Source organism: Lactuca virosa, chromosome 3 (genome assembly GCF_052849685.1).
Source record: "Lactuca virosa cultivar CGN04683 chromosome 3, Lactuca_virosa_CGN04683_v6, whole genome shotgun sequence".
NCBI classification, from domain to species: Eukaryota; Viridiplantae; Streptophyta; class Magnoliopsida; order Asterales; family Asteraceae; genus Lactuca; species Lactuca virosa.
Window position 1 is genome coordinate 223,424,949 of NC_136428.1, and position 72,089 is coordinate 223,497,037.

Here is a 72,089-nt window from a genome sequence, read left to right on the forward strand (position 1 = left end):
CACAAATGATCGTTTTTAAATTTGAGAAGAGGTAAACCTCTCACCATTTTGCCGGATACAAGATCATTCATGTACTGAAAATTTAGATGAGCAAGCCTTCGGTGCCATAACCAACTGACGTCAGGAACAACTTTGTAGAGAAGGCAGAGTTGCGGTTTGCCAATAATCATGTTGATGTCGAGCGGGTACATGTTCTTGTTGTGAAGCGACTTGAGTAAACACTCTTTCCGGTCTTCAGTCATTACATAGTTGTACTTTTTGCAAAATTCCACACGTCGATTTGAATCAGTGAGCTGAACAACACTTATCAAATTATGTTTTAGATTAGCTACATAAGCCACATGTGAAATATAGAAGTTTCCATTGGTGAGAGTCCCATAACCGTGAATTGGAGAGTTGGAATTGTTGCCATACAGCACGTAACCAGCATTTGGAGAAAGCTTTAAATCTCACAGAACATCTTTCTGCCCGTCATGTGCATGGAGCAAGCACTATCAATATACCATATTGTTTCTTGCTCCGAAGCCCAAAGTGCCTGCAAAATTAGTGAGTAATGGAGTTTTTAGGCTCCGAATTGGACTTTGGGACGTAGGCACGGGCTTTGGACTTTGATTGTGACTTAGGAACAACTTTGTGTTTCTGGGTGGTGTTCTTTGAATTGTTTGGAAACAGACAGAAAGCTAATGTCTTTTCATCTATCCAGTAGTCATATTCAATGACTTGGAGTTTCAGAATGGTTTGCTTCGGACCTTTGAGTTCCGGAGTGTTGGTAATATTTGTGACCTCCGGAATTCTTGTTTCATCAATGGGAGTTTTGACTTTCCACACAAGATTTTTCTTTGAGGATTTTGAAAAAGATGTTTTCTTTGCGTTTGTGGATTTTCTTGATGACACATTGGTTTTTGAAAGATTTGGTTTAAAAATTGTGCCATCAGATTTTGCAATAAACACAGATGAAACAGTCCGAGGTTCTGGTGAAGTGTTTCGGATGGTCTTGGTAGTTACATGAGATCGAGGCTTAGTAGAGCTGATGACTTTCTTAGGTTCGACACGACTAAGAGGTTCGGAAGGTCTTTTGAGGATTTTGGTGGGAACAAAGGAGTTTTGACTATGGGTTGATGTATGAGAATTTCGAGATGAACTTGATTTGGAGTTTGCAATGAACCTGGAATTTTGTCTAGTCTTAACTTCCTTTTTATATGCATTTCGAGCTTCTACTCTGGGATCTACAATATCCTTCCTATTCTGCATTGGTTTTCTCTTAGTGTCAGACAAGGATTTTGAGGTTTGTCCTGCGGATGGATTACTAAACTCAGGAGTAATGGGAACCAACTTAGTTTTTGAGACAGCTAAGAAATCCAATTCGCAGGAATCAGAGGAGACACAACTTGATTTTTCAGCTTCATCATCTAAGGATGCCCATACAACCTCAGAGGTATCAGTTTCATTTGTCAGCGAAGGAATTTCTTCAACTAAACAGTTGTTTGTATGATTACTTCTAGGAACATAATCTATGCAATTTGGAAGTATATAATGGAATTCCGTGGTCCGATTCAGGTCCAGGTTTATTAGAGGCAGAAGAGGCGTGGAATCAGGACACTTGACAACTATTGGTTTGAACTCAGGAATTAGGGACTCAAAATGGTCTGCAGTCTCAGGAAGTGGAGACAAGGGAGAAATAGGGGTGTCCGAATGTTTGATATTTGGAACCTCTCCCATGAATGTCAAATTTTGCAATTCCTTCAAGGGACTAACAATTGGTTTCGGAAACGCGCTTCAAGACGTTTGTTATCAGCAATTAAAACATTTCGTTCAGAATAGGTGATTTCACATTTATCTTTCAAAATGATACATTCATCGTTTGACATTACAAGCTCATGCTCTAAAGACTCGATTTCAATTTCTTATCATCAAAACGTAACCTAAGACGATTAAGTTCACAGTCCTTCTTCTCACTGGCTTCTATGGCAGACTCATAGGCTTTATAAATGGTGCTCATATCTGTTTGGATTTGGGTCAGATAAGGTTCACAAAGAGATAAATCAAAATTATTCTCAAAGATCATAGATTTTACCTGCTGAACGATGCTTCAACCGAGTGGATCGTTGGTGGCCATGTAGTACTGGTGAGGTTCAGCAACATCATCTTCATCTTCTGACCCAGAAGACCAATATCCTTCATCACATAAAACCATTTGTCTTGCCATCAGACACATGTTCCTTCCAGTTACCATGTCATCATCATCTCCGGATGACCAATACCCTTCAACATCTCTCGAAACCGTTGTTACAAAGGCTTTTTTGCTTTCATCCATCTCTTGTGCTCTTCGGACGTAGTAAGCAGAATCCTTGATTTTTGGTTTCTGTGGAGCATCAGCCAGACAATCTTTTGCAAAATGGTTTGCATGTCCACACTTATGACACACAATTTTTGGTTTGTCCAATTTGAAACTTTGAGAGGGTTCCGGAGTAGAGTTTTGTTTAGTGATGTTTGGTTTGTATGCGGGAGGGTTTTTAGAAGTTGGTTTAGGTTCTGGAGCTGAGTATGGTTGAGGATTGTTATGGTGAGGAGCATTGAATTGGTTTTGGTATGGTTTGTAAGAAGGATTGAAAGGACGTTTGTACTTCATTGAGAGTAGAGCGAACTCCTGTTGGAAACGGAGTTCAGAGTCCATGGTTTCGGAATCATCAGCATGATAGATTTGTGTGGGTAAAATGGGTGCGGATGTTTAAACAGATGGAACAATGGGTTTGAAGGGACCCGAAGTAGATGAGTTTCGAATGGTTGATTCAAAAGAACTGACAAGAGCAAGAGGACCTCTGGAGAGTTCCCTTATGGTTTGAGCAACATTGGACTCATATCCTTGAAGTTCATCAAAAAGTTGATAAAGCTTCAACTTTTTCAAGGAGCCATTGCTTTGGAGACAAGATTTTACATTTCCCCATCCTTTGCCCAGACTTTTTATAAATTTGAGATTGTACTCCAAAGGAGTTCGGACAATCCCATGAGCAGTCATGTTGTTGACAACGATTCGGTAACGATTGGAGGCTGAGGCCACTGATTCACCGGGAGTGGTAGTGAAGGTGTCAAAGTCGTTAACAACAGAGGTGAGGCGCTTGTCTTTCATATTTTTCGAGCCTTCAATTAGGTCCTGAAGAGTGTCCCAAATCTCTTTGGCTGATTTGCACAACTTGATGTGCTAAAAGAGTGAAGGAGGAACACCAAACACCATTTCTGAGAAAGAAACTTGATCATCATGAAGCTTCTCGATATCATCTGCAGTAAGAGGAGCTGGGCGAGTTTCATCTTCTCTCATGAGCTGAGCAGCTGCATCTCTTACGATTGTTCTTACAGGAACATGAGGACCTTTTGTGACGGATCTCCAGATTTCTTCACCTCTATCTTTGGCAAGTAAAAATATTTCCATTCTAACTTTCCAGTGATCATATTCTTCCACAACTAGTAATGGGGCACGAGTAGGGCCACCCACACTATTTGCGATTTGCATTGAAATCATTTGCTGAGGATTAGAAGCAGCCATTGAACTTAAGATATCTTCAAGCTAAAGTGGTATATAGAAGAACTTTTATCCTTGACACAGAAATGGTTGAAGTACCAAGGTAAGTTCAAACCAACTATAATCTGATCTTTATGGATTCAAAGGACAACCACTCAAGCTGTGATACCAATTGTGAGAACAAGATCTATCAGATGCGCTTGGGACAAGGTTTGAGAACTCAAACCTTTAGTGAATGCTTAATATCAATGTCTGCTTGCTAATATATGTTCTAGTCAAGCCTGGAAAGACCAGTCAACTCTAAGTTAATGAATTCAACAGATGATCAAGACATAAATGATGATTGAGAATAAATGATCAAGATAAAGCTAATAAGGGAAGAACAAAAAGAATGTTTTGAATGAACTTAGTGAAAATGCCAAAAGTGAGTGAAAAGATCCGTTATTGACTTGTATTGAATACTCCTATAAATAGGAGTGAAGGTTACATCGAATTAACTAGAACACTTACATAGGACCGGACAATAGAAATGTTTTTGACATTCTGATTGTCTAGATACAAAAAAAGTTTAAGTCCTATGAAAAGTCACATCAATACAAAGACAAATACAATAAATGTACAAAAGATAAAATAGATTCACTCCGGATCAGCAACCATTCCGGGCATGAGAGTCATTCCAGAATGTCTTCAACTTCGTATCTTCTTCTCATTTGGTCCGGACAGATTCCAGACCACTCTTCATCACTGACTCCCGAAAATTCACTCCGGAACACAAGTACTTTGGAACCTGACTTAGGATTGCTAGAGGTTCACTTTTCAGGTTCCAACACATAGAGGTAGTTTAGAACTTAAGGGCCAATGGTAGGATGTTTAAAAGCTTCTTTAAGCCTTATGAGGGCTATGCACGGTTGGATCACTAGGGTCTTAGAATTCCTAACTGAACCTTACTACTTGTTATTGTTTGTTAAAGGTTCTAAGGTGGAGTTAATTATTCAAATGTCTATTTGATTCCATATTATACATGGTGGCTTAGAACCCAGGCTAGTATAGTTGTTTAGACGAGTTTTTAGCCTTAAGTGATCAAGGACGACATCAAACTCAGAGGTTGATTGTGTAGTGGGCTCGGTTATTGTCAAAGGATGCAACTCGTAGTAGGGATGATGTTCAACATACGTTTTGAGACCTGAAAATAAGGATTCAATGGATTTGCAGATTTATCACAACAAGAAAGGATTGAGATGTTAGTGTCGGAGCAGTTGTTATAGATGGTTACATAGGCTTGGGTAGAGGATTATGATGAGAATCTTTCTGCATGTTCTTGTTTGATAAAGGCTTAAGGATTTGAAGCACGATCCAGACACCTAATGGAGATTAGGGTTAACATTCTAGGAGTCTAATTCATGTTATTCTTTGAATGGTCCTTCGTAAGGAGATGATGGCAAGAATGGCATTGTACTGTCAGCCTACAGGCCCGTAGTAGGATATGGAAAAGATCGGTGTTGTGTCGTGGGTGTTCAGGCCCAGTAGGTGAAAGGTTTCACGATGAGACGTAGGAATGCATTGGTATGAATTATACAAGTGGGACCTGGATGATACAATTAGATGAGGGTACTATAGAGTATTGATGCGTGAGACTATGAGTCTGATGAACCGACGCGAGGACGTAAATTTCCAGGTTCTGACGGGACAGTATGAGACTATGTATGGAAAAACAATTTAAGATCATGAGCTATTGGATGGTATGCATGTTGGTATAAAATAGTTTTGGATGTCGGAAAGTCAAGCGAGCTCTAGAAGCCTTTGTGGGCGTGTGTTAAGAATATAGTGTTAGGATTGTTACTATCCTAACCATGCTCAACATAGAAGAATAATAAGGTTCCATTTTCTAAAACTAATTGCTAATAGAATGGATTACCCATTGGCTTATATGATAGCATATAGTTTCTCTTTTTACCGATGTGGGATTGGGTTCACACCCAACAACCCTCCCTTCAAACCCATGTTCTGCCCTTGGCCTCCCCTTCAACGAGTATTCATCTAATACCATCCCTTTTCATACTGTCGATACTCCCAGGACACACTCACCTGATGTAACACCACGTTTATTTAATAAATAAATAAACAAATTAATGAACGAATAGTAGCCCTAAAATCAATAATTGTATAGCAAGGCATGTTCTCGAGGAGCTAATGGCACGATTTTAGAAGTCGGGGTTAAAAGTGTAAGTTTCGGATTGGTTTCGTAAATATTTATGAAGGCAGGGACTACTTGGTAAATTATTGGGACTTAATTTGAAGAGAATATGGAGACTTAGGGGCTGAATGGTAACATATGGACTTCAATTGAAAATAATTTTTAGAGGAGGGGCTGTTAGGTAACTGTTGGACTTAAAATGAAAGGAATTATAGGAGCAGGGGTTTAATGGGTAAATATCGGAGCTGTTTTGAAAAGAATTTTATGGAGAGGGACCATTCCTGCCTTTATGGAATGAAGTTTGATAGGGCACGGGTATTTAACTGTTACATTTCTCTCATAACCCTAACCCGCATGTATAACCTCAGCCGCCACCTCCACCATTATTCCTCCCTCACTAGCGCCACCACCAGCCCATTTTCCGATCAGCGAAAGGTCGCCAGCAACCACAGGACTGCCGCCGGACGTAAAATGTTGCATTGCCTCCGTTTTGTGCCGTTGCCACCGTCCCTCAATGTCTTCTTCTTCTTCCTCTTCTGCCTTCTGTCACTGCAGCTCCGCCATCGAAACGCCGCCATCCTCCTTCTATCGTCGTCGTGTCGTCGGCGCTGTATCTCAACTCCGGTTGCGCCGCCGCCTGTTTTTCGTTGAAGACAAAGTCATCGCCGGTTCGTGTGTATCCTACTTATGCGTGTGTTGACTTGTTGATGGGAAGAAGATCAAGAGATGCCTTCGCCACCACCGTGAGGTGGTAGCTGTCATCGAAAAATCACCGCTATTACTGCCTTTAGACACCATTGATGCCGATGCCGCCATGTCACCCAAATCTGCCACCACTAGCCACCGTGAAAGGTGGTTGTGTGTGTGCTTTGGTGCATTTGTGTTTATTTCTGCAGTGAGAGGGTTTTATGTGTCGGTGTTTATTTGGCCGGAAATGCCACCACCACCACCGTGAGGTGGTGGCTGCCACCATGTGCCACGGCCGGCCACCACAAGGGTGGATGTGTGTGTGTGTGTTTTTATCTTAGTGTGATTTGTGTGTGTGTGTGTGTTTATTTGGATTTCGCGTTGTAACATTGTATTTTATCGGAATAATAAAAAGAAACTCATAACCACCACCGTTAGGTGGTGACTGCCGCCTCTTGCCTCCACCAACCGCCGTGTTGGGTGGCGTTGTGCTTTTTCTTGCGTTATTTGCTTTTAGGATGCTTGGACAAAAATGGACTAGAACCATGACCACCACCGTGAGCCGTCGTGAGCCGCCGTTGACCACCACTACCTGAGGTGGTAGTGGGTGGTGCCCGACTTATGAAACCCTAGTGGGCCTAATGAAACCCTAATGGATCAAAGCACGTTTTTTGGGCCTATTGAACCCTAGTTAGAGTTTAGAAAACCCTAATCTTGGATATATGGATTATGGGTTGTCGGGACCCGCATTTTGGATGACCGGATTGGGATTATCTATTAAGCCCGGCCACACTACATGATTGACCAAATAGATTGATGGACTTAATGGATTAAGTCCTTAATGGGTTAAGTAAGAAACACTTAACCCTAATCGTCACTTTATGTGAAAACCCTAATCTTACTTGGGCCTTAAGTCGGGCCTTTCTATTAGGCTTTGATGATTGGGCCAATAATGGGCCATCCAAGAACAATCATATGGTCTAGATTAATTAGAAGGGCTTTAGGGTAACGCCCATGTGAGGGTTTGGGCCCAATTTAGAAAATTGGGCCATAGGTGGGCCACAATTGGGCCTTTATGATTATGAGATATTGGGGCATTAGAAATGCCAAATGTTTGGACTGGGTAGCCTGTGACTAGATCTGCATGCTAGTACTGATCAGTCAGTGATAGGGTAGCCTGTTTAGGTTATGCCTGATTGTATGAGCCTTTGAATTGCATGTACAGATCCCTGATTAGAGGATAGAATGGTTTGATTGGAGTATGATGGTTAGATTTTCCATTGTCTGAATGTTGTTTGCTTTGTGCTTTGTGGGACTCTTAGTGATGTGAGATAGCTACTAAGTGAATATGCTAAGTCACATGGGACATAGGCTGGATAATCTCAGACTGATGGACTTGACCCGATTGTGCAACTCTTGTTTGATTCCAACCGTTCTAGGGATGGGTCTTTTACTCGAAGGATTATCTGATCTCTGTTGCAGGTGGCTATATTCATGAGGTAGTTTGTTGACACTGCTAGGAATCTTTCAGTAGCTAAGGACTGGGTGGGTTCAGGAACCTAGGAAAGACTAGGATATGTTTCAGTGGGTTAGTAGTGAGGTTTAGTGAGACTTGGGTGCATCAGTTTGAGGAAGTGACTTGGAGGATTTGGTAAGATTGTTGAGGAAGGTATGGATAGGTGTGGAAGGTAGTATTGGGCCCGTACTACTGAAAACACAGGATCCGTACTCGAATCGGTGAGAGTCTTGGAGAATCTAAGAAGCTTCGGGGAGGGGATTGTGACCCGGTTTGGAGGCAGAGTATGTTCCAGCTATTGCAGCTCAGCCATTGGCAAGTGAGCTAGTAGAGGGTACCGGGGAGAGACCCAAGACTGCTAATCATCGGGTGAAAGGTCAGCAGCGCCAGGGTCAGTGCAGCATGTGCGGGAAAGTACACAAGGGAGTTCGACATTCCAGGAGTTTAGGCTGATACAAGTGTAGCGGGGTTGGTCACGTCAGGAGAAGGAGTCAGGCCCTGCAGTGTCAGACAGGAGAAGTCAGAACTCCAGCAGGCGATGTTGCGGGTATGTAACCTTGCCTTCTTTCAGTTTTATCTGCACATTGTTCTGGGAATTGTGCTGTGATTTAGGGTACTGTAGCAAAATGAGTAAGTGTATCCTTGGTTTATTTCTTTGCTCCTGTTGGGTTAGATCATCAAATATCGTTATATGCCAATTGCATATCGTGAATTACTAGTGGTTAGTGTAAGATCGTTTCCGTTTTTGTTGGTTCCGGGTGTTTAGTGTTCTCTCGGTTCATAGTAAAGATTTGTCACGAAATAGTTAAGGGCTCATCTGAAGCCCAAAGCCTGTGAATCCTTAGAGTCCTTCAGAAGGAGGGTCCCATTCTCAGTTCCTGTCATCAAGATCGGAAGGGAGTTTTGCACCATGATCTCAGGAGGGTTGAGTATCTCTGGAGAAGGTGATCAGGTTCCCTCCAGATGTTGCGGGTATGTCATCTTCTACTGCTACTAGGTGGATGTCGGGAATCTGTATCGCTTTGGAATTGTGAGTGAGTTTGGATAAGTCAGATCTCGGGTCGGTTCTCTACTATTTTTTGGGTTATCAAGGATTGTTATATGCCATTCTACATGCCGAAACGTTCTTGATGTACCTAATGAGGGACGTATCTTGCGGAGTTGGTTCCGCGTGTACCCTTATCATTCCGGATATTTTTTGGGATCTGTGCAGTAGTATTATTTAGATGATATTCGGTCAGGGTTAGAGCGATAGTTCTCCAGTGACGTCAGAGTTCAATGGTTCTATCATTTGCTCGGGCATGGTTGACAATTTCCTAGGGAAGAACTTTCGAGTTCAAGGCACTACCGTTGCTAGGAAAGGACTGGTAATATGAAGATGGTGGTGTCAATTGCGGGTGTTAGATGTATATGTGGTTGGTCATTGGATGGTTAAGAGAATTGTAATTTCGCATGGGTTGTGTTCGGTTAGAGTTCAATCGTGCTGCGAGATTGGAAGTGGAAACAAGGATTCGTCAGGGTGAAGGTTAAGGTCTCCAGGTGTCAGCATGGGAGGTGGACTGAGGTGTCAGACTGGACCAGATTCCAAGATTACTCATCAAGATTTTAGAAGATGAGCGATCTCAGGGTTAACCGGTGATTGATCGCTAGCATTGGTAAGTGCAGGTTGTCATCGGGGGATTATTAGAAAACAAGAAGGATTGGGAATCCTTCAATTCTCACGTGCTGTGAAGACTTAGTTGAATCTAAGTAGGGGAGAATCGATCAGGTATTCAAAAGCAGAAATTGCTGTGAAACTAGGATGAGTTTCGCATCCTCGTCAGGACGAAAGGCGGTCGGGTGGCCGTCTAGGTTGAGGATTGGGTGAGTTTGGAGTTTAGAAAACGTTCCAACTTTTGGTTCGTTTTTTTCCTTGGAAACAGATAGCAGATTTTGGGAACCAGGTTAGAGCTCCAGGTAGGACTCAAGTTCATTTGAGTGCTAGGTCGAGTGCGTGTTTGACCGGTATGGGAAGCGTTTTAAGTCTGCGGGTCTAGCCGTAGCATTCACGAGGTTGGCAGATAGTGCTAGAGTGTTGTAAGTCTACGGGTGTAGCCGTAGGATTCACGAGGTTGACAGATAGTGCTAGAAGTGTTGTAAGTCTGCGGGTGTAGCCGTAGCATTCACCAGGTTGGCAGATAGTGTGAGAAGTGTTGTAAGTCTGCGGGTGCGACCGTAGTATTCACAAAGTTAGCAGATAGTGCCAGAGTGATGTAAGTCTGTGGGTGTAGTCGTAGCATTCACTAGGTTGGTAGATAGCATGAGCGTGTTGTTAGGACACGGAAGGAACAGTAGTACCCACCAGTTTCGGTGCAGCAGTGAGGATATGGAAATCCACAGATTGGATTACGGAATTACCCAAAGGGATTAGATCTGGCTGAGCTAGTGATAAGACTGTATGAACGCCACTACAGTTATGAGATCAAGGAAGCAAGGAACTGCTTAAGGTCGTTTGAGATATAAGGTTACCATTAGGTCATGTAGAAAGCACTTTTATCCTTGGATTGGTGACGTCCGGATCCGACGCATGGACCCGCACGGTTGGATCAAAAGGTCGTTAGAGCCACAGTGGCATGATAACTAGTGGCAACTAGTTACAGAGAAGGAATTCGTTCGGAAGTCGTGTGGAGTGACTGCATGTGAGTCTTTTGGCTCTACAATCGTGTTGGAACCTGGTATTTCAGATGATTGGTGAACGAATTGAGACCAGGGAGGTCTCGGTAGATTTTGGAAAGCAGCCATGTGGCAGCATACTGCTTCAGGCAGTTCAGTGTTTGGACAGTTTCAGCGTTTGGGCAGTAATAGTGTTTGTGTTTTGGGTTGCAAGTATGGAAAGAATAACAGATTACTTGGGTTATTCTAAGTCACTCACAGTGGGATTAAATAATCTCAGAGTAGTCGATTTGATCTTGTTGCATAGCTCTCGTCTGAGTCTAACCGTTGCAGGGATGGATCTTCTACTCGAAGGATTATTTGAGCCTTCTATCAAGAATAAGTGCTCTATTGTTGACTATGGTCAGTGGTTTTGTTTCTAATGGTAGCATCGGGATAATCAAGGCAGAAAGTGTGCATTGGTCGGTCACTCGAGGAAGATTAAGCTTGGTAAAGCTCAACATGGGTGGTCTGCCAGGGAGTCAGGCCATCTCGAAACTATAGATTTCAGATTGAGTAAATGTGATCATGTTTCAAGGGGTTCGTTTATTTTTGGATTTTAGAAGCCTGCAAGGGATGATTTAGATTACCTTGGAAAGGCTAGGGTGTACCCATGATTGTTGTGACAACCCGATACATTGTAGTCAACAAAAATCAATTCCCATTAAATAAAATTTCAAATTTTATTATTCCGTTAAGTCCTTGTGGGTTAGAAAATAATCTAAAATATATAATTAGAGGTTATATAAGTTTTCGGAACCAAAAACGCTCGAAAAATCAAGATTTCCCTCGAAAAATCAGCAAACTCGTTCAGCCAAACGTTTACGGCCGTAAACCCATGGGCCGTAAACCCGTTTACAGCTGTGAACCCATTTCCGGCCGTAAACCCAACCGGTATAAAGGTTTTTCCCGGAGAGATTCTTCATTTCTCATCTTTTTCACCCGAAAACTCTCTCAAGTTGCTCCCAAGAACCTCCCAAGAACATTCATATCCTCAAGAACAAACCTTCAAATCTTCATATTTTCACCAAGAACACCTAGAACAACCTTCATATCTTCAAAGGCCGCAAACCAGTTGACGACCGCAAACCAGTTCACAGCCGCAAACCTAATTCACACCCGTAAACCTAGTTCATAGCTGTAAACCTAGTTCACGGCCGCAAACCCAGTTCACGGCCGCAAACAGCCTTGCGCCGGGAACCTCGGCTGAAAACCCTCTTTTTCCACTTCAAACAACTCTCGGTAACATTCGTAACCCAAAAAAAGTGTTTTCTAACACTTTAATTAATGGATTCGCTAATTTAAATACAATTATGTGTTTAATTATCATTAGGATACCGTTAATTTCCGCGTACTCCAACTCGAGGGTCATCTTTCCGGTTTTGCTGTCGAGCACGTGCACATAATCAACTGTGAGTTCATACCCCTACACTTTTACTGTTTTTATCGTTTTCAGGGGGGATACAAGCAAAACACAAAGAAATCTTGTGTTCTTATATAAAGGATTTCAACAAGATTAAAACTTATGCAACTGATACAACCCAGAGATCACTACATTTTATAAAATATTTAGATATTTTATCCCTTTTGTAACATGTTGAGCATAAGGGAAGTTTTCAACATACCACCATAATTTCAAAGTTTTCAGTACAATACATGAACCGAATACTTAACATACATGCAAACTATAATAGGTATAGTTTGGGGTTCAACACACGATTTTATCAATTCCAGAGATTATACATTAACAAACATATAAAATATGATATATATATATATATATATATAGTTTATGGCAGACAATACTATTTTCGGAAAACAAGAGTACAATACTAAATAATTATTTAAGTATAATTTTACTCTACAAGTATACATATAGTTTCAAATACAAGAGAACACTACAACACTACACGTAAACTAGTTAATACCGGGTTGTGAGGCACTACTTCAGTTTTACCCTTCGGGGTGCGGAACTAAATCCTACTACAGTATAACCAGAGTCTCCTGGAGGGAGAGCGTGAGATTTGTGAATAGATCTATTCGGTACTGACAATCCCACACCTAAACTGATAGCTACAGATAGGCAGGCATGCCCGGGGTGACTAATGTCATAACATCTGACGCCTGAAGAACGTCGTAGAGGTCACTAGGTCATATCAAGCATGGTTATACCAAACTCACAACAGTATAAACTAACCATTTGTTTACGGGATTCCAATTATTCAAATAGTTTTATTTTCATTAATAGAACTATCATACACTACAACTGGAGGATTCTAGGGAATACAAATACATGGTTTTATTTTAAGTAATAAAACTACTATACATACTGGTGGTAGCCAGAGTTTTCATACAGAACACATTATACATTACTGGAGATAGCCAGGGTTTCATACAAAGGTTTTCATACAGAACACATTATACATTACTGGTGATAGCCAGGGTTTTCATACAAAGGTTTTCATACAGAACACAGTATACAATACAACTCGTGGTAACCAGGCATATAGACTAACATTTTCATATACTACTATAGAATACAGTAACAAACATACATTTTGGTCTTAGGGTTTAAGACTACTTTTCATTACTAAAGAAAATATTGCATTTTCTTGAGAACATGCAAACATTTTTACAGATACACAGACAGGTTTTCATTACAAAAACATACTTATGAACTCACCAGCTTAAATGTTGATACTCTTTCAAAACCACTTGTATTCTCAAGGAACCGATAGACAGGTACACTCGCAGGTTTTTTAGAAGACGGAGCTTTTAGAGTTGCTTCTTTTATACTTTTGGTTATACATTTCCTGTATACAAACTATGTATCGAACATATGTAAATACCTTATATATATTCAATGTAATGGTTGTGTTTGCTTTTATTACTATGATGCAACTATTGTGATACTATACATGACGTCCTCCACCCCCGAACGTTTCCGCCGTCTCGGTGTGGGGGTGTGACTGATTGGTATCAGAGCTATTGTTTATAATGAACTAAGTATATCAAACCTTACATGGTATACAACTATAAACACTAAGGGGCCGAAGTGCTCTGAACTAAAAGTATACTTTTAAAATCTAAGTATTTTATAAGAAATATACAAGTATACATACATACCAGAAACAATCACAAGAAGAACAAAACAAAAGTATTTAGATGTTGGACACTACGGTCAAGCCTGGGCAGTTATGTAATCTTATTTGGGATAAATATAGCCTGATCAACTGTATTTATTTGAGATACGACAAACATGTGTTCGGGAGTGATAGTGGTGTTGCGACGAGTCTAAAACTTACAAAACTTCATACAAAAGAGGTCAACAAAACAAAACACACAAGGGTGGCAGTGTGTGTGTGTTTGTTTATCTTAGTGTGATTTGTGTGTGTGTGTGTGTGTGTGTGTTTATTTGTATTTCGCATTGTAACATTGTATTTTATCAGAATAATAAAAAGAAACTCATAACCACCACCGTGAGGTGGTGGCTGCCGCCTCCTGCCGCCACCAACTGTCGTGTTGGGTGGCTGTGAGCTTTTGCTTGTGTTAGTTGCTTTTGGGATGGTTGGACAAAAATGGACTAGAACCATGACCACCACCGTGAGGTGGTGGCCGCCGCCGTGAGCCGTCATGAGCCGTCGTTGACCACCACTACCCGAGGTGGTAGTGGGTGATACCCGACTTATGAAACCCTAGTGGGCCTAATAAAACCCTAATGGATCTAAGGACTTTGTTTTGGGCCTATTGGGTTGTGATAGGGTTGGAAACCCTAATTAGGGTTTAGAAAACCCTAATTTTGGATATTTGGATTATGGGTTGTCGGGACCCGCATTTTGGATGACCGGATTGGGATTATATATTTAGCCCGGCCACACTACATGATTGACCCAATTGATTGATGGAATTAATGGATTAAGTCATTAATGGTTTAAGTAAGAAACACTTAACCCTAATCAACATTTTATGTGAAAACCCTAATCTTACTTAGGCCTTAAGTCAGGCCTTTCTATTGGGCTTTGATGATTCGGCCAATAATTGGTCATCCAAGAACAACCATATGGAATAGAGTAATTTGATGGGCTTTAGGGTAAGGCCCATGTGAGGGTTTGGGCCCAATTTGGAAAATTGTGCCATAGGTGGGCCATAATTGGGCCTTTATGATTATGAGATATTGGGCCATTAGAAATGCCAAATGTTTGGACTGGACTAATGTAACATCGCAATAATCATGACCACAAATTTCGTTTTTAATTGAGTAAATTATAAAATTGTTTACTGAAAAACATCATCGAATCAAATCATTTCATAAGACCATAGTCACATGTCTCAAACCATATCCTAAAATAGTAACAATGTCAGAGTACAATCCCATGAATTTCACAATACGGAAATCCTGTGTGTGTGTGTGTGATGCGCTGCTACCGTGCCAGCTCATTCCCCTTCGAAGAAGAGGTACCTGAAAACAAAACTGAATCTGTAAGCACAAAGCTTAGTGAGTTCCCCCATCATACCTCGTACCATATAACAAACATACTGCTAGGCAATTCTGGGGTGCCCAACTTACCATGTCAGACCATTCTGCGGTACCCGACCTACCCTGCCAGGCCATTATGGGGTTCCCGACCTACCCTCCGGTTTATCTTAACCGACTACAGGGACTATTTCGCCAACTACTACTACCATATAATATCATAGCATAAATATACTGTCGGGCAATTCTGGGGTGCCCGACCTACCCTTTGGTCCTTACGACCGTGACACGGGGACTATTCCCCTATTACTACTACTACCACATATCATTATATCATGCTAACACATAAAACATATCAGGTAGCAGCAAACCTAGATAATTATTACAAAGACAATCATCTAATAACAACTCCTACTAGTGGGACGGCATTGTGGCCGTAGACCCACTTCTACTGGAAGGGAACTCATTTCAATGTCGTGCAGTAACTGAACTGTCCTCAGTGCTGGGATCAACTCTCCTCAAATTCCTATGCATAACAACCTTCCTTAATTACCATTTCATACTCGTAACCCTTTTAAGGGTCAACTCAGGTCAAAGTCAAAGTCAAGGTCAACACCCTGGTCAAAGTTAACTTTTGGTCAAAGTCAACTTCTGGTTGACTCAACTCGCCGAGTTGGTCCACCAACTTGTCAGGTTACATAATCCACAAAATACTGGAACTTCGATACTACTGATGGGATTTCAGCATTCTAACACTCCTATGGTGTACATGCAACCCTCGAAACCTTGGATCTATGTTTGACTAAGATACATGCAAATAATTATTTTTCCAAGGTTCTTATCCTAACTAGCATGGCATGGGGTACTTGAATCAAATAAAACTAGTAGAATTACTTACCTTGTAGTAGTAGTTGATTGCTTGGAGTTTGAGAGCCTAGCACCAATAATGTGGATGCATCAAATGGAAGTCACAAATCACCACAAACTTGGAAACTTGAGAGAATAGTCACAAACTTCTTGAAATCGGCCCTCTTAGTTTACACACATCAACTCATGTGATTTCAAGAACCAAAGCCTCCTTTATATAGTGTGGTGGATTAGGGTTACATCCATGTAAACCCTAATACCCATGTCTTTTCATTTCCATGAGATCCATGGGTTAAAGCTCCATGGAGTATCCATGGACTTTCCATGCAAGCCTAGCCCATTCCAAATAAGCATTAGCCCACACTATATAAATACAAGAGCCCATATTTAATTAGTCATACTTTTGATCTCTAAATTAGTTCTAGATTAATTATAGATCAATACTAATTAAATAATATGATTTTATATTAATATATTAGGACTTATAATATATTAATAAATCATAACTTATACTATTCTCAAACGATTATCCATAAATTGTTCGGGTGAACTGCAACCCAAATGGACCATGTCGGGTCGGGTCAAGTACATACCAAATATAGTTATGGACTTAGACACTATATCCAACAACTACTCGTCGAGTCTTTCAAGAACTCGTCGAGTTCTCCTTCATACAGAATCGGGACCTTTTTGCTCTTGACTCGCCGAGTTCATCCTTGAACTCGTCGAGTTCTTTGATCTTCAAGCCCATATTCACGTTCATCTTGTTGAGTCCTCTTCTAGACTCAACCAAATCGATCAGAAACTGAAAAGGTTGGGGAACCATGACCCGACTCACCGAGTCCCCCAAAGTCTAGGTCTACCAAGTCGATTTCAGTCGGGCTTAATGCATACAAAACATAGATCTGACCTTCTTGGATCGATATAGCACGTAAAGTTACAAACTTTATGTGTATGCATGGGTTAACTAGCTCATAAGGACCCAAAATGAAGTCTACATGGTGCATGGGACTCCCATGGCCATAAGGTTAGCACCTTTATGCCTTGGGAACCCTTAAAGGTTCAAGATCTGATGTACAACCCCATGGGTACTCACAATCTCGAATATGGCTTCACTATAACTTCGAAAAGGAAGAAAATAGCCCTAAATGGAGATCTAAGAAATGAATAGTCAAGGTATCAGCATTATACCTCAACTGAGCTGGAAATGTGCCAAAACCTCTAGATCTACTTGCTTTCTCTTGATCTCTCAAGCCTCCTCTTTCTTCTCAAGTAGGAACCGGGTGTTACAAATCTCCCCCACTTATTTTAGACTTCGTCCTCGATGTCTGCTGCTGCATCTGGAAAAAGCTCGGGGTAGTGCTCCCTCATGTCGTCCTCCGGCTCCCAGTCCATTCTGAGCCCTTGCGGTGCTGCCATTGCACATTCACCAGCTCGACCCTCTTGTTCCTCATATCCTTCGACTTCCTGTCGAGGATAGCTACAGGTCGCTCAATGTGGTTCAGGCTGTCATCCACCTGAATATCCTCTAGAGGCACCTCTGCAGATTCGTCTACCAGGAACTTCCGCAGCTAGGAGACGTGTAACGTACTATGAATCTGGCTAAGCTCGACTGGCAGATCCAGCCTATACGCCACCTTGCCCACTCAGGCTGCAACCCTGAAAGGAACGATGTACCTGGGGCCTAACTTGCCCCGCTTCCTGAACCGGATGACACCTTTCCAAGGTGACACCTTCAGGATAACCATATCCCCGACCTGGAACTCCAGGTCCGAACGGCGCTTGTCGGCATAACTTTTATGCCGACTCTGAGCAGTCTGAAGCCTGCTCCTAACCTGCTGGATCTTCTTCGTCGTCTTGACTACCACCTCGGTACTCCGCATGACCCTCTGCCCAACCTCACCCCAGCAGCTTGGGGTCCTGCATTTCCTCCCGTATAAGATGTCGAAGGGATGACGGTCGATACTCGCGTGATAGCTATTATTGTAGGAAAAATCTGCCAAGGGAAGGTAGGTATCCCAGCTACCACCGAAGTCTAAAACGCATGCCCGCAGCATATCCTCCAAAGTCTGGATGGTCCGCTCGCTCTGACGATCCGCCTGCGGGTGAAAAGCGGTGCTAAAGTGCAGACGAGTATCCAACTCGTCGTGGAATTTCTTCCAGAATCTGGAAGTGAACCACACGTCACTGTCAGAAATCACGAGACTGGCACTCCGTGTCATGCTACTGATGGGTTTTGAGCATTCTAACACTTCCTAAGTGTACATGCAACCCTAATAACCTTGAATCTATGTTTTCTCTATATACATGCAAATTTCTTTTTCAAGGTTATTTCCTAACTAGCATGGCATGGGGATTACATAAAACATAAAACTAGTAGAAATACATACCTTGTTGTTGCTTGGATTCCTTCAAGACTTTGTGAGCCTAGCACCCCAAATGTTGTGCCTCAAATGCTTTACACAACACCACAAGACTTGGAATAACTTGAGAGAATACTTCTAGCACTCAAAATCGGTTATGCCCTCTCTAGTAACACTAGGTCACTATTTTGCTAGCCATAGGGTTTCTTTTATAGTGTTGTCACAATTAGGGTTTACACATGAATGCTCTTAATTGTCATGACTCTTGATTTCTCATGACCCATGGGTTTGTAACTCTCATGGACTATCCATGGAGCTCCATATGGTTATAACCAAACCCATAAATCATGGATCATTAATCCACCATAAAAGAATTGATGATTGTCATAATCAACCCTATATATTTAATTAGTCTCACTTTGATCACCAAATTAATACTAGATTAATACTTGATCAATACTAATTAAATAATACTATTATTAATATATTAGAACTTATAATATATTAATAATCATAAGTGCCTTATTCTCTCATTTAGTCTATCCAAGTATTGCAATGCCATGCAACCCAAATGGACCATGCCGGGTCGGGTCAAGTACATACCAAATAAAGTTATGGACTTAGACACTACATCCAACAGTCTCCCACTTGGATAAGTCTAATAACTATATTTGCAAATATGACTTCAAAATCCGACTAGCAATCGTAGGTCTTTCAAAGTCTCTCGGAACTAAGATGATGATGATACGCCATTTAAGATAAGTGATCATACAATCCTCTGTTCTCATGATATCAGCCGGACAAACACATGGAACATGGTCTTACTTATTGTCCAACATTTGTTTCTCGATCTCTGATTTGTTTCGACATAGAACTAAATTGAACACATCAATTAGGTTCTGACCGGGCCCGGTATATAAGTCAAAACCAAATCATCGAGGGGCCCAGATATCGCTTCTATTTCTAGAAGGAACAGATAAACTTCGACTGATATGCTTGTACTAACTACTTGTTGAATTATTCACAAAGGCACGTTTTATAACATCGAGTTACCAATGCGTTTTCGTACAATCAATGAATAACCAACTCATAGTCAACAACTCATATCTCTAGGTTTGAAGATTTATATGATATTACCGTCTCACGATCACTCGAGATAAATTCCATGAAGTGATGCAAGTGAGCGTGGGTTGAATCCAATACTCAGCCCTTATGAGTACTCATGAATGTTGTAGCAACCATTGCATTGTCTAAAGCACTTTAGACAAATCATACAAGCCAAATTCATGACAGTCTTGATTCATATCTACTTCCAACATATGACTGACTGTGGATGGTTTGAATAATATGATATATACCATAACATAATTATTCTGGAAGTCAAAACATGCAAAGTCAAACATAAGAATAATACTAATCTTATATGGCCCCAACACTTTGAGTGTAAATAAAAACACCTTTTATTTAAGCACCATATTGATTACTCATTATTTATGTTTCGATTAATCAACTTTATACTTGAATTAAAACATTAGTTGTCCCATGCTCCAAGCATGTACACTATGTTTTTCCAAACAACAATTATGCCATACTCCAAGTATGCATACTATGTTTACATATGGTCCTCTCTTTGTGAAATAGATCAATTGACAATATTCCAATGATGCTAATTTCACAATTCCAATCCTCGTTGTAAATGAAAGAATACCAAACTCTTGCCATCTACTGTAATCTGTTAGATTCTAAACTTATATGCAATGATCCCCTTGTAATGACTATGCACAGAAGTCACAAAGACTTGGCAACAAAAATTACAAAGTATTCCAATGGAAAACAATTCCATGGAAATGAAGTCTCAAATTCAAAGTACATTCCTTTGAACATCCTTCTTAGCATTAAGTTCTTTAATCTTACACAGATTCAAAGAATAACTTCCACCTATGGAGACAATTCCATATTACCATTTTGACCATCACTTCTGAACAAGAGTTGCCTCTTTTCAAAATATGTCAATATGGTCCTTACTCTATACTTCTAATTGTCCATGAGCAACCAATCTTTGGTAAACCTCAGATTGTCCTCGACAACTTTGCTTAATCATTTTAGTCATTTCCAGTTCTATTCCTTTTTCCATCTTAATGCCCTAGGCATTTGGAAAATTTAGAATGGATGAATATTATAGCACATGTAATCAAACCTATACCCAAAGCATATGGGACATGATTTATGCTATAAATTTTTTTATTTGCCATGTTTTCATAATTCGAACTATGAAGAGGGATGCCGTAATCATAATCGAATTTTGAGAACGCAACATATATAGAATTTCCTTATGTTAAACCATTTCAACATAACATTCATATATATTCTTGACTAAAGTAGATTAAATTCTTAATCTAAGCTTGTAGAATTGGAGTGAAGTATAAAATCATCTCCCTTAATTATAGCAAAACAACTTTTTCAAGGCGAATTGAAACTTTTGTTTTCTATAATTAACATTGCTAACCTGCAATATTTAACATAATCGTCATGCTCCCACTAGCATAATGATTACCAGCATAACACTTTATGCTCCCACTAGCTTTGAAATGTATTCAGAAATCTACTGGACTTCTAGAAATCAATACTTTATTGACTTTCTTACCAAAGTTCATATTTCTGATACTAGATTGCTTTGATAAGACTTTATCAAAAACATACACCTTTCCTTAGATAGCTCACATGTTTGTCTAGACCTTTTGCAATTCTCACTAGTTAGTGTGTTGGTTAACCACACACGCTCCACTAACTATATGAGAATGCAAATATCACAACCGCTATCTACTTAAAATCTTCTTAGTGGAAGCGTTTCCTCACCATCATTTTCATGAATCGAAGAGAAACCTTATGACACTTAGATTTTATGGTGTATGTGTTCCTATCCATGTGAATTTGTCATAACCATAATCACAGGACTAGGTTACTTCCAAATTCATATGGACTGAACTTGTGCAATCTTAATTTCTTGCCACCTGGTAGCACAATGCCCACCATTGCTTCTGGCTTGTTATGCAAACAATTGAGAACTCATAGAACTCACAAGCATAATCAACTTTCAACTGGAATAGACACAGAAACAAGAATATGTCAACACGATAGGTTACAAACCTCAAGTCCTGGGCTAGTGATTAACAAAACTCTTGATTTAGTTCTTGAAACTATTTCAGAATCATTTAGACTCCCACTATCCTCTTGACATATAAGACTTCTCTTTGTCAAGAACCATTCCTTGACAATACAAATATTCAAGAGCTAGTGCGGATTCTTATCAAGTTAAACACTTCTCACTATTGGTCTTAGCTGGTCTTTGTTTTATCCAAAACATCACAACTTACCAATCTCAAATGTACAAGAATAGGAAACATCTTACTCTACATTTGACAAGTGTTGTGAACTTTCTAAAGACTATGTCACTCAAGTTATAATCTTGGAGTATAACTCCAGGATTTGTTTTTGGCACGAAGTGTGAATTATCTTTTGATTTAACCATTTCAACAATTCACGATTCCTCTCCTCAGGTAACAAACACACTAAGGTGTCCTTAGAGGATCAATTGTGATATGGTTCCATAATCACTAAGATAATCATAAAACAAAATACACAAGTACTCTCCCATCTCTTCAGATTGGAGAAACTTTTATCTTTCTGCCTTACTTGATTCTTCTTATTCATTCTGCCATACATTGAAACTTTTCCAATGTTTCAGAATTACACTTAAACTCGTAAGCATAACCATATTTACTAAACTTTAGTAAATCATAACGAATAATCTTATCTACCTTTGTGGTGGACCTGACCAGCACACAACCAAGTGTACCCAATCTTTTAGTCCTTCACTTGACTCACATGTACATGTGAACAAGGAATTAGTCTTAATTTCCCAAAGACGAAAACTTCTCATTCATCATACAATACAAGTTGCATGATTCCAAGTTTCTATCTAACTGAAACTTGGGCGATGAGAATCTTTCCTTATTTGGTAAATTATGATACTACCACAAATGAAAGAATCAAATCCATTTTCAAATATTGCTATTAATGGAAACATATAATCAACAATTTTTCACAAATGCCATTGTAAGGATACTTAAAATAAATAAAATCAAAACTTTTCTTTATTTTAAAACTTTGCGGAAAACTTATCCTTACAACCCATATGAAAACCGTGTTGTTATCTATTCATAAGCAATATGTCTCAACTCTTAAGTAATAGCTCAAAATTCTGATCACTGAACCATGCGATCAAAATCCCTCTTCGCGATCAGAATCAGCATGTACTTCCTTTAAGTTTCTTCACTTTTCTTTGATTCTTAAAACATCAACATGTGACCCAGTCACATCATGCAATAAGAATCTCAGAATAGAAACTTAATAGAGTTAGACAATGGACTTTACCTGAAGTAGAGTCAAACATTTGACTTTACTATCCTTATGGACTTTTAGGTAAATTTGGCAGCTTCGCAACCAATGCCCTTCCTTTGGCAACAGAAACATATGGACTCTTTGGAAACGGTACACGGGACTATCACAGACTTAGCCTTTCTCTTTACCATTTGGTCAACCGAGTTGACTATGGCCAATCCCTTTCAATTGGGAAGAGAAAGTTTTTCTGGACTTCCAATGTTACCATTGTTAATGTCCATGGATGTGTGGGAAGTTGATCTTCCAATCAAATTTTGCTTTACCAATGCTCCAAATCATTGCTGATTCAGCATCATCAAGCAAATAGGTAAGATCATTAAGGGTCATGTCGTGATATGTTATCAGGGAGTGACCAAGTCAACAGCCAGCTACCTTGAGACTTCGACACCCGACTCTCCCAGCTTGTCAATATGTGACTTAATCTCCAAGACCTAAGCACATATAGACTTTGTTTGCCAATATGGATTGAGTGACTTAGAACTTATCATGTCTTGAAACTTGTGGGATAAGAAGATTTATTGGAGGAGGTGGAGGAAGTGAAGTATGATTTCCAGTCCCACTAATGCATAACAAAGGGATTGATCTTTCACCTTGATTGCCATTCGGGATATCATCTTCATTAGAAAGCTTCTTCCTAAAGATTTGGGAAGACCATAGCTGTCTAAACTAGACATCTATAATGGGAGAAATTCAAGTTAGTTGATTTAAAGTCCTTAATATAACACCCAATATGAAATATTAAGGCTAGGACCCAACAACCTATTTATAACTGGAAGAGGGATGCCGTAATCCAAATTATAAAATAGTTGAAGGTAGGTAAATGACGATTTACCAATTTCCTACCATAAAAACGAAATATAATTAAGTTTTTAATTGGATTTGAAACTCCTAGATCTTTTGAGATACATTGAACTTTCAATGGCATGTTTGAATCTCGATTGTGCCCTCTCAAGTTTGTGACTGGGATGCCGAGGATCACAAACAAGGTGTGAATAACCATACAAATTGACTTGGTACCCTCAACAATATTACCTAATCGATGTGCCGGTTAACCACACACGCTCCACCGATCTATAATAAAGTCAAGTTACCCTTTGCCACTCTTACTAGTCCATGTTAGTGTGCCGGTTAACCACACACGCTCCACTAACGACTTGGTAAGGTACAAAGTGTAATTTTATGGGCTAGCACCAATTTCACATTTTCCTAAAGTAACTAAGATTGGGAATTTATAATGTATAGTTACTTTATAATTCATTATACTTTTAACGAGTATTTAAAGTCGTATCCTACCCGTTCGGCTAACGACCCTCCACCGATCAAGGAAGCGGTGGGTGAGAGTGGACACCCATTAAGTCACCATTTTATAGGCAACAACCTTATACCCCCCTTATAGACCGGCTTCGTGAATGAGGCCTACTAACGGTAAGAATGACATATTCTTATACATATCTATATAATTAAAATTATAATAATAGTATAAGGGTGTATTTTAAACATTTAAAATACTTGGTGGTTTAATCTATTAATTAAACTATACTTAATTTAATTAAACTTAAACCATGTCTTTATGGAATTATTAACTCTTTTAATTAAACACTTTAATTAATTTAATGAAGTCCATAAAGCTTGAATTTTACCTTTAAAAATTCTAAGAGTTCAATTTGGAATTAAAGTGTAAGGCTTTTCAAATTCCAAAACTTGAGGGCAAGAATTGAAACTATTCCAAGTCTCTTCAATTTGTAACTTATGAGTTTTAATGGTTCATAAAATGAAGACTCTTCATTTTATGAAACCTCTTTAGTTCTTTAATTACAATTTAAAGAAGTGACTTTTGGTTATCCATAACTTGAGGACAAGTTATGGACACCATCATTGCCATTAAGATCATGAATTAAACACACATGGAGGTTACACATAATTTCTATGATCTTCTAAAAACTCATAAGAACAAATATTAATATCAAACAATTTCAAGAAAATCATATAAACATATACAATACTTGAAAATTGATATAAGTCATGTAAAATGGGTTAACATAATCATTATCATTTTGAAAAACAGATTTTACAAGTCCAAAACAGATTGGGATAATGATCTTAATCCATTTCCAGCAACAAAACTCGAAAAAACTGCCCAGCACGCTCCTACTCGCTGAGTGCATTATTCTACTCGTCGAGTAGGATGAATTTGTTCATGGACTCGGCGAGTCCTCCCCATGATCTCTCAAGCCTCCTCTTTCTTCTCAAGTAGGAACCGGGTGTTACAAATCTCCCCCACTTATTTTAGACTTCGTCCTCGATGTCTGCTGCTGCATCTGGAAAAAGCTCGGGGTAGTGCTCCCTCATGTCGTCCTCCGGCTCCCAGTCCATTCTGAGCCCTTGCGGTGCTGCCATTGCACATTCACCAGCTCGACCCTCTTGTTCCTTAGATCCTTCGACTTCCTGTCGAGGATAGCTACAGGTCGCTCAATGTGGTTCAGGCTGTCATCCACCTGAATATCCTCTAGAGGCACCTCTGCAGATTCGTCTACCAGGAACTTCCGCAGCTAGGAGACGTGTAACGTACTATGAATCTGGCTAAGCTCGACTGGCAGATCCAGCCTATACGCCACCTTGCCCACTCAGGCTGCAACCCTGAAAGGAACGATGTACCTGGGGCCTAACTTGCCCCGCTTCCTGAACCGGATGACACCTTTCCAAGGTGACACCTTCAGGATAACCATATCCCCGACCTGGAACTCCAGGTCCGAACGGCGCTTGTCGGCATAACTTTTATGCCGACTCTGAGCAGTCTGAAGCCTGCTCCTAACCTGCTGGATCTTCTTCGTCGTCTTGACTACCACCTCGGTACTCCGCATGACCCTCTGCCCAACCTCACCCCAGCAGCTTGGGGTCCTGCATTTCCTCCCGTATAAGATGTCGAAGGGATGACGGTCGATACTCGCGTGATAGCTATTATTGTAGGAAAAATCTGCCAAGGGAAGGTAGGTATCCCAGCTACCACCGAAGTCTAAAACGCATGCCCGCAGCATATCCTCCAAAGTCTGGATGGTCTGCTCGCTCTGACGATCCGCCTGCGGGTGAAAAGCGGTGCTAAAGTGCAGACGAGTATCCAACTCGTCGTGGAATTTCTTCCAGAATCTGGAAGTGAACCACACGTCACTGTCAGAAATCACGAGACTGGCACTCCGTGTCATGCTACTGATGGGTTTTGAGCATTCTAACACTTCCTAAGTGTACATGCAACCCTAATAACCTTGAATCTATGTTTTCTCTATATACATGCAAATTTCTTTTTCAAGGTTATTTCCTAACTAGCATGGCATGGGGATTACATAAAACATAAAACTAGTAGAAATACATACCTTGTTGTTGCTTGGATTCCTTCAAGACTTTGTGAGCCTAGCACCCCAAATGTTGTGCCTCAAATGCTTTACACAACACCACAAGACTTGGAATAACTTGAGAGAATACTTCTAGCACTCAAAATCGGTTATGCCCTCTCTAGTAACACTAGGTCACTATTTTGCTAGCCATAGGGTTTCTTTTATAGTGTTGTCACAATTAGGGTTTACACATGAATGCTCTTAATTGTCATGACTCTTGATTTCTCATGACCCATGGGTTTGTAACTCTCATGGACTATCCATGGAGCTCCATATGGTTATAACCAAACCCATAAATCATGGATCATTAATCCACCATAAAAGAATTGATGATTGTCATAATCAACCCTATATATTTAATTAGTCTCACTTTGATCACCAAATTAATACTAGATTAATACTTGATCAATACTAATTAAATAATACTATTATTAATATATTAGAACTTATAATATATTAATAATCATAAGTGCCTTATTCTCTCATTTAGTCTATCCAAGTATTGCAATGCCATGCAACCCAAATGGATCATGCCGGGTCGGGTCAAGTACATACCAAATAAAGTTATGGACTTAGACACTATATCCAACAGCTACTACCTCCCTAATGTAGATGCCGGCCAGCTTCTCGGCCGAAATGCTCTCCTGGATCGGATTGAAATGGGCGTTCTTGGTCAATCGATCCACGATGACCCAAATCGAATCCATTCCCCGTGCGGTCCTGGGAAGCTTCATGATGAAATCCATAGTAATATTCTCCCATTTCCACATAGGGATATCCAACGGTTGTGTCTTGCTGTGAGGCCTCTGGTGCTCTGCCTGGAATTTCCTGCAGGTCAGGCATCTCTCAACGTACCAGGCTACATCCCGCTTCATGCAGGGCCACTGGTAATTAGGACGAAGATCTCTGTACATCTTCGTCGCCCCGGGATGAATCGAGAATCTGGATTTGTGTGCCTCCTCCATCAAAACCTGGTGCACCCCTCCATGATATGGAACCCACACTCTATAGTGTAGTGTCAACAACCCACAGCTATCATAGTCGAAGGAGGAAACCTGAACCAAAATACGCTCGCTTTTCCGATGTTCCTCCTTCATAGCCTCCTACTTGGCCTCTTGGATCTGCTCCAACAGTGGAGTCACTACTGTCATCTGCAAGCAAATTTCTATGCGCAGGGCTGCCTTGCGGCTAAGAGCACCGGCCACAACATTATCCTTCCCCGGGTGGTATAGGATCTCACAGTCGTAATCCTTCACCACATCTAGCCACCGACGTTGCCTCATGTTCAGATTCGGCAGATCCATGAGGTACCTCAGACACTTGTGATTCGTGTAAATGGTACAACGAACCCCATAGAGTTAATTTCGCCAAATCTTGAGGGCGAAGACGACCGCCTCCAACTCCAAATCATGCGTCGGGTAGTTTGCCTCGTGAGGCTTCAACTGCCTCGAGGCGTAGGCGATGACATGCCCTCTCTGCATCAGTACTTCACCCAAAGAAGATATGGACACATCGCAGTACACCACAAAATCCTCCACGCCCTCTGGCAGGGCTAAGAGCGGCGCCTCACATAGCCTCTGTCTCAATGTCTCAAACGCTGCCTGCTGCTTAGGCCCCCTGTGAAAGACCACGACCTTCTTCGTCAACCGGGTCAAGGGTACGGCTATCTTGGAGAAGTCCTGAATGAATCTCCGGTAATAACCTGCCAATCCCAGGAAACTCGAAATCTCATATGGAAACTTCGGAACCTCCCATCTAATCACGGCCTCCACTTTGGCCGGGTTAACCAAAATACCGTTTTGGTTGACAAGGTGCCCAAGAAACTTCACCTCGCACAACCAAAACTCACAGTTGGAGAACTCGGCGTACAAGCTCTCCCTCTTCAAGGTATCCAACACCTCTCGCAAGTGTTCTTCGTGCTGCTCCTGCGTCTTGGAATAAACCAAGATGTCATCAATGAACACTATCACAGACCGATCCAGCATCGGTCTGCATATGTGGTTCATGAGATCCATGAACGCGACAGGAGCATTGGTAAGCCCGAAGGGCATCACCACGAATTCGTAGTGGCCATAGCGAGTTCGGAATGCAGTCTTATGTACATCCTCGTCTCTGACCCTCGTCTGATGGTAGCCTGAATGTAAATCTTGATGGTTTTTGAGCATTCTAACACTTCCTAAGTGTACATGCAACCCTAATAACCTTGCATCTATGTTTGTCTAATAATCATGCAAAGTTGAATTCCAAGTTTATATTCCTATCTAGCATACATGGGGAACATTTTTAACTTGAATGAAAGATAGAATAACTTACCTTGTTGTTGATTATGATCCTTGAAACCTTGTGAGCCTAGCACTCCAAGTGTGATGCCTCAAATGCTTCACACAACACCAAATGCAAAGGAGTAAACTTTGAGAGAATCTTACACTTGCAAAATCGGCTCTAGCCCTCTTGTTTCTTAGTGTAGCCAATTTTGGTGGAGAATGGGTTTCTTATATAGTGTTGACACATCTAGGGTTACACCATGTAAACCCTAATGTGTCATGACTCTTCATTTCCATGACCCATGGGTTTGTAACTCCCATGGAGCATCCATGGAGCATCCTATGGGTGGAACCCAACTTGATAATCCATGGAGCCTCTTAGCCCACTATATAAGATATGGAAGATTTACATAATCTACCCATATATTTAATTAGTTATCTTTTGATCACTTAATTAATTCTAAATTAATTCTTGATCAAACTAATTAAATAATATTATTAATATATTAGAACTTATAATATATTAATAAACCATAAGTGTTATTTCTCTCATTTTAGTTTATCCAATTGCATGGTGCCATGCAACCCAAATGGACCATGTCGGGTCGGGTCAAGTACATACCAGAAATAGTTATGGACTTAGACACCTTATCCAACAGTCTCCCACTTGGATAAGTCTAATAACTATAACTGCAATACTTCAGGAACCGATCGGCAATCGTAGCTCTTTCAAGGTCTCTCGGAACTGAGAAGATGACGATACGCCATTTAAGATAAGTGATCATATAATCCTCTGTTCTAGATATCAGCCGGACAAATACATGGAACAATGTCTTACTTATTGTCCAGCAGTTTGTTTCCCGATTTCTGATTTGTTTGACAAAGAACTTAATTGAACACATCAACTTAGTTCTGACCGGGCCCGGTACATAGGTCAAAACAAAATCATCGAGGGGCCCAGATATCAGCTTCTAATCCAAGAAGGAACAGATAAACTTCGACTCATATGTTTGTTCTACCACTCATTGAATTATACACAAAAGCACGTTTTATAACATCGAGTTACCAATGCGTTAACGTACAATCAATGCATAACCAACTCATAAGTAACAAATCATATCTCTAGGTTTGAAGACTTATATGATATTACCGTCTCACGATCACTCGAGATAAATTCCATGAAGTGATTCTAGTGAGCGTGGGTTGAGTCCAATGCTCAGAACTTATGAGCACTCATGAGTGTTGTAGCCATGTCCAACAACTTAGACCTCTGCAACCAATCATGACAGTCTTGATTCACACCTACTTCCGACATATGACCGACTGTGGAGGTTCGAATAATATGATATACCAAACATAATTATTCTGGAAGTCAAAACATGCAAAAGAAATATAGTAAACGATCGACAAGAGATAGCAACACTTTACTCATAAATAAAACACCTTTTATTCATCATCTAATGTCAATTACACTTTACAAATTTCAAGGTTATCTAACTACTAAATCTAATATCATCCTTCATCCCTATGCTCCGAGCATGCTGGAGATGCTTAACCCGAGTCAGTCCCTTCCTGAGGGGATCTGCTGGATTCTCATCCGATGATACCCTCTTTGCCACGAGGAGTCCTTCTTCTATTCGATGTCTGATGAAATGGTATTTTCTGTCGATGTGTCTGGATCTCCCGTGATCCCTTGGTTCCTTGGCTAAGGCAACTGCACTTTCACTATCACAGAAAATTTCCATTGGCTCTTTAATAGCTGGTACAACTCGAAGGTCTCCAATGAAGTTCTTCAGCCATATCGCCTCCTTTGCTGCCTCGCTAGCTGCTATATACTATGATTCGCAAGTTGAATCAGCCACTGTCTCTTGCTTGGAACTCTTCCAAGAAATTGCTCCTCCATTTAAGGTAAAGACCCAGCCTGACTGAGAGCGGAAATTATCCCTATCAGTCTGAAAGCTAGCATCACTATACCCTACAACTCTCAAGTCTTCACTCCCACCGAGGGTAAGGACCCAGTCCTTAGTCCTCCGTAGGTACTTGAGGATATTCTTTACCACAGTCCAGTGTGCCTTGCCAGGGTTCCCCTGATACCTGCTAACCATGCTCAAAGCAAAGGCTACATCAGGTCAAGTACACGTCATAGCATAAATGATCGATCCTATAGCCGAAGCATAAGGTATTCGACTCATTTCTGCTATCTCAGCCTCAGTACTAGGGCTTTGTGTCTTACTCAATCTGGCGTTACTCTGGATGGGTAACTCTCCTTTCTTGGAGTCCTGCATGCCGAATCTCTTCAGCACCTTATCCAAGTAGGTACTCTGACTAAGTCCAATTATTCTTTTACTCCGGTCTCACAAGATCCTTATCCCTAGAATATAGGCAGCTTCTCCTAGGTCCTTCATAGAGAAACACTTCCCAAGCCAGGACTTAACTTCCTGCAGAGTTAGGATGTCATTTCCTATGAGTAGTATGTCATCCACATACAATACCAAAAAGCTAACTATACTCCCACTAGCCTTGACATATACACAAGATTCATCTTCACTCCTAGAAAAGCCAAATTCTTTGACTTTCTCATCAAAGCAAAGATTCCATCTGCGAGGTGCTTGCTTTAACCCATAAATGGATTTCTCAAGCTTACACACTTTATTAGGGTACTCTGTATTGACAAAACCCTCTGGCTGACTCATGTAAACATCCTCAGCCAACTTTCCATTAAGGAAAGCAGTTTTGACATCCATTTGCCATATTTCATAGTCATGAAATGCAGCTATGGCTAACAGAACCCTAATAGACTTAATCTTGGCCACTAGAGAAAAGGTCTCATCATAATCAACTCCCGGAGTTTGTGAGAAACCCTTTGCAACCAGTCGTGCCTTATAAGTGTGTACATTACCATCCATGTCGGTCTTCTTCTTGAAGATCCATTTGCACCCTATAGTCTTACGACCTGGTACATTCTCAACCAAGTTCCAAACTTGATTGTCATACATGGACTGTATCTCGCTGTCCATTGCCTCTTTCCACTTGGCTGACTCAGGGCCTGCCATGGCTTCTGCGTAACTGTTAGGTTCATCCAAACCTATCAGTGTCTCATCACTGATAAGTGTATCACCTTCCGCAGTAATATGGAATCCATAGTAATGCTCAGGTGCATTCCTAACCCTTGTGGAACGCCTCAGAGGTACAGACTTGTCAATTGGCTCAACAAGAGTTTCCTCCTCAAGTTGAGTGCTAGGGTTTGAAGTTCCTTCACCACTTGACTCTTGAATTTCTTCAAGGTCAACTTGCCTCCCACTGTCTCCTTGGCTTATGAACTCTCTCTCTCGAAAGAAAGCCCTCCTAGCTACAAAGACCACATTCTCACTAGGTCTGTAGAAGAGGTAACCAAAGGATTTCTGTGGGTAGCCGATGAAAATACACCTCTCACTTCGAGGTTCGAGCTTATCATGAGTCTCGCGTCTCACGAAAGCCTCGCAACCCCAAATCTTAATGTGGTCTAGTTTGGGTACTTTACCAGTCCACATCTCATGAGGAGTTTTGGCAACTTTCTTTGTGGGAACTAGATTAAGGATATTGGCGGCAGTCTCTAAGGCATACCCCCAAAATGAGATTGGTAGCGAAGCTCGACTCATCATGGAACGAACCATATCCAGCAAGGTTCGATTACGCCTCTCAGCTACACCATTCAACTGCGGTGTCCTGGGAGGTGTCAATTGTGAGACAATCCCACATTCCCTAACATAGTCGAGGAACTCTTAACTAATATACTCACCACCTCGATCGGATCGAAGCATCTTAATGTTCCTGCCCAATTGATTCTCGACTTCCTGTTTAAACTCTTTAAACCTCTCAAAAGTCTCTGACTTATGCTTAATTAAGTAGACATATCCATATCTACTGTAATCATCAGTAAAAGTCAAATAATAACGATTAGCATCCCTTGTGGCATGTTTGAAGGGCCCACACACATCCGTGTGTATAAGATCCAACAAACCTTCACCCCTCTCACAAGAGCATGTGAAGGGTGACTTTGTCATTTTTCCAAGTAAGCATGATTCGCAACTATCATCTGACTTTAGGTCAAATGACTCCAAGACTCCATCCTTATGGAGTTGGCCTATGCGTTTCTTGCTTATATGTCCAAGACGACAATGCCATAATGATGCTTTATCCAAGTTATTATCATTAACAAAATCAATACACAATACATTATTTCCTAAGTTATCAACCACAGATACAGTTTCATACACACCATCACAAGGTAATGCTTTAAAATAAAGAACATTATTAAAGAAAGCATTAATCGAACCAACTTCATTATCAAATGAAAAGGTGAAACCTCGTTTATACAATGCATGAAAGGAAATAATATTTCTTGCCATTTCTGGCGAATAACAACATTTATTCAAATCTAAACTAAACCCACTACTTAGCGATAAAGTATAAACTCCAATCTTGGTGACAGGTAAAGCTTTCCTATTCCGCATGATTAAGTTTATTCTTCCATGCTCCACATTCTCACTTCTTCTTAGTCCCTGCAAATCAGAACAGATATGAATACCACAACCGGTATCAAGGACCCAAGAGTTTGAATGGGGTGAGTTATTAGATAAGATAGTGTAAATACCTGCATGGTTGGGTTTAACTTTCCCATCCTTCACATCTTGCTGGTACTTTGGGCAGTTCCGCTTCCAATGTGACTTTTCATGGCAATAGAAGCATTCAGCCTCTTTAGGGTCAGAAGAAGGAGTGAAAAAACCTTTCTTGGTTCCACTTGAAGAAGAGCCATCAAGGGTCCTAGCCTTGGTACCCTTCGAAGAGCTCTTCCTCTTCTTCCCTCTACCTTTCCTGATTTCCAAAACCGGGGCGGAGTTTGGAGTAGGAGTGTTAACAACCGACTTACCCTTAAGACCTGTTTCTGCGGTCTTGAGGAGTCCCTGAAGTTTGCTGAGTGTGACCTCTTCCTTATTCATGTGATATGTCATGCGGAATTGATCATAGCACGATGGTAAGGAGTGCAAAATGATATCTATTGCAAGCTCCTCAGGGAAGTTCACATTAAGCTTCAGCAACCGATCCACATACCTTTGCATTTTCTGCATGTGGCTCGTGACGGATTCCCCGTCCTTCATCATGGTTGTTATGATAGAGCATATGATTTCATACCTCTCCTGTCGTGCACTTTGATGGTATCTTTCCATCAGATCTTGGTGCATTTCAAAAGGGTAGAAGTCCTCATAGGACTTTTGGAGTTCCGCTGTCATGGTGGCCAACATGATGCATGCCACTTTTGTAGCATCCCTTTCATGTGCCCGGAAGTCAGCGATCTCCTGGGGAGTTGCAGTGGTCTCATCAATCTCCTTAAGCTCCTTGTCAAGGACATATTCTTTGTCCTCGTAGCGGGTAATCATCCTGATGTTTCTGATCCATTCATTGAAGTTGGATCCATCAAAAGTGACTTTCCCACACAAGTTCATAAGGGTAAAGGAGCCATTAGGATTAGAGCCAGAAGCAGCATTGTTTGAAGACATCTGAAAGAAGAGAACAAGATTAGTTTAGATATTAAGAGAGTCCTTAATAAAACACCCAAATGTAATATTAAGGCTAGGATCCAATCACAATATATTATAACTTAGAAGAGGTATGACGTAATCCAAGCTATAACATATTTGAAAGGTAGGTGAATGACGATTCACCAATTTCCACCATGAAAAACGAAATATAAATATTAGGTTTTTAATTGGTTCTTAGAAATTCCTAGATTCTTTTGAGATTCAATGAACTTTTCAAAGGCATGTTTCAATCTCGAGTGTGCGCTCCAAGTTTTGTGACTGGGATACCGAGGATCACAAAACGAGGTGTGAAGTAACCATGCAAACCACTTGGTACCCTCAAGGTTTATCACTCAATCGATGTGTCGGTAAACCACACACGCTCCACCGATGCTATGGTAAACCTTAAGTCACCCTTTACCTACCTTGTTAAGTCCAAGTTAGTGTGTCGGTTAACCACACACGCTCCACCAGCGACTTAAACAAAGTGTAAAGTGTAATTTCATGGATTAGCACCTTATTCACATTTTCCTAAAGTAACTAAGATTGGGAATTTAATAAAAGCATTTAGTTACTTTATAATATTCATCATACTTTTAATGAGAATTTATAAGTCCTTGTCTTACCTGTTCGGCTAACGACCCTCCACCGATCAAGGAAGCGGTGGGTGAGAGTGGACACCCATTAAGTTGCCATTTTATAGGCAACAACCTTATACCCCCTTATAGACCGGCTTCGTGAATGAGGCGTACTAGCGGTAAGACGACTTGACGTTATACATATATATATTAGTAACTTATAATATTATAAAGTATAAGGGTTGAATTTTAACTTTTAAAATTCTAAGGGTTGGAACTAAAGTTTTAATCAAGACTTTACATGTTCCAAAACTTGAGGGCAAGTTTTGTAAACTTGCAAAACTTTTCATTTCTTATAACTTATGAATTAATTGAGTAATAAAAATGAAGACTCTTCATTTTTATAACTCTTGTGTTCTTTTAATGGCTTTAATAAAAGTGAGACTTTTGGTTTTCCATAACTTGAGGACAAGTTATGGACTCCATTAAAACACATTATGATCATGAATTAAACTACCATGAAGGTTACAAACAATTCCTATGATCATCTAATCTTCATAATTTCAAGAACATGAATATGAACACTTTCAAGAATCAAAAATTACACTTAAAAAAAAACTTGTAATTTTAATAATTGCCATTGTAAATGGATTAGCATAAACATTACACCATCTAAAACAAACTTTAAAACATCAAAATAGTTTAGGGTAATGTTTCTAGTCCATTTCCAGCAACAAATGTGCAAACTTTCATACGAGCAGAAAACAGAAAAACGATTTTTTTTTTCAAGCTGTTTGCACACAAAAAAAAAAAAACAAAGAAACAACAAACGAACCTGGCTCTGATACCACTGATGGGTTTTAAGCATTCTAACACTTCCTAAGTGTACATGCAACCCTAATAACCTTGGATCTATGTTTGTCTAATAATCATGCAAAGTTGAATTCCAAGGTTATATTCCTATCTAGCATACATGGGGAACATTTTTAACTTGAATGAAAGATAGAATAACTTACCTTGTTGTTGATTATGATCCTTGAAACCTTGTGAGCCTAGCACCCCAAGTGTGATGCCTCAAATGCTCACACAACACCAAATGCAAAGGAGTAAACTTTGAGAGAATCTTACACTTGCAAAATCGGCTCTAGCCCTCTTGTTTCTTAGTGTAGCCAATTTTGGTGGAGAATGGGTTTCTTATATAGTGTTGACACATCTAGGGTTACACCATGTAAACCCTAATGTGTCATGACTCTTCATTTCCATGACCCATGGGTTTGTAACTCCCATGGAGCATCCATGGAGCATCCTATGGGTGGAACCCAACTTGATAATCCATGGAGCCTCTTAGCCCACTATATAAGATATGGAAGATTTACATAATCTACCCATATATTTAATTAGTTATCTTTTGATCACTTAATTAATTCTAAATTAATTCTTGATCAAACTAATTAAATAATATTATTAATATATTAGAACTTATAATATATTAATAAACCATAAGTGTTATTTCTCTCATTTTAGTTTATCCAATTGCATGGTGCCATGCAACCCAAATGGACCATGCCGGGTCGGGTCAAGTACATACCAGAAATAGTTATGGACTTAGACACCTTATCCAACAAATCTATCTTGGAAAACCAAGATGCCCCCTATAGCTGGTCAAAGAGATCATGAATCCTCGGGAGTGGGTAACGGTTCTTCACCGTTACATTGTTCAGCTCCTGGTAATCTATACACATCCGATGCGAACCGTCCTTCTTCTTCACAAACAGGATCGGGGCTCCCCAAGGAGAAATACTCGGCTTGATAAATCCCTTGTCTAAAAGCTCCTGCAGCTGTGTAGGGAACTCCTGCATCTCAGGAGGAGCCAACCGATATGGTGTCTTGGCTATCGGAGCCCCACCGGGAACTAGATCGATCCGGAACTCCACCTGGCTCTCTGGAGGTATCCCTATCTGCTCCTCTGGAAATACGTCTGGGTACTCTCGCACCACTGGCACATCACTCACGGTTGCCTTACCCTCTTCCCAGGTATCCATAACGTAGGCGACGTACCCTGCACAACCCTGCTGAAGGTAGCGCCTGCTGAGCACAAAGCTGGTCCTCGCTGTGGCCTCTCGCCCTGAATCACCAGCTCTCCCCCACCTGGGGTCCTGATATGCACCATCTGCTACGCACAGTCGATCACCGCCCCATTAGGGCTCAACCAAACCATGCCTATGATAACCTTGTTCCCACGCAACGGAATGGGAACCAAGTCTACGAGGTAACGCTCGTCATATAACTTCAACACACAGTCTCTGAAAATCTCTGATGCCCGGACAGATCGGTCGTCAGCAATCTCAACCTCTAAAGGATAGTCTAACCTGCCTGAAGACTCAGAAAACCTCTTGCTAAGCGCAAGAGAGACAAACGATCGGGTAGCCCCCTAATGGAATAACACCTGAAGTGGGATGCCGTTCACATGGAACGATCCTAAACATAACACATAAATATCATAATCGACATGAAATAAGAGTTAGAGAGAAGAAAACATACCCGACACCACATCAGGTGCGGCACACGCCTCCTCGGAGGTCAGCTGGAAGGCTCGGCTCCTCACCACCGGAGTGTGTGTCTTGCCCTGTCGGCCATCTGTAATCCGCAGGGTCGCTGGAGCTGGCACCTCCACTGGCGCTGCTGCCGTCAATCTAGCGTAGCTAGCCTTTTTATGGCCCTTCTGATTGCAATGAAAACAAATCAGGTCTGATATTTAAAAAGTAGGAGTAAGGACAGTACAATCCCTTCCCAAGTGCCCAGTCTTGCCGCACTTGTGGCAGCCCGATGATACCAGTCTACAAACTCCCTCATGCGGCCTGCCACATTTGCTGCAGCGACTCTGGCCCGTCTGGCCCTTCGACCTAGTGTCGGACCACTTGGGTTTCTTCCCCGAGTAGATGACATGTTTCCGAACGTCAGCTCTCAACATGTTGTGGTAGCGGGTCTTCCACATCTCCTCATCCCCTGCATACTGAGGCACCAGTAAGGCCCTCTCCTTGAACTTGGCGGTAATCTCCGCCACCGACTCCGTCGTCTGCCTCATATCTAAAAACTCCCTGGCCAGCTGCTGAAGCTCCACAGCCGGCACAAACTCAGCCCTAAACCTGGTCACAAAGTCAGACCAGGTCATAGCCTCAATGGCTAGGGCTCCCAAAGAATCACTGACCGCCTCCCACCAATCTCGATCTCGGTCCCTCAAACATCCTGCAACATACCGGACCTTCGACCCCTCAGCGCAGAAGCTCGTCAACTGAGCAGACTCCATGTTCATGATCCACCGCCTGGAAACAATGGGGTCCTTCACCCAGTGGAAGTGTGGCGCACCACATCCCCTGAAGTCCTTGAAGGAGAGTGTGTGTGTCCCTGACTGAATGGCATCCATGTCGCTCTGTAATGCCCTGAGGTGATCCTTCATCAGCTCGATAATCCCTTCCTTGATCATCCCGAAAATCATCGGGGTCGACTCAAGGATGCCTCTGGTCATCTCGGAAGCAATGAACTCTCGTATTCCCTCGTTAAATGGCTCGGCACCCGATCCCGAGCCTGATCTTGAACCTGATCCTGACCCTGAACCTCCCCCTCTGTGTCGCGTAATCATCACCACTCTGAAACAAAACACATGATCGTCAGGGTCATACATAACCTCGAGGGGTCTCACATACTAAAAGTTCCTTGGTTCTATCTCGTCCCTCCTTGACTCGAGTACGGATCCTCTGCTTTCAGTAGTATGGGCCCATACTACCTTCCACATCTATCCGCACTTTCCTCAAGGATTGGCTTGACTTTACCAAGTCCTTATTACTGCTACTGTTTACTTCACTAATCTCATCCTAGGCTCACCCTAGGGTAGCTCTCCGACCTACTCTCCGCCATCAGCTACATATGGAATCCCTGCTACCTTTACCTAACTATCTTGCGAATACCATTACATATCACTAAGACTAGATAATTCGTCGAATGAGAGGTCCTACCCTACAATGGTTGGACTCAAACAAGAGTTGCTCAATAGGGCTTGACCTAACCTTCTAAAATTATTTAGTACTCGTAGTATGTAACTTAACGTATTCGCTTACTAGTTAGCTAAAGATAACTAGAACCCCTAAAAGCACAAAGCAAGCAACATTCGAGCATTGAGTAACAATACCAAACATATCCTATTCAAGCCATCATATTACTGACTAATCAATTCTAGCATGTAACTCAATAAGCACATATAGCAGGCACACAAGGCATCTCCCTAGATCCATAGCCCTAATCTAGTATGCAGTTCTTTTACAAAGACAATAGGCATATGAGGCATCATTCCTAGATCCTTGGCCCTAATCTAGCATGTTGTTCTCATAATCATATGACAACATAACATGTATGGGTATATTGGGAAAACCTTACTTGAGCTCGGCCGGTTGCACGCATCACACACCTTGTTCTTTCTCAAAAGTCCTTCTTTTAAATTTTAGAAAAACTATTTTCTTGTAAAGGAAAACTTTCAAACCCTCGATTTGAGTCCAGACACCCCCGAAGGTGTGTCCGAATCCCTCAAACCAAGGCTCTGATACCAACTTGTAACATCCCAAAAATCATGACCAAAATATTTCTTTTTAATTGAGTAACTTATAAAATTGTTTACTGAAAAACATCACCGAATCATATCATTTCATAAGACCATAGTCACATGTCTCAAACCATATCATAAAATAGTAACAATGTCAGAGTACAATCCCATGAATCTGATAATGCGGAAATCCTGTGTGTGTGTGTCATGCGTTGTTACCGTGCCGGATCCTTCCCCTTTGAAGAAGAGGTACCTGAAAACAAAACTGAAACTGTAAGCACAAAGCTTAGTGAGTTCCCCCATCATACCTCATACCATATAACAAACATACTGTCGGGCAATTCTGGGGTGCCCGACTTACCATGCCAGGCCATTATGCGCTGCCCGACCTACCCTGCCAGGCCATTATGGGGTGCCCGACCTACCCTCCGGTTTATCTCAACCGGATACGGGGACTATTTCACCCCCTAATACTACCATATAATATCATAGCATAAATATACTGACGGGCAATTCTGGTGTGCCCGACCTACCCTTTGGTCCTTACGACCGTGACACGGGGACTATTCCCCTATTACTACTACTACCACATATCATTATATCATGCTAAGACATAAAACATATCAGGTAGCAGCAAACCTAGATAATTATTACAAAGACAATCATCTAACAACAACTCCTACTAGTGGGACGACATTGTGGCCGTAGACCCACTTCTACTGGAAGGGAACTCATTTCAATGTCGTGCAGTAACTGAACTGTCCTCAGTGCTGGGATCAACTCTCCTCAAATTCCTACACATAACAACCTTCCTTATTTACCATTTCATACTCGTAACCCTTTTAAGGGTCAACTCTGGTCAAAGTCAACTTTTGGTCAAAGTCAACATCTGGTTGACTCAACTCGCCGAGTTGGTCCACCAACTCGTCTAGTTCCATAATCTACAAAATATTGGAACTTGAAGAACTCGTCGAGTTCTCCTTCATACAGAATCGGGACCTTTTTGCTCTTGACTCGTCGAGCTCGTGCATGAACTCGTTGAGTTCTTCTTCATATAAGTTGAAGTGTTTAGTCCTTGACTCACCGAGTTCTTCCTTGAACTCGTCGAGTTCTTTTTCATAAAAGTTGGGACATTGCCTTGAACTCGCCGAGTTCATCCTTGAACTCGTCGAGTTCTTTGATCTTCAAGCCCATATTCACGTCCATCTTGTTGAGTCCTCTTCTAGACTCAACCAGATCAATCAGAAACAGAAAAGGTTAGGGAACCATGACCCGACTCGCCGAGTCCTATGAGCAACTCGCCGAGTCCCCCAAAGGCCTTGTCTACCAAGTCGATTTCAGTCGGGCTTAATGCATCCAGAACATAGATCTGACCTTCTAGGATCGATATAGCACGTAAAGTTACAAACATTACGTGCATGCATATGTTAACTAGCACATAAGGACCCAAAATGAAGTCTACATGGTGCATGGGACTCCCATATCCATAAAGTTGGCACCTTTATGCCATCGAAACCCTTAAAGGTTCAAGATCTGAAGTACAACCCCATGGATACTCACAATCCTGAATACGGCTTCACTAAGACTTAGAAAAGGTAGAAAATAGCCCTAAATGGAGATTTAAGAAATGAATAGTCAAGGTATCAGCTTTATACCTCAACTGAACTGGAAATGTGCGAAAACCTTTGGATTTACTTGCTTTCTCTTGATCTCTCAAGCCTCCTCGTTCTTCTTAAGCAGGAACCGGGCATTACAACTAAATGGTTGGGCCTTAGGGTAAGACCATGTAAAGGTTTGGGCCCAATTTCGAAAAATTGGGCCATATGTTGGGCTTTGACTCATAGTTGACTTTTGGGCCATTGGATTGGGCCTTGGGCTTGAATCAAGCTAAGATAGGGGTAAAGCAATATTTTACCCTAAGCATGGACTAATGGATATGTTTTGGAACCTAATTATTAATTGGGTGTTATTTTGATGTTGACAGTTCGGGAATCTGTCATCCAGCAGCTACGGTTATGCGGGACTTCAGCAGTGCGAGGTGAGTTACCTTCCAGTAGAAGTGGGTCTAAGGCTACAATGTCGGCCCACTAGTAGGAGTTGTTTGTTAGATGATTGTCTTTGTGATAATTATCTGGTATACCACTATTTTTATGCTTTATGTGCTAGTATGTTATGTTATTATGTGGTAGTGGTAGGGGTGAACTAGTCCCCGAATATCGGTTGAAAGACACCGAATGGGGTAGGTCGGGCACCCAGATATGCCTAACAGTATATTTATGTATGTTATGCTATGTTATTATGTGGTAGTGGTAGGGGTGAAATATTCCCGGGTTACCGGTTGAAAGATACTGAAGGGGTAGGCCATCACCCAAATATGCTTGGCAGTTATCCGGTTGAAATAGACTGCAGGGGAGGCCAACACCCAGATATGTTAGGCAGTTATCCGGTTGAAATAGACCGAAGGGGAGGCCAGCACCCAGATATGCTAGGCAGTTATCCGGTTGAAATAGACCGAAGGGGAGGCCAACACCCAGATATCCTTGGCAGTATCTGGTTGAAATAGACTGAAGGGGAGGCCAGCACCCAGATATGATTGGCAATATATATGTTGTATGGTATGTGGTATAATGGGGGGACTCACTAAGCTTTATGCTTATGGTTTTCAGTTTTGGTTTCAGGTACTTCGTTTTCAAAGGAAAGGAGTCGGCTCGATCGGAGCGCATCCCACTTTGATTTTCAGCATATGAGATCTTTGGGATTACACTCTGATATTATTTTATGATGATATGTTTAATTATTGACACTTTCGTTTTGACATGGAATGTTATTATGGATGTTTATATAATAATTGGTTTATAATAACTTAATTAAAAATGAATTTTTTGGTCTCGAATTTTCGGGTGTCACACCTGACCTGGGCTATCAGGAATACTTTCAATATAAGGCTTTAGGATCAACTTCGTTGGACTGGGAATTACTAGGGAATATGCTACCTTCACTGACAATATTTTCCAAGTTACAACCGTAGCTCTTATACCATTTTTTAGGATTGCTACTAGCCTAACCATGCTTAACATAGAAGAACAATAGGGTTCCATCTAAAACCAGTTGGTGATAGAAGGTATATGGTTTCTCTTTTTATTGATGTGGGATTAGGTTTACACCCCAACATATAGTTTTCTTTGTGGTATTGTAGTTAGATTGACCAAGGTACTTGCTTCATAATGGTTTAATAGTGTTGTTATTGTAGGAACTGGTCGAAATTTATGTGAGGAATATGATCGTCGACCTTAGAGTGTCTGTTTCAAAGGTTTCAGACCGATGGATTTATGGTCTTGGGAAGTTCTCCTTATGATGTGAGTTATGATTGATTTGCTTAGAGTCCTTGTAGGTTGGAGTTATTAGGTGAAGGTAAATGGAAAAGAGGGATGTAGTGGCCACTCAGGTGGAATGGTGAGTGCATTTCGAGAACCCATAGAGGAATTGTGTAAGGAGTGTATGGAGTGTTGCCAAGTCAGATTTCGAGGACGCAATCTAGTTCAAATGGGGGAGAGATGTAACACCCTAGTTTTTATCATATTTTCATTTCCATGATAGTTGTTTTATAGACCAATGAATGATGAATGTGAGCAGGGAAATTAGAATCAAGGAGGAATTAAATTAAGAAGAAATTCACATAGGCGCGATATGCCTTAGAGGAGATATGGCGTACCCTAGCTGGCAGACACAAACCTTAATTTTCAGGCTTTAAGCCCTATTTAAAGGCATTAACTTCTAGGGTTAGTGATTTCACTTAGCCTCCATCCTCAAAAACCCTAGCCTCCTTTCCCCCTTTGCTAATGTTTATATGCTTTTGGTGACACCATGAATAAAGGAACAAGGAGTGTGGTGTACCAAAATCTAGATCTTCATAGTAGAAGATTTATTATCATCCCCTTGTGCTCTGTAAGTATTCAAGATCCAAACTTTATGTATCTTTCTTAGTACATTTGATTGTTATTTAGGTGGTTTGTGTTTGATTTTTCGTCTGCAGAGGATGCTACTGAAATTTTGCTAGTTCAGCTCATGTGAGTTTTCTCACTATACTGTGTGTGACATTGTATCTCCTTTGTACGATATGATATATGTACTGTTTGGGTATAAATACGCTAGTAAACTAGGATAATCTTTATTATGTATGTCTTTGGTTGATTGTATGATACTATTATATGTCATGTATGGATGGGTATTGGTAGTATTTGTTGCACCCCCAAACCAGAATGGCGGGAACATTCGGGCAGCGTTTCGTTTCCCGTAAAGAGTTTATTTAACGAGAAACCGGCTCAAACCGGGCAGAGTTTCGACAGGAGAGAGGATGAATTCTCGAGAATTTCGGGGCTCTGGGGCTTGCTTCGGGCTTTAGACGTGGTATCGGGGCCTTCGGGGGTCGTGAGAAAGTTTACGGGGCTAAAATGTGAATTTTGGGAAATTTTGGGGTGAAATAAGGGTGGAATCCGAGAGGTCACGCATGGCTTTTATAGGCCGAGGCCTCGGTCCGAAGCAGCTTAGTCATCAGCACACGCGTCGGACAAAAGGGTGGTACACGAGGCGAGGGTTCCGACAGCAGGCTCGCCGTGGCAGTCTCAGATTGGACCAAACCTCGGTCCAGTAGAAAGGACACACGTGCGAAGGGAGCATCAGTGGAGCGTGCGAGGTGATGTCCGGTGTGTCTCATGCGAGGTTGTCCGAGTGGGATTGGACCGTGGAGTTGGTCGAATCAAGAGGTGCCACGCATGGCTTCGGTCCACTCAGCAACTGCCATGTGCGAGGGTGACGTGGCATGCGAAATTGCCCGGTTTTTCTTATTTTTCTTTATTTTTGTGCCAAAACTTGCAAAAATCATAACTTTCGCATACGGGCTCTGTTTTTGGCGTTCTTTACATACACACGTAGGTAAAATCATACTCTACGACTTTCGTTTAGACTTCGTCGGCTAATTTTCATTTTATTTTTAATATTATTATTTTAAACAGACCGGGACGGGAATCCGTTAAAAATTCATAACTTCTTCATCTGACGTCCGTTTTCATCTGTCTTTTTACCGTTGTGCTACTTTTGACGATACCTTCGATTCTCGTTTAAGTTGTGTCGGCTAAATATCGATCGATTTATATTTTGAATTTTTAGTTGTCTACTGCTAAACGCAAACTTCGAAAAATCATAACTTCCTCATACGAAGTCGGATTTTCACGTTCTTTTTATGAACGTTATCGGTTTAACGTATTCTACAACTTTTTTATTTAGATTGTTAAGGCTAAAAAGCCTTTTATCGAAAATTCACTTTTTACACTGAACAGTGTTTTGCCGGTTTTATCGCGGATTTTCGATTGGTCATAACTTCTTCGTTATAACTCGGATTTCAGTGTTCTTTATGTTTTTGGAAACCTTGTTACAAACTCTACCACTTGGTTCATCCCAATTATGATTATTGATCAATTTATTTTTGACCAAAATTTGACTGGTGTCACATTATCCCCCCGTTAGAGGGAATTTCGTTCCGAAATTAAGTCTAAAGTGATACTCATGGACTAGGTCTAATCCTTCCTTTCCCAAGTGAATTCAGGTCCCTGGCTTGAAATCCAACAAACCTTCACTACCGGGATGAGACTTAGCGTGGTTCTTTTGATTTCCCTATCCATGGTTTTCATTGGTTCTACTACAGAGTGTAGACTTTTATTTAACTTGATTTCATTGAGCGAAATAACAAGTGTTTTATCGGATAGACACCTCTTTAAATTAGATATGTGACAGATGGGATGAATGTTATTAAGTTTTTGGTGGTAGTTTAAGTTTAAAAGTACAAGACTGATTCTGGTAAGAACCTCAAATGGTCCTATGTACTTTGAGTTTTGTATTTCACGCTTTCTCAAGCGCATCTTGTCCTTCCTGAGTGAGACCTTCATATGACATGGTCATCAATCCTGGAATTCCAAGGGTTTTCTTTTATCGAAGCCGTAGCTTCTCTGGTTAACTTTGGAAGCTTTATGGCGCTTCCTGATTCGTATTTTGTTTTTGGTAGTTTCTCGGATGAATTCTAGATCAGCGAGGGTGCTGTGTGGAAATTAGAGCTCTAGCTAGTTGCGTATTGCTTACTTTAGTCCAGTACAGATAGAATCTGCACTTTTGACTGCAGAAGGTTCTGAATGGAGCCACTTGAATGCTAGTGTGATAAAGGACTCGACTAATTGGTAAATGGGTATCCCATTCTTTACCATAGTTGATCCCATATAATCATGACTACTCTGGTTCCTATAGATTTTTTAGTGACGGCCTGAACTGGGAGGTGATTCTATTATCTCAGTGGAGATAACAGATATTGACATACCGTGCACTCACACGTTCTAGTTATCTTCTCTACTTGCCACATTTTCTGGTTTTAAGGCTTCCTGTTGAGCCTCCTTACTTTGTGTGGAGAGATTTGAAAGGGTTATCATAGTCCGTGATTGGCACTATGACCTCGATACTCTTTCCGACTTAGGGTGTCAGCTACTATATTGGCTTTGTCGAGATGATAACGAATTTCAAATTCGTAGTCATTTAGTAGCTCGACCAACTGTCGTGGTCTCATGTTGAGTTCTACCTGGTAGAATACATGATGTTGGCTTTTGCTCCGAAGTTCATGATCAGACTCATACTTGGCTCATCCATCATCACCTCGTGTATACAAGTCGTATATAATTTAGATTTCACAAAACGTTCGGATGGGTGACTATGCCCCAGGTCCACAACCAAACAAGGAACAGGAGATAGGGCGGAATCACACATCCTTAATCTTGTTAAGTCTAACTTATATACCACTCTCGTGTATACACTTAGCAGCGATAGATTAACTTAATGAGTTCTTAGTCTCTATTTTTGAACTTGACCTGCGGTTCAATGATTTTCCTATGAGATCTATTGAGGTACTTCGGTAGTTACTGAACTCTATGACTACTTCGGTACTTTTCGTTTGAAGTTTCCTGTCTACTGAGTAGGCTAGAATGGCGTGGTATTGTTCGCATGGGTATTTCTGAAGTTTTGAAATGAGTGACAACCTAAGGGTTTGTGTTATGAATTGGAAGAATTTCATCTTACAGCTGATTAAGGAAAAAGTTCTCTTATACAACATAAGAATTTTCACATGGTAAGGGCCAGGCCAAACCATGTCGAAGGAGGATGTCGGAATTTTCTCGATGAAATAGATATTAAGTCGTTCTGGGAGGAATGATTACTAGGATGATATCTTATGAACCTAAGTTTTCAACGTTTCTGGTTTTATTCTGTTATTATCACTACGAACCCCTTTTGATTCGAAATTGGCAGGTACTACCAATACAAGGGTTCTGATAATTTGAAATTATGAACTTTCATGAAACGATCCTTACTAGGTCTCTCTATAATTGCTTGGTGTATACAAGTCATGTATAATTAAGATTGGTAAGACCTTTGGCTGAGCAACCCCGCCCTAAATCCACAACCAAACAAGGAACAGGAAATGAGGCGGGATTACTCACTCTAAGTCTATAAATCTTAATTATAAATGACCCCTATGTATATACTAAGTCATCATAGTTTACCTGTTAGGGTTTCAAATTTTATATAATGGTTGTGATTTAATTTGAACGGAAGAGTAATCATAAGTATAGATAATTATCGGGGGTTTGGAAGCGTACCAAAATATAGCAGGGTTCTTTGATGCTTTCCCATGTACTGGGATCAAAATCCACCTGCTCCCCCGTCGTTCTTCTCTGTTGTGCAATCCCTCTTGTAATGTCCTATTTCACCACAAAGGTGACATATAGAAATGGTTCCAACATCGGTAGTTGAAGTGATGAACTCGACCGGAGTTCTACAGATGCGGGCGGTATGCCCCTTTATGTTGCATCTATTGCAATGCAGCTCTCGGCAAACTCCATGATGATGGTAGTTGCACTTGCTGTAGCGTGGGAGGTTTCCTAACTTGGTTGGTACTAGAATAACAGGGCTGACGGGGGTATTGACTGCCCCAGTTCGTTGCCCTCTGTTAGGTTCTTGAGTTGAACAACTCCCTTTCGTGTTCTCAAAATTTCGTTTAAGGATATTAGGCTTAAGGTTCGAGGTGTTCTTACAGGTAGGTTCTTGTGGCTGTACTTGGCCATCACCACGATCGGGGTTACCGATAGCATTACTACTAACATTTGCATTGTTAGCATTAAGGTGTGCCATGACAGCTGCTACAGTTGATGTGACCGCAGCTTGAAACGTAGCCGCATCTATATGAAGGATTGGTGTTTTGCTGGTGGGTTGGTTACACTTCTTTGGAGGCATGATTCTGTTACATGATAAGAAAATGAGTTCGTGAGCGACTATCGTGTCTTTAGATGTATTCTTACCATTTGTATCTATGTATTAATCTTTTGTTTTATTATATTGTTCTCAATGATTCGACCTGCATCCCTATGATGCAGTCCTGGTAAGGAACATAGTTAAGTTTCTAGAATGGTTAGGAACCGAGTATCATCCAAACTAAGTTACCTTCGTTTAGTGGATATCGTTTCCTAATTTTCGAAAATATTCGAAAATAACTCATAACAGTGTCTACATAAAACAGAATTATGAATTTGAGAAGTAATCACTATCAATTAAGATTTCGTGATCTGATTTATTATTATTAGCCGTGACAGGAAAAGAGGATAAGCTCCAAACCTAATGTGAGTAATGAAATGTCACACCCCAAAACCGGAACGGCGGAAACGTTCTGGGGTGGAGGACGTCATGTCAAGTATCACAACATATGTAGTATTGTAATCAAAGTACAACAACCATTGCATTAATAGTAATAATTTTTACATAGGTTACATTTAGCAACAACATCAAAAGTAAATACAAAGAATAATATAAAATGCAGCTAGGTACAAGGATGTCTTCACAAAAGCTTCCGGAGTGTAACTGTCTACTGACGACCTGAGAATACAAGTTATTTTGAAAGAGAGTATCAGCATTTTAATGCTGGTGAGTTCATAAGTATTTTAATGACATTGATATAAATACATGTTATTCATCAAAATGATCTCACAAATAATGGCAATTAGAATTTACAAAGTATTAGAATTTCTCCCAGAAAATCCTGTATTTTCTAATAAAAGTAGTCTTCTACCAAGACCCGATTGTTTTATGTTTAAACGAATGAGTTTCCCTACTAAAAGCAGTCTTCTACCAAGACCTTACTGTTTTATTGTTTAAGGAGTATTTTCCCCCAAAAGTTACTATCATTATCAAAATATAGTTTATACTTTAATGAATATGTGAAAGATCACAAGTAAAAGTAATAGGGAAAATAATGCTTTACTTCAACAATGACGTTGTTGTTTATAAGTAATAAAATACAACCCCAGGTAGTATTAAGTGGACAATACACCTCGGGGAGTCTAAAGGAGTAAAATACAGACTCCAGGTGGTATTAAATGAACAATACACCTCCGGGAGTCTAAAGGAGTAAAATACAGACTCCAGGTGGTATTAAATGAACAATACACCCCGGGGAGTCTAAAGGAGTAAAATACAGACTCCAGGTGGTATTAAATGAACAATACACCTCGGGGAGTCTAAAGGAGTAAAATACAGACTCCAGGTGGTATTAAATGAACAATACACCCCGCAGAGTCTAAAGGAGTAAAATACAGACTCCATGTGGTATTAAATGAACAATACACCTTGGGGAGTCTAAAGTAAATGAAATACAGACTCCAGGTGGTATTAAATGAACAATATTCCTTGGGGAGTCTAAAGTAACCTTTAATCCTAAGTAGGTTAGTTTAAAGGTTTAAAATGTGGCCTAGTGTATAACTAGGAAAATATACTATGATGGTTTCATATGTAGAAAAATACCATGATAATACTTATTACCTTAAAGCCATGAATTATAAGGTAATTGTAAAGATACTCGTAACCATACTGATTGACGGATGTAAACACGACGACCTGCTGGCGTCGAAATGAATGTGACATTTGTCACCCCTTGGCTTGGTCGGTCGGGACTGTAGCTAGCAGTCAGGATGTGGGATGGTCTGTCCCGTATAGATCTATAAACATAATGCCCGCTCTCCCTCCAGGAGACTCTGGTTACCACTCGACAACGGTGAAATCCGTGTCATGAGGATGTATCTCGTGTTTTGATTTCTATATACCTTTCTTTTTACTATAAGTACAAGTTCTTAGAATATAGATATAACTAAGTTCTCCTTCATGAAAGTTATGGTTGGTTTCTAAACTATACCTATTATAATTTACTCGAGAGGTTATCTAGATGCCTTTGCTACCCAAAGGTGTTGAACTGGAATAAGAGTATTAACATCTAACCAGATATACATAATATATAACTAGGACTTCAATGACACTCGGACAAATAACTGGATGCTCTAAGTCCACAACCAAACAAGGAACAGGAAATACAGCGGGTTATCAGTCCTAAGTCCTTCAAACCCTACTTATATAATTATATCTATATATGTAGAGACCCATTTTTATAACGAACGGTGAGTGCGGAAGAAGGTTATCTCGAGATTAATCGTGTTTTTGGAAGTATGAACACGAAGAACATATTATGAGTTCATAAGAAAAGACTAAGAACAAAGAGACAATAATATATTTCATGAAGAACATGGTGGGAGAGAAACTCTCCCTGGGTGGGAGAACCCACCAACTTTCTCTCTCTCTAGAGATTACATTGTGAGAAGTGTATTCTCTAATCTAATAAAAGAAATGAGCTAGCTGAAGTAATAAATGACCAACTCTCCCTTTATATAGGAGGGAGAGTATTTACACCTAAAATACAATAAAGGGAAAATACAACCTAATAAACACTCATTATTTGTGGAGCATTTCCATGCACCAACATTCTCTCCCTAAATGCTTACAAATGATGAGTGATCCAATAAGTGATACAAGGCTATAATACAGTAATCCGACTAACAAGTGTGGTAATAAAATGAAATCAAGTGCTGAAATGTCTCTGAAACTCTGAAGTGTCTGTGAAGTCTGAAACTGGTCATGAATCTCTGAAATGAAGGTCTTCGGCTTCAAAGCACAACCAATGAAGCAGAAAAAATAAGATCCAAATCTTCAAACCAGTCATAATCACCCGAAGAAGGAGGTCACCATGAGCAAGTAGAAGATCCAATAAAAGAAACACTTCGTCTTCAAAAATCTGAAAAACATCTCGAATTCTCGAATCATAATACACCGAAATTCTTCAAAGAATAACCTGCTAAAAATGTGAAGCATCCATAAAATGAAGTCCGGATAAAAATAATGTGAGTCCAAAAACATGGTCTAGCAATGCCGAAAATTTGATCCAAGGACCAAAAATAAGTGCCACGTCACATTGCCAAAATAATCTTCGTCTTCAACATATCACAAATCCAAACTCGTGAAACCATAAGATCTGAACCGGATGCGAACACAAAATCATCTTGTGGTAGAGTCCGAATAATAAATAATCTGAATCGGAAAACATCGAGTAATGCCAATAATTTGATCCGTAAAGACCAAAAAGAAGTGTCACATCGCATCACTAAATAAATAATCGTCTTCAGAAGTCTTCAAAATCCAAACTCAAACAATCATAATAACCAAATCCGGATGATATTTTCTCCCTATTTTTGATAACCAATGACCGGATATCAAAAATCAACAAATCATCGGATGGAGAGTGTCGGATACCAAGAGCTAATAGAGAAGCTCTCCCTAGATGTATGAAGGGTCTCAATAAGAAACGAGACAGAGTAAAAGAGATACTCTTGCGGTCATGAGGAGGCGGGTGACATAGTTGCTGAAGCTGTGCTGAGAATAACCTGTTGTGCCAAAAATATATCCAAATATCCAAACTGCGGTGCCGGAACACTTGAAGTGGTCTTCAATAGAGAATAAAGTCCACATGCTCAAGATACATTATTCGTCAACCAAAAATCAAGAGCGACAAGTCATAATATCCCATAAAGTGAAGAATGCGAAACAACTTTGTTGATCAATCGTCGTTGCGGTGCAAGCATCACAAAAATAATATGAAGTCCGACTGCGGTAGGAGTATTCTTCCAATAATAACCGGCATGAAATGAACCTATGTGACAATCCAAGGGTGCGGTTGTGGCAAAAATTGGTGTTAAATAAAATAATTGGTGTAAAAAAAATAATTGGTTTTAATAAAAAAAATTGCTAAATAAAAATAATTGGCTAAAATAAAAAAAAATTGGTGTTAAAAAAAATAATTGGCTAAATAAAAAAATTGGTGTTAAAAAAAATAATTGGCTAAATAAAAAAAATTGGTGTTAAAAAAAATAATTGGCTAAATAAAAAAATTGGTGTAAAAAAACTTTAATTAAAAAAAATAATGCAGAAAAAAAATCTGAATAATAAAAAAATAATTCTAGAAAAAAAGGGGTTTAAAAAAAAGGAAGGGGAAAAAAAGGGGGGGAGGGGAGGAAAAAAAGGAGGAAAGGAGGGGAGGAGGAGGAGGAAGAAGGAAGAAGAGGGGAGGAGGGGAGGGGCTGAAGGAGGGTGGAGAAGGGAGGAGGGAAGGTCTGGTCGAAGGAAGGAGGAGGGTGCTAATGGAGGGTGGTTGCGGGTCTAGTACCTTGCGGATGAGAGGAGGTGGTTTGGGTGAGAGGTGATTGCGGTAGGAGGTGACTGCGGGTGAGAGAGGTGATTAGGGTGGGAGGTGGTTGCGGTAGGAGGTGACTGCGGGTGAGAGAGGTGATTTGGGTGGGAGGTGGTTGCGGTAGGAGGTGACTGCGGGTGAGAGAGTTGATTTGGGTGGGAGGTGGTTGCGGTAGGAGGTGACTGCGGGTGAGAGAGGTGATTTGGGTGGGAGGTGGTTGCGGTAGGAGTCTTGGGTGAGAGAGGTGATTTGGGTGGGAGGTGGTTGCGGTAGGACTGACTTGGGTGCGGACGCATGGAAGGCGTAACTGCAGTAGCTGGGATGCGGTGCTAAGGAAGAAAGCTAGCCGCGGTTCGAACTGCAGTGGAGCGCCTACGGTCCGGTGCTGCGGTCCGAGGCTGCGGATGAAGCGAAGTCTATTGCGGTCCGAACCGGAGAAGGAGCACTGCGGTCCGAGGGGAGTCCGCATGAGGAAAATTCGGTCAGCAGGTTGCGGTCAGCAGGGAAGGGAAAGGAAGGTTGTGGTCCAAGGCCTGAGAGGGGTTGCGGACCAATGGCTAAGAAGGGTTGCGGGTAGGCTTCTAAGGGGACTCTGGTAGGCAGTTTTTGGCTGCGGTCCGGGGGACTGAGAAGGGCTGAACAGGTGACGAAAAATGCTATTTTTTCATATAAAATGGTACCGCAAAGGCCATTTATTCATATTTTAATGAGGGAATCTTTTTATAAAGCATTTTAAGTCAACATGTGGTCTTGGGAAGGCAAAAAGGAAAAGTGTGCAGGGGATTTTAGGGGACAAAAGGTGATGGGATTTGTCATAGTCACATGGTTTTTGCTTGGGAAGGCAAATAAGAGTGAATTACTCTTTACCCAAAAGAGCAAAAAGGACAAAGTGCTTTATGCAAACACATATTACGTCCATTTTTTCTTCAATTTAAGATTCACAGCAAGAAAATGAGGAATAAAGAACTTCATACCTCAAGAAGATTTCCAAGCTGCTGGGTAAAAAAAAGAGCACCACTTCAAAGAAAATAAGCCCATTAATTGTGTCTTCTCATCCAAAAATAAGAGAACTCCCTGGAACAAATTTTTCAACAATTTGGAGACCACCAAAATTAATTTCTTCTCCTATTTTTCTTCATTTCTTCAACAGCAAAAATAATAATCTTGTAAGAACATCTTTTTCCAGCAATAAAGAGAACGATCAGTAGCAGCAACTTTTATTTTTGCTAAGATAGAATCACCCGGAAGATAGAAATAAGAAAGAACACCATAAAAAAATTCCTGTTTGCAGCCTGAAATTTTTTTTTTTTTTGCAGAAACACGGAAAAATCATAAGATAATCACCGAACGGGAGTCGTTCCCTTGAAATAATCGTGAGATCTTCAAGGTACGGCTCTGATACAAATTGTAGAGACCCATTTTTATAACGAACGGTGAGTGCGGAAGAAGGATATCTCGAGATTAATCGTGTTTTTGGAAGTATGAACACGAAGAACATATTATGAGTTCATAAGAAAAGACTAAGAACAAAGAGAGAATAATATATTTCATGAAGAACATGGTGGGAGAGAAACTCTCCCTGGGTGGGAGAACCCACCAACTTTCTCTCTCTCTAGAGATTACATTGTGAGAAGTGTATTCTCTAATCTAAGAAAAGAAATGAGCTAGCTGAAGTAATAAATGACCAACTCTCCCTTTATATAGGAGGGAGAGTATTTACACCTAAAATACAATAAAGGGAAAATACAACCTAATAAACACTCATTATTTGAGGAGCATTTCCATGCACCAACAATATAGACATGAATCTATCAAGAATATAAGTTTAAAAGACTTTGATAAAAGCTTGGTAATTTAAAAGAGACTTTGGTACTTTAAAAGAGATTTGAAAACAAAATATGAAAACATTTAGCTGGATAAAACAGTTTAACATGGATAAATCTTTTTGCTATACAGTTATTAATCACATGTGGTTGATATAATAACTTTATAGTTCAACTTGTATTCCCCCCCCCCCCCCATAAAAGCATTTAAAATCATTTAAAAATGTTGATTAAGGGGTATGAACTCACCTGAAGTGGGTGATTCGGATGAACGGGTGGTATAGGATGCTAAGTGTCAAGTGAGGACTTGAACACACACGCGGATCCTATTGAGCATGCAATGATACATTTATGTATCTAATTAGCCATTTAATAACTAATTAAGCAAGTAAAGACACTCAAATACATGAAAACACTTTGTTTCAAGTGCTAGGAGTGCTAAGGGTTGCATCTTAAGAGAGTATGGCCTCACGTTGGAGTTTACTCCCCATATGGTAGCACCATATGGGTTTACGGTTCTGGGACCATTTCCCCCATGAGTTTACGGCCGTAAACTCATGGCAATGGTGCCATTGGGTGTTTTAAGGTCCTACACCACACAAGGAAGTAAGCTAGACTCGAATCCAAGGCTTAGGAAGTGACTAGGGCTCGAAATGGCCCTTCTTTGGAGTTTACGGTCCTTGGACCACTCCTTGGAAGTTTATGGTCGTAAACCCATGAGTTTATAGCCGTAAACTCTTGGTCACCTCTACATTTTCGTGTTTTGGGGTTTCTAGTTCATGCATGCAAGGTTCTACTCCTTTACACAAGCCATAGAAGGTATTAGGGGCACCTAAACCTCACTTGAAGGTGTTTACGGTCCAAGAAGATCTCCTTGAACCGTAAACACATATGTTTTTGGGGATTTTGATGTTCTTCAAGGGTTTAACATGTATTCTAAGCAAACAACTAGTTAGGAGGAGTGTACTTACTTATGGGAAGCTTGTAGGAGTGTTTAAGGGCCAAGAACACTAGTGTGTGTTCTTGGTGTTCTTAGTGTTTTGAAGAACACTTGGAAATCTAAGAAGAGAGGAGATTTCCATGGATGAAATCGAGTATAAACACTAGATAAAGTGTTATATGAACAAATCAAGGAAGGAAACACTTACATTTTTGAAGGATTTGGAAGATGATCCTATGATAGTTGAGAGAAAACTTGGGTGTTCTTGAACTAGGAAGTAGGAAATGAAAGAATGAAGGGTAAACTGATGCTATATGCATGAGTTCATGGTCAAAGCGAGTTTACGGCCCAAACCCCCTTGTTTGGCCGTAAACACCTAGTCAAGGTGTTAAATGTTTACTTGTTCCACAACACTCCTAACGGGTACTTCCATTTATTTGTTCGTTTGACGGAAAAATTAATATAAAACACCCAAACGAACTTAAAACCGGCCAAAAATGTACTGAGATGAATTTGACCATTATTTGATGTGCTTGACTGCGGAGTTTATACAAATGGAAATTTCAGGTTGTCACATCATCCCCCCGTTAGAGGGAATTTCGTCCCGAAATTATAGTTCAAGCAACTAAGTTATTACAAAATAACTAAGCAAAAGAGATGGGGATGTTTAAGTTTCATTTGATCCTCGCACTCCCAAGTGAATTTAGGTCTTCGCTCGGCGTTCCAGCGAACCTTGACTATCGTGATACGGCTTTGCTTTGTTCGCTTGACCTCTCAGTCCATGATCTCTTCAGGTTCTCATACGAAGTTGGGGCTCTCAATGATTTCGATCTCGACGAGTGGGATTACAAAAGTCACGTCGGACAAGCACTTTTTCAAGTTGAGACGTGGGATAGATTCGGATGGAAATTATGGAATCCCTAAAGTAGTCGAGGTCTGACGGAGGTTGGACCAATTCTTATCAAGAATCCCTGATGGTCCTAAGTTCTTGGGAAGATAGAATGTTTCAGTACTTGCAACATAATGTACTTCCATGGTTAGATCATTACTTGGCGTGATCGCCATTCTGAAGTTCCACAAGTTCTCTCTTACTGGAGTGCAGTCTTTCGGGTTGGTTCTTAGAAGGCTCAGGTCGTCTTCGGATTCGTATTTCCTACTGATTGGTTTTCGGAGGTTTACTGGATCATTGGAGGTATTGGCTATATACTAGCATCTATTGGTTACGTGGCATCTATCTCGACCCTGTGCAAAATGGACCTTCACTTCTGACTCTCGAGGTGTTTCTAACAGAAACTCTTAAAGTCAGTGAGATAGAGGGTTTTATCAGACGATGTTTAGAAAATTTCAACTTTTGTCACCGTCTAATAGATGCTTTCACAGTATGATTCCTAATTGGAAAGAATCATTCTCTTACTCGCTTTGCTGTTTCATGGATAGCAGCCTCTGATCAAGGCTAACTTCGTCCTAAGAGATTTTCCGAAGCTCTTGACTAATTCAGGAGGTGGTTCTACTATCTCTTTCGGGATAGTATTCTTTGGAACACCTAGTAGTCTAACAAATCTCTAAGACTTGCACCATTCTCCATCGCGTCTGCTCCCTCCAGTTTGTAGGAAGCGCGTGTTCTTGTATAACCCACCGACTAACACCTGGACTGGTGTCGAGTTTATAATCTCTTTATTATCTGGGTTATAAAGCTTAACGCAACTTACCATCTACTTTATTCAAGTACTCTTGGTTGCGGAGGTAGTCATGTGGTTCTTAGCATCTTAGTATTAACTTTCGAGAATGCAGTCTATCGTCTATAGGGTGACAGTGACTTTTCTCGCATGAGGAGGCATTGGGTTCTAGGCACTACTCGTCTGTATCCGGATGGACGAAGTGCCTGAGTAATGCGAGTATCCCTTGCAACTACTCTTTCGGTGTTACTGTGTTTCTCTACCTAGATTAAATCTAGATAGAATAAGATTCTGCTACTCAGAACCTCTAATTTCCTCATCCATTCATCTCTGCCACAGCTTTCCAGGTTTCATAGCCCACTACTGAGATGCTTAATTTGTGGGATTAGGCGCGAATGGATGGTCGTAGTCAATATTTTTGACTCTTACGACTTGAGTTACTTTTCCTAACTGAGGGTGTTAGCTACTATGTTGGCTTAACCGGAATGACAACAAATTTCGAATTCGTGGTCATTTTAGTAGCTCAACCCACAGTGGTTCTCTTGACTCCAGCTCCTTTTTCTATGGGATAGGATGAAGGGTCTTATTATAAGGTTCGTGGTAGACCTCATACTCGGCTCAATCACTAATACTCGGTGTATGCAAGTCGTATATAATTGAGATTTACAGGATGTTCAGATGTGTGGCCCCACCCCAAACCCACAACCATACAAGGAACAGGGAGTAGGGAGGAAGCACCCATCTTAAATCTTATCGATCTAAATCATATACCACTCTAATGCATATACTCAGTAGTAGTAAGTTAATCCCATGAGTTCTTTCTCTTGGTTCACGAACCTGGTTGTGCGGTGCAAATGGTCTTTCTGGGGGCTCCACTGAGTAGGCCTCGGGCGGTTATTGTCTTCCTGAATATCTGCAGTGCCTTTCGTTTCTGGTTTTAAAGTCTAACAGGGTTGGTTAACAGCACGCGGTACCCCTCTCCTGGGTACTTCTGAAGGTTAGATGAGAGATACGATTGACGGTTCGCATTAGGTTTTCCTTATTAGGTTAGAACCTTTATTCGATGCACAGGATACGGTGAAAGTTCTTTTTACACAACACTAGGAATTCTTGCATGGTTGAACCAAGTCAAGCCATGGCTGACGGTAGTGTCGAAATTTACAACCACCGACATGATATGGAATGAAGATCGATAGGACCGTGTGCTGAACAGGGCACACAAGTTCTTAGCGTCTCGGGTTTCGTCCAGGGTATCACTATCGTGGATACTTGGACCGACATGGTTGAAGCTGAACTCTAAGGGTCCTGATGTTTCAGAATAATGTACTTTTCATGAATGGGTTTCTCACAAGGCCTCTCTATAACCGCCTACTATACACTAGTAATGTATAATTAAGATTAAAAAAAAGACTGTTGACTGAGCGACCCCGCCCTAAATCCACAACCAAACAAGGAACAGGAGATAAGGCAGCATCACTCACTCGAGGTCTATCAATCTTAATTATAAATGGCCTTAACGTATATACTAAGCCATCATAGCTTTACCTGATGGGTTTTTATGTTTTACAACAGTGCTGCGACTTTCGCCTTAACGAGAGAGTAATTACAATTAGAATTGATCATTTTAAGTCTTCGATTAGCTACTTAAGGTTGAGAAACGTACCAAAATTCTACTTGGTTCTTAATGTTTCCCCTAGGCACTAGGGTTAAACTCCTCCTGCGCCTTTGTCATATCTTTCAGTTGGGCAGTCCCTCTTGAAGTGTCCAATTTCACCACATAGGTGGCATACTGGACTGGTCCCAACATTGGTGGTTGATGTAATGAACTCAACTGGGGTCCTGCAGTTGCGAGCGTTATGCCCCTTCATGATGCACCTAACACAAAAGAGTTCTCGACAGGTACCATGATGATGGTAGTTATATTTGCTGCAGCGGGGGAGGTTTCCTAGGTATGGTCTTCCAGGTGTCGAGGCAGAAGGGTTGACAGAGGCATTGACCACTTCAGCTCGTTGCCCTTCGGAAGGTCCTTGAGTCGAGGTACCTCCCTCCTCGTTCTCAAACTTTCTTTTCAGTGGATTAGGTTGGAGTTCTGGTGTGTTTTTACACACCGGCGCTGGTTGCTGCTGTCCATTGCTATGATCGGGATTCCCGATAGGGCTCCTGCTAACATTGGCGTTGTTAGCGTTCAGGTGAGCCATGATAGCTGCTACGGCTGCTGAAACTACAGCTTGAAACGTAGCTTCATCAATTTGAAGAATCGGTGTCTTAACAGCGGGTTGGTTCCGTTTCTTTGGAGGCATGGTTTTTCCTACACGAAAAGGAACACAAGCTGATGAGAAACGATGGTTAACCCTAGACGTATCTTCCTTAACTATTATAGGCATAAATTTTCCCGCGCCTTGATTTATGGTTATCTGAGCGTCGACCTACATCCCTATGATGCAGTACGGGTAACAGGGTAGGAGTAAGTGTATCGGAAAGCCATAAATCGGGTGTCGTTCCTTTAAGTTATCTTTAAATTGGAGAGCCACACTCTCCGGCTTTGAAAAGATTTGAAAGAGCTTCGGAACGATGATTACACAAGAAAAAGACATGAAAGTTTATGGCTAAACACTCTCAATCGAGGTTTTGGGTTCCGATCTAATTATATTAATCGCGACGGGAAAGACGAATTTGCCTAACACATAGTGTGAGCAGTGTAATCACTAGCTCACTAAATTGTATTATTTTATGGGTTATTAGCATGACATTAAGGAGGTAGAAACACTTCTCGGGCTCCATGCATTGGCTCCCTCTGTCCACCTCTTATTCCTGACTGGAACAAGCGTTGGTTTCCTTCGGGTATCTATATAGGGTTCTCTACTCTCGTAGACATATTGAATTTATGCTCCGCCTTACTGCCGATTCTGACTCTGAGTGTCATCTCTTCATAATGGATGACTGGAATCTCGAAAGTTCAGGCGAATTTCCACCGATGTCCCTAAAAGGTATAGGCACATGGTGATTTCAATAGCCTCGTCCCTGTTCATTTATTTCCTAATTGGAAATCTTCTCAATGAACCTCTTCTGGGTCTGTATCGACTCTTCTGCCGATTACTGGAATGGATAAGGCTTCCTTAAAGGGGTTTGCGCGAGAATGGAAATGTCTAAAGAATCTTAAGAGATTATTAAAATATTTCACTGGGTGACCTATATCGAGTCCTGCTGCAATTACATAGTGTACACAAATCATATATAACTTAGATCTGATAGGCCTTCGAATATGTTATACTACCCTATATCCAGATCCAAACAAGGAAAAGGAAGTAGAGCGAAACCACACATTCTTAGCCTATGAGATCCTCACTATATATAACCTTGGGAGTATACACTCTGTAATCATAGGTCTATCAATAAAGATCTCTTTTAGTTTCCATGCAAGGTTATTTATGGTTCCCAAAATACCCCTATAGTATTTTAATTACATGTTTGATTCTTAACTTCTGAACATGCTTTTGGGTTTATTGCGAGTCTTTTAGTATCCTAAAATACTCCTATAGTATTTTAAATTTATGTTTGGCTCTAGCATTCCTATTTGGTAAGTTTCAGATTCATCGCAACACTATCATCACTCCCAAGCACACGTTAGTCGCATCGCGAATAAATGTAGTTGATCAGGTTACATTTATTCCAGCTTACGATTACATAACTGCCCAGGTTTGACGGAAATGCTCAACATCCAAAGACTTTTATTCTTGTTCTTCTTGTGATACTTGTTCGGGTTTTTATATTCTGGATGTTCTTATACTTTTGTAAAATATGGTTATATTTTAAAGTATAATTCTTGGTCAGAGTATTTTATCCCATTGTATTTATAGGTTGTATATCTTTTATGATTTGATATAATGAGCTAACTAAAAACAATGCTTTGATACCAATCTGTCACACCCCCAAACTGGAACGGCGGAAACGTTCTGGGGTGGAGGACGTCATGTCAAGTATCACAACATATGCAGTATAGTAATCAAAGTACAACAACCATTGCATTAATAGTAATAATTTTTACATAGGTTACATTTAGCAACAACATCAAAAGTAAATACAGAGAATAATATAAAATGCAGCTAGGTACAAGGTTGTCTTCAAAAAAGCTTCCGGAGTGTACCTGTCTACTGACGACCTGAGAATACAAGTTATTTTGAAAGAGAGTATCAGCATTTTAATGCTGGTGAGTTCATAAGTATTTTAATGACATTGATATAAATACATGTTATTCATCAAAATGATCTCACAAATGATGGCAATTAGAATTTACAGAGTATTAGAATTTCTCCCAGAAAATCTTATATTTTCTAATAAAAGTAGTCTTCTACCAAGACCCGATTGTTTTATGTTTAAACGAATGAGTTTCCCTACTAAAAGCAGTATTCTACCAAGACCTTACTGTTTTATTGTTTAAGGAGTATTTTCCCCCAAAAGTTACTATCATTATCAAAATATAGTTTATACTTTAGTGAATATGTGAAAGATCACAAGTAAAAGTAATAGGGAAAATAATGCTTTACTTCAACAATGACGTTGCTGTTTATAAGTAATAAAATACAACTCCAGGTAGTATTAAGTGGACAATACACCTCAGGTTGTCTAAAGGAGTAAAATACAGACTCCAGGTGGTATTAAATGAACAATACACCTCCGGGAGTCTAAAGGAGTAAAATACATACTCTAGGTGGTATTAAATGAACAATACACCTCGGGGAGTCTAAAGGAGTAAAATACAGACTCCAGGTGGTATTAAATGAACAATACACCTCGGGGAGTCTAAAGGAGTAAAATACAGACTCCAGGTGGTATTAAATGAGCAATACACCTCAGGGAGTCTAAAGGAGTAAAATACAGACTCCAGGTGGTATTAAATGAACAATACACCTTGGGGAGTCTAAAGTAAATGAAATACAGACTCCAGGTGGTATTAAATGAAGAATACACCTTGGGGAGTCTAAAGTAACCTTTAATCCTAAGTAGGTTAGTTTAAAGGTTTAAAATCTGGCCTAGTGTATAACTAGGAAAATATACTATGATGGTTTCATATGTAGAAAAATACCATGATAATACTTATTACCTTAAAGCCATGAATTATAAGGTATTTGTAAAGATACTCGTAACCATACTGATTGACGGATGTAAACACGACGACCTACTGGCGTCGAAATGAATGTGACATTTGTCAACCCTTGGCTTGGTCGGCCGGGACTGTAGCTAGCAGTCAGGATGTGGGATGGTCTATCACGTATAGATCTGTACACACAATGCCCGCTCTCCCTCCAGGAGACTCTGGTTACCACTCGACAACGGTGAAATCCGCGTCATGAGGATGTATCTCGTGTTTTGATTTCTATATACCTTTCTTTTTACTATAAGTACAAGTTCTTAGAATATAGATATAACTAAGTTCTCCTTCATGAATGTTATGGTTGGTTTCTAAACTATACCTATTATAGTTTACTCGAGAGGTTATCTAGATGCCTTTGCTACCCAAAGGTGTTGAACTGGAATAAGAGTATTAACATCTAACTAGATATACATATTATATAACTACGACTTCAACGACACTCGGACAAATAACCGAATGCTCTAAGTCCACAACCAAACAAGGAACAGGAAATACAGCGGGTTATTAGTAGTAAGTCCTTCAAACCCTACTTATATAACTATATCTATATAGACATGAATCTATCAAGAATATAAGTTTAAAAGACTTTGATAAAATCTTGGTAATTTAAAAGAGACTTTGGTACTTTAAAAGAGATTTGAAAACAAAATATGAAAACATTTAGCTGGATATAACAGTTTAACATGCATAAATCTTTTTGCTATACAGTTATTAATCACATGTGGTTGATATGATAACTTTATAGTTCAACTTGTATTCCCCCCCCCCCCATAAAAGCATTTAAAATCATTTAAAAAGGTTGATTAAGGGGTATGAACTCACCTGAAGTGGGTGATTCGGATGAACGGGTGGTATAGGATGCTAAGTGTCAAGTGAGGACTTGAACACACACGCGGATCCTATTGAGCATGCAATGATACATTTATGTATCTAATTAGCCATTTAATAACTAATTAAGCAAGTAAAGACACTCAAATACATGAAAACACTTTGTTTCAAGTGCTAGGAGTGCTAAGGGTTGCATCTTAAGAGAGTATGGCCTCACATTGGAGTTTACTCCCCATATGGTAGCACCATATGGGTTTACGGTTCTGGGACCATTTCCCCCATGAGTTTACGGCCGTAAACTCATGGCAATGGTGTCATTGGGTGTTTTAAGGTCCTACACCACACAAGGAAGTAAGCTAGACTCGAATCCAAGGCTTAGGAAGTGACTAGGGCTCGAAATCGCCCTTCTTTGGAGTTTACGGTCCTTGGACCACTCCTTGGGAGTTTACGGTCGTAAACCCATGAGTTTACGGCCGTAAACTCTTGGTCACCTCTACATTTTCGTGTTTTCGGGTTTCTAGTTCATGCATGCAAGGTTCTAGTCCTTTACACAGGCCATAGAAGGTATTAGGGGCACCTAAACCTCACTTGAAGGTGTTTACGGTCCAAGAAGATCTCCTTGAACCGTAAACACATATGTTTTCGGGGATTTTGATGTTCTTCAAGGGTTTAACATGTATTCTAAGCAAACAACTAGTTAGGAGGAGTGTACTTACTTATGGGAAGCTTGTAGGAGTGTTTAAGGGCCAAGAACACTAGTGTGTGTTCTTAGTGTTCTTGGTGTTTTGAAGAACACTTGGAAATCTAAGAAAATAGGAGATTTCCATGGATGAAATCGAGTATAAACACTAGATAAAGTGTTATATGAACAAATCAAGGAAGGAAACACTTACATTTTTGAAGGATTTGGAAGATGATCCTATGATAGTTGAGAGAAAACTTGGGTGTTCTTGAACTAGGAAGTGTGAAATGAAAGAATGAAGGGTAAACTCATGCTATATGCATGAGTTCATGTTCAAAGGGAGTTTACGGCCCAAACCCCCTTGTTTGGCTGTAAACACCTAGTCAAGGTGTTAAATGTTTACTTGTTCCACAACACTCCTAATGGATACTTCCATTTATTTGTTCGTTTGACGGAAAAATTAATATAAAACACCCAAACGAACTTAAAACCGGCCAAAAATGTACTGAGATGAATTTGACCATTATTTGATGTGCTTGACTGCGGAGTTTATACAAATGGAAATTTCAAGTTGTCACATGAAATCACTAACTCACTAGGTTGAACGGATTTACTAGTTATTACTTAGATGAAAAGGTGCTCGAACACTTCACATGAATCATGCGTGGTTTTCCTTTGTTCTATTCTGGGTGGTAATGATTTGTTCTCTCCTGGTATCTATAGGGTGTCCTTCTCCTCTGTAGGTATATTGAATTCCCGGGCTATCTTACTTCCGATTCTGATACTGATCCCCATTACTTCGTAATGAAGATTTTGAATCTTGGAAGTTCATGCGAATCTCTCATTGGTATCCTTAATAGGGTAAGGGCACTAAATGATTTCTATAGTTTATGTACTTCTCATATGTTTCTTTCTTGGGATTCTCCTAATGAAATTATGTTGGATTCTCCTTGACTCTTCTATTGATTGCTGGAGTAACTATGTTTATCTAACGGGTTTATACGAGAATGGGAATGTCTAAAGAATCTATGAGAAAATTTGAATTTTTACGAAGGTGATCTTTCCTGGTCCTCTCATAATCACATGGTGTCTACCGATTATATATAATCCAGATTAAATAGACCTTTGAATAAGTAATCCTACTCTAAAACCACATCCAAACAAGGAAAAGGAGGTAGAGTGAAAATCACATATTCTAAGTCTATAAAATCTCGGCTATATATAACCTTAACGTATCCACTTAGTAATTATAGACTTATCAGCAAAGATCTTTTTAACATTTCCCCAGAGGTATGAAACATACCTCCATGTTATTTTAGTTATGAGTTTGATTCTTGGACTTCTAGATATAAGAATTTGACAAGTGTTCAGTTTTCTTGTTATAGCATCCTAAAATACTCCCATAGTATTTTAGTCTTTGGTTCTAGAATTCTTCTGGTGCTTAGGTAAGTTTCAGACCAGTTGCAACATTACAATCACTCCCCTAAACACATGTTAGTCATATCTCGGATGCATATAGTTGATCAGGTTATATTGATCCCATATATGATTACGTCACTGTCTAGGTTTAACTGCAGTGTCCAACATCCAAATACTTTTGTTTTGTTCTTCTTGTGATACTCATTCTGGTATAAATACTATGTATGTACTTATACTTTTACAAAAATGTTGATATATTTTTAAAGTATAACTCTTGGTCAGAGTGTTTTTATCCCAATGGGTTTATAGTTGTATATCTTTTATGACTGATATACTGAGTTCACTATAAACACTGCTCTGATACCAATCTGTCGCACCCCCAAACCAGAATGACGGAAACATTCGGGCAGCGTTTCGTTTCCCGTAAAGAGTTTATTTAACGAGAAACCGGCTCAAACCGGGCAGAGTTTCGACAGGAGAGAGGATGAATTCTCGAGAATTTCGGAGCTCTGGGGCTTGCTTCGGGCTGTAGACGTGGTACCGGGGCCTTCGGGGGTCGTGAGAAAGTTTACGGGGCCAAAATGTGAATTTTGGGAAGTTTTGGGGTGAAATAAGGGTGGAATCCGAGAGGTCTCGCATGGCTTTCATAGGCCGAGGCCTCGGTCCGAAGCAGCTTAGTCATCAGCACACACGTCGGACAGAAGGGTGGTACACGAGGTGAGGGTTCGGACAGCAGGCTCACAGTGGCAGTCTCGGATTGGACCAAACCTCGGTCTAGTAGAAAGGAGACACGTGCGAAGGGAGCATCAGAGGAGCGTGCGAGGTGATGTCTGATGTGTCTCATGCGAAGCTGTCTGAGTGGGATTGGACCGCGGAGTTAGTCGAATCAGGAGGCGCCACGCATGGCTTCGGTCCACTCAGCAGCTGCCACGTGCGAGGGTGACGTGGCATGCGAAATTGCCCGGTTTTTCTTATTTTTCTTTATTTTTGTGCCAAAACTTGCGAAAATCATAACTTTCGCATACGAGCTCTGTTTTTGGCATTCTTTATATGCACACGTAGGTAAAATCATACTCTACGGCTTTTGTTTAGACTTCGTCGGCTAATTTTCTATTTATTTTTAATATTATTATTTTAAACAGACCTGGACGGGAATCCGTTAAAAATTCATAACTTCTTCATCTGACGTCCGTTTTTGTCTGTCTTTTTACCGTTGTGCTACTTTTGACGAGACCTTCGATTCCCGTTTAAGTTGCGTCGGCTAAATATCGATCGATTTATATTTCGAATTTTTAGCTGTCTACTGCTAAACCGAAACTTCGAAAAATCATAACTTCCTCATACGAAGTCGGATTTTCACGTTCTTTTTATGAACGTTATCGGTTTAATGTATTCTACAACTTTTATTTAGATTGTTAAGGCTAAAAAGCCTTTTATCGAAAATTCACTTTTTACACTGAACAGTGTTTTGCCGGTTTTATCGCGGATTTTCGATTGGTCATAACTTCTTCGTTATAACTCGGATTTCAGTGTTCTTTATGTTTTTGGAAACCTTGTTACAAACTCTACCACTTGGTTCATCCCAATTATGATTATTGATCAATTTATTTTTGACCAAAATTTGACTGGTGTCACATTATCCCCCTGTTAGAGGGAATTTCGTCCCGAAATTAAGTCTAAAGTGATACTCATGGACTAGGTCTAATCCTTCCTTTCCCAAGTGAATTCAGGTCCCTGGCTTGAAATCCAGCAAACCTTCACTAACGGGATGAGACTTAGCGTGGTTCTTTTGATTTCCCTATCCATGGTTTTCATTGGTTCTACTACAGAGTGTAGACTTTTATTTAACTTGATTTCATTGAGCGAAATAACAAGTGTTTTATCGGATAGACACCTCTTTAAATTAGATATGTGAAAGATGGGATGAATGTTATTAAGTTTTTGGTGGTAGTTTAAGTTTAAAAGTATAAGACCAATTCTAGTAAGAACCTCAAATGGTCCTATGTACTTTGAGTTTTGTATTTCACGCTTTCTCAAGCGCATCTTGTCCTTCCTGAGTGAGACCTTCATATGACAAGGTCATTAATCCTGGAATTCCAAGGGTTTTCTTTTATCGAAGCCGTAGCTTTTCTAGTTAACTTTGGAAGCTTTATAGCGCTTCCTGATTCGTATTTTGTTTTTGGTAGTTTCTCGGATGAATTCCAGATCAGCGAGGGTGCTGTGTGGAAATTGGATCTCTAGCTAGTTGCGTATTACCTATTTTAGTCCAGTGCAGATAGAATCTGCACTCTTGACTGCAGAAGGTTCTGAATGGAGCAACTTGAATGCTAGTGTGATAAAGGACTCGACTAATTGGTAAATGGGTATCCCATTCTTTACCATAGTTGATCCCATAGAATCATGACTACTCTGGTTCCTATAGATTTTTGAGTGACGGCCTGAACTGGGAGGTGATTCTATTATCTCAGTGGAGATAACAGATATTGACAAACCGTGCACTCACACGTTCTAGTTATCTTCTCTACTTGCCACATTTTCAGGTTTCAAGGCTTCCTGTTGAGCCTCCTTACTTTGTGTGGAGAGATTTGAAAGGGTTATCATAGTCCGTGATTGGCACTATGACCTGGGTACTCTTTCCGACTTAGGGTGTCAGCTACTATATTGGCTTTGTCGAGATGATAACGAATTTCAAATTCGTAGTCATTTAGTAGCTCGACCCACTGTCGTGGTCTCATGTTGAGTTCTACTTGGTAGAATACATGATGTTGGCTTTTGCTCCGAAGTTCATGATCAGACTCATACTTGGCTCATCCATCATCACCTCGTGTATACAAGTCGTATATAATTTAGATTTCACAAAACGTTCGGATGGGTGACTCTGCCCCAGGGCCACAACCAAACAAGGAACATGAGATAGGGCGGAATCACACATCCTTAATCTTGTTAAGTCTAACTTATATACCACTCTCATGTATACACTTAGCAGCGATAGATTGACTTAATGAGTTCTTAGTCTCTATTTTTTAACTTGACCTGCGGTTCAATGATTTTCCTATGAGATCTATTGAGGTACTTCGGTAGTTACTGAACTCTATGACTACTTCGGTACTTTTCGTTTGAAGTTTCCTGTTTACTGAGTAGGCTAGAATGGTGTGGTATTGTTCGCATGGGTATTTCTGAAGTTTTGAAATGAGAGACAACCTAAGGGTTTGTGTTATGAATTGGAACAATTTCATCTTACAGTTGATTAAGGAAAAAGTTCTCTTATACAACATAAGAATTTTCACATGGTAAGGGCCAGGCCAAACCACGTCGAACGAGGATGTCGGAATTTTCTCGATGAAATAGATATTCAGTCGTTCTGGGAGGAATGATTACTAGGATGATATCTTATGAACCTAAGTTTTCAACGTTTCTGGTTTTATCATGTTATTATCACTACGAACCCCTTTTTGATTCGAAATTGGCAGGTACTACCAATACGAGGGTTCTGATAATTTGAAATTATGAACTTTCATGAAACGATCCTTACTAGGTCTCTCTATAATTGCTTGGTGTATACAAGTCATGTATAATTAAGATTGGTAAGACCTTTGACTGAGCAACCCTGCCCTAAATCCACAACCAAACAAGGAACAGGAAATGAGGCGGGATTACTCACTCTAAGTCTATAAATCTTAATTATAAATGACCCCTATGTATATACTAAGTCATCATAGTTTACCTGTTAGGGTTTCAAATTTTATATAATGGTTGTGATTTAATTTGAACGGAAGAGTAATCATAATTATAGATAATTATCGGGGTTTGGAAGCGTACCAAAATATAGCAGGGTTCTTTGATGCTTTCCCATGTACTGGGATCAAAATCCTCCTGCTCCCCCGTCGTTCTTCTCTGTTGTACAATCCCTCTTGTAATGTCCTATTTCACCACAAAGGTGACATATGGGAATGGTTCCAACATCGGTAGTTGAAGTGATGAACTCGACCGGAGTTCTACAGATGCGGGAGGTATGCCCCTTTATGTTGCATCTATTGCAATGCAGCTCTCGGCAAACTCCATGATGATGGTAGTTGCACTTGCTGCAGCGTGGGAGGTTTCCTAACTTGGTTGGTACTAGAATAACAGGGTTGACGAGGGTATTGACTGCCCCAGTTCGCTGCCCTCTGTTAGGTTCTTGAGTTGAACAACTCCCTTTCGTGTTCTTAAACTTTCGTTTAAGGATATTAGGCTTAAGGTTCGAGGTGTTCTTACAGGTAGGTGCTTGTGGCTGTACTTGGACATCACCACGATCGGGGTTACCGATAGCATTACTACTAACATTTGCATTGTTAGCATTAAGGTGTGCCATGACAGCTGCTACAGTTGCTGTGACCGCAGCTTGAAACGTAGCCGCATCTATATGAAGGATTGGTGTTTCGCTGGTGGGTTGGTTACACTTCTTTGGCGGCATGATTCTGTTACATGATAAGAAAATGAGTTCGTGAGCGACTATCGTGTCTTTAGAGGTATTCTTACCATTTGTATCTATGTATTAATCTTTTGTTTTGTTATATTGTTCTCAATGATTCGACCTGCATCCCTATGATGCAGTCTTGGTAAGGAACATAGTTAAGTTTCTAGAATGGTTAGGAACCGAGTATCATCCAAACTAAGTTAACTTCGTTTGGTGGATATGTTTCCCAATTTTCGAGAATATTCGAAAATAATTCATAACAGTGTCTACATAAAACATAATTATGAATTTGAGAAGTAATCACTATCAATTAAGATTTCGTGATCTGATTTATTGTTATTAGCCGTGAAAGGAAAAGAGGATAAGCTCCAAACCTAATGTGAGTAATGAAATGTCACACCCCAAAACCGGAACGGCGGAAACGTTCTGGGGTGGAGGACGTCATGTCAAGTATCACAACATATGCAATATAGTAATCAAAGTACAACAACCATTGCATTAATAGTAATAATTTTTACATAGGTTACATTTAGCAACAACATCAAAAGTAAATACAGAGAATAATATAAAATGCAGCTAGGTACAAGGCTGTCTTCACAAAAGCTTCCAGAGTGTACCTGTCTACTAACAACCTGAGAATACAAGTTATTTTGAAAGAGAGTATCAGCATTTTAATGCTGGTGAGTTCATAAGTATTTTAATGACATTGATATAAATACATGTTATTCATCAAAATGATCTCACAAATGATGGCAATTAGAATTTACACAGTATTAGAATTTCTCCTAGAAAATCCTATATTTTCTAATAAAAGTAGTCTTCTACCAAGACCCGATTGTTTTATGTTTAAACGAATGAGTTTCCCTACTAAAAGCAGTCTTCTACCAAGACCTTACTGTTTTATTGTTTAAGGAGTATTTTCCCCTAAAAGTTACTATCATTATCAAAATATAGTTTTTACTTTAATGAATATGTGAAAGATCACAAGTAAAAGTATTAGGGAAAATAATGCTTTACTTCAACAATGACGTTGCTGTTTATAAGTAATAAAATACAACCCCAGGTAGTATTAGGTGGACAATACACCTCGGGGAGTCTAAAGGAGTAAAATACAGACTCCAGGTGGTATTAAATGAACAATACACCTCCGGGAGTCTAAAGGAGTAAAATACAGACTCCAGGTGGTATTAAATGAACAATACACCTCGGGGAGTCTAAAGGAGTAAAATACAGACTCCAGGTGGTATTAAATGAACAATACACCTCGGGGAGTCTAAAGGAGTAAAATACAGACTCCAGGTGGTATTAAATGAACAATACACCTCGCGGAGTCTAAAGGAGTAAAATACAGACTCCAGGTGGTATTAAATGAACAATACACCTTGGGGAGTCTAAAGTAAATGAAATACAGACTCCAGGTGGTATTAAATGAACAATACACCTTGGGGAGTCTAAAGTAACCTTTAATCCTAAGTAGGTTAGTTTAAAGGTTTAAAATGTGGCCTAGTGTATAACTAGGAAAATATACTATGATGGTTTCATATGTAGAAAAATACCGTGATAATACTTATTACCTTAAAGCCATGAATTATAAGGTAATTGTAAAGATACTCATAACCATACTGATTGACGGATGTAAACACGACGACCTGCTGGCGTCAAAATGAATGTGACATTTGTCACCCCTTGGCTTGGTCGGCCGGGACTGTAGCTAGCAGTCAGGATGTGGGATGGTCAGTCCCGTATAGATCTATACACACAATGCCCGCTCTCCCTCCAGGAGACTCTGGTTACCACTCGACAACGGTGAAATCCGCGTCATGAGGATGTATCTCGTGTTTTGATTTCTATATACCTTTTTTTTACTATAAGTACAAGTTCTTAGAATATAGATATAACTAAGTTCTCCTTCATGAAAGTTATGGTTGGTTTCTAAACTATACCTATTATAGTTTACTCAAGAGGTTATCTAGATGCATTTGCTACCCAAAGGTGTTGAACTGGAATAAGAGTATTAACATCTAACCAGATATACATAATATATAACTAGGACTTCAACGACACTCGGACAAATAACCGGATGCTCTAAGTCCACAACCAAACAAGGAACAGGAAATACAGCAGGTTATCAGTCCTAAGTCCTTCAAACCCTACTTATATAACTATATCTATATAGACATGAATCTATTAAGAATATAAGTTTAAAATACTTTGATAAAAGCTTGGTAATTTAAAAGAGACTTTGGTACTTTAAAAGAGATTTGAAAACAAAATATGAAAACCTTTAGCTGGATAAAACAGTTTAACATGCAGAAATCTTTTTGCTATACAGTTATTCATCACATGTGGTTGATATAATAAATTTATAGTTCAACTTGTATTCCCCCCATAAAAGCATTTAAAATCATTTAAAAAGGTTGATTAAGGGGTATGAACTCACCTGAAGTGTGTGATTCGGATGAACGGGTGGTATAGGATGCTAAGTGTCAAGTGAAGACTTGAACACACACGCGGATCCTATTGAGCATGCAATGATACATTTATGTATCTAATTAGCCATTTAATAACTAATTAAGCAAGTAAAGACACTCAAATACATGAAAACACTTTGTTTCAAGTGCTAGGAGTGCTAAGGGTTGCATCTTAAGAGAGTATGGCCTCACATTGGAGTTTACTCCCCATATGGTAGCACCATATGGGTTTACGGTTCTGGGACCATTTCCCCCATGAGTTTACAGCCGTAAACTCATGGAAATTGTGTCATTGGGTGTTTTAAGGTCCTACACCACACAAGGAAGTAAGCTAGACTCGAATCCAAGGCTTAGGAAGTGACTAGGGCTCGAAATGGCCCTTCTTTGGAGTTTACGGTCCTTGGACCACTCCTTGGGAATTTACGGTCGTAAACCCATGAGTTTACGGCCGTAAACTCTTGGTCCCCTCTACATTTTCGTGTTTCGGGGTTTCTAGTTCATGCATGCAAGGTTCTAGTCCTTTACACAAGCCATAGAAGGTATTAGGGGCACCTAAACCTCACTTGAAGGTGTTTACGGTCCAAGAAGATCTCCTTGAACCGTAAACACATATGTTATTGGGGATTTTGATGTTCTTCAAGGGTTTAACATGTATTCTAAGCAAACAACTAGTTAGGAGGAGTGTACTTACTTATGGGAAGCTTGTAGGAGTGTTTAAGGGCCAAGAACACTAGTGGGTGTTCTTGGTGTTCTTGGTGTTTTGAAGAACACTTGGAAATCTAAGAAAAGAGGAGATTTCCATGGATGAAATCGAGTATAAACACTAGATAAAGTGTT